The sequence below is a fragment of the Protopterus annectens genome, chromosome 5.part1 (assembly GCF_019279795.1).
Source record: "Protopterus annectens isolate FY-2018-M chromosome 5.part1, PAN1.0, whole genome shotgun sequence".
Taxonomy (NCBI): domain Eukaryota; kingdom Metazoa; phylum Chordata; order Ceratodontiformes; family Protopteridae; genus Protopterus; species Protopterus annectens.
The window spans coordinates 377,839,501-377,911,589 of NC_056736.1; positions in this window are offsets into that span (position 1 = coordinate 377,839,501).

Consider the following 72,089-nt stretch of genomic DNA (forward strand, 5'->3'; position numbering starts at 1 on the left):
GTCAAGGCGCGTGGACGGCGTCAGTGCGTCAGGGTACTAATGCGCATGACCGACATCATATCCTCAGTCTTTTTGCCGCGTGGTCCGGTGGGCAGTTTTGCGAGTGCGGGTTGGCGTTCTGAAAGTTTCTGAAGTCAGAGTTTCAGACCGAATCAAGTTAGCTAAGTACCCGATGGGGAAAATTTTGGTTTTTTCTTGGCTAAGTATTTAACGGGATGTCAGAAAAAGTGAATAACTATTATTTCTTGTGAAACAGATACCTCATAGGATTACCATACTTTGTGTATACCTTGTTTGGGGCCTGGTACGGCGTTGTTGGATGCCGCTCTTGTGCTAGATTTAACAAAGCACTATTAAGAAGGTTAGACTGTACCAGGTTAGTTTTTGGGAAGCGGTGTAATTATAAATACGTCGGATGCTCCGGCCCGCTTGACCAAAAGCGCGGATAAAGCAACAACGCCTAGAGTGGAGGAACCGACGGTCCCGGACGTCGGTTCTTTAGAAAACTCAGTGGGCGGAGGTTTTGCCAGGAGTTTCTTTGGAGTCTCCAGGAGACTTTACTGTTACAGGATAACATCTCTCAGGAAGTAGGCCAGGCTGAAGGGCTTCCGCGGGTGGCTGTTCTTCCTCTCTTCTAAGGTGGTTAGGGCCTCCTTCTGTTTCAAGGCTTCTTTAAGAGGCAGGCCTAGTTTAACTTCAGTGAGGGGGTTTCTCCGGTGTTTCGGTCTTTGCCTAAAGCATATGCTAAAATGGCAGAGATTTGATTTTTGGGTCAGGGGTTCTATGCCTCCTGATAGAGGCCTAGGGATGGAACCTGAGTTTGATTTTGAGCAATGTTCGGGAGGCTTCTGGTCTTGACGAAGACTTGCAGGAGTATCCTCCTTATTCTGATTCTGATGTGGATGATTCTACTCCTTCAGCAACCTCCTGAAGTTTTCACATTCTCAAGGACTCTGCATTCCATGAGGAGCATTTTTAAATGGGAAGGTCAATTTCTCTGATTCCAGGAAGAGCTTAGGAATTCTTGTTTTACCCCCAGCATGGGCCTTGCTATACCTCCTGTTCTGAATGTGGTGAAATGTTTTGCAGAGGCTTCCTGAATCTGATTCTTTGCCTCCTGCCCCAGTTAACCCGGATAGGTACTATAGGGTGCCTAGGGCTCATAAGTATCTTTTTGAGTCCTGGGCAGACCAGAAACTGTCTCTCAGGGGCCCTAAGGTGTGAGGCTTCTGTTAAAAAATCCTGTTCCTCCTGATAAAGAGGCAGGAGCTTTTGGATAGATGGGGAAAGAAAGTGTATACTTCCACTTTAGCATGAGAAACGTTGGTGTCAGTTTCATGTTAAAATATCAGGAATTATCTCCTTTCACAATTGCGTCTAGGTGGATGCTCTGGCTGAAGGTATTGAGTGTAAAGAGTTGCAGGATTTAGTTCATGTGTCTGAACAGGTGGGAAAGCATGCTGGTGTGGTTTTTTGATGCTGCAGGCCTCACAAAGGGGTAGCTGCCACTGGTTCCTGTTAGTAAAGCACGCTTGGTTGATCAGAATTTATGTTAGACAAAAGTTTTGGATGCTCCTTTACAGTCTGATGTGTTTGGTTAGCCTGTAGAGCAGTTTTTAGAAAAATGGAGGACAAGGTAAATCTGCTTGAAGCTATTAAGAGTTTTACAGGTGCAGCCTCCAAAGTTTAGTAAGAAATTGGCCTACTAAAGGGATGGACATATCCTGCTTATGATTCCCAGTCTAGGGGTGGTCTAGGCGTGGTAAGGGGCAGAGCTCAAGGTTCTTTGGGCCTAGAACAGGAGTTCACCTGCTCAAGACTTCTGGTGAGGTAGGGTCAGTCCTTTACGTAAACAGACCCAATGACCTGCCTTTTTCAGCTGCCAGTACATTTCTCGCCTGTGGCCTTTGGGAGGAGGCATCTTTCAAAGAAAATTGGGATTAGTACCCAAGACAGATGGGACTGGATATCATTCACCTGCAGTTGCAGGTTTTATTTCCATACCTTGCCTCCTTTCAAAAGGCATATGAACATTCCTCCTCTACAAAACAAGAGGCTCTAAGCCATTTCTATTTGCTCAAATAGGGGCCATTCAATGTCCTGTGCAGAAGGGGCCTAGGATTTTTATTAAGCCTGTTCCTAACAAAGTACCAAGAGGGGGTACGTGAGACCAATTTTGGATTTATCTATCCTCAACACTTATCTGGACATTCCCAAGTTCAAAAGTATTGACGTTACAACAGCTTTTTACCTCTGCTGAGCAAGATCACTGGATAGTAACTTTAGATCTCAAGGCTTACCTTCGTAACTTGCCTATCAGACTAAGTTGCAGAGGAAGTATCTGCGTTTCGGGCTGGGAAATTTTTCATTATCAGTTCTCTGCATTGCCCTTTGGCTTACCTACTTTCGTGATATTCACAAAAGGTTCTGGCTCAGTGATGACACTTCAGACTAAAAGGAATTCAAATCTATCCTTACTTGAATGACTGCCTGATCTGGCTCAAGAAAGGAAGACCTTTTACAGCATTTGGAATGTCGTGGCAGTGCTAAGATGCCCTAGAAGGTATTCTGTGAGCGAAATAAAGTCCAGTCATGCCACTCTCAAGACATGTGCTTCTGGGTGTGAACTGAATACAGCAGCCCGAATGGCCTTGCAACCCCGGACAAACAAAGAAATCTTTCAGTTCGCCATCACCTATCTTCAGTCCGGGCTGACTGCAAGGACAGTCCTTCAAGCCTTAGGGTTCATAGCATCTTGTATTGGGTACTTCCCAATGCCAAACTGCATATGAGAGCTGCAATGGCCTCTCAAAAATGTATGGACTGCTTTGCCAAGTTGGACACTGTCATTCAAATGTACTGCCCATTCAAAAGGAATTTTTTGTAGTGGGCTCAGAATGTCACTAAACAAAGGGACTCTCTGTGACCCCGGCCAGAGGCGGAAGTCAGATTCTAGCGACAGATGCCTCAGACATTGTAGAACTGTCTAAATGAAAGTGGATACAAGACAAGTGGCCTGCAGACTACAGCATCTACATATCAACATGAAGAGATGTTAGCAGTCCAGTTTACTTAATGGCTTTCCAAGGAAGTTACTTCTTCCAGGGCAGTGTTGATTCTAACGACCCAACACAACTGTCATATTGGTACATCAGCAAACAGGGAACACATTCTTACCGTTGTGGGCAAACCATGTTTTATGGGAGATGCGCTCAGCTTGCAACTAACTCTTCAGGCAAGGTTTCTGCCAGGCTGAACTCCAGCAGATGTGTTAAGCTGAACCAATCCTTGGATCCCCACCCCAGTGCAAACTGGATGTTCATGTGTTTTAAGTAACAGTGTCATGGGAACTCCAGACATAGATCTGTTAAACTTCTCCACTAAACCACCAACTGTAAAGTTTTGCACAAAGGAGGTTTCATCTTTAAAAGCTTGGAAAGTGGATGCTCTTTCTTTCAGTTGGAAAAAATCTTCATGTGTATGCCTTTCCACCTCTGCCTCTTCTACAAAGGTGCTCTAAGTCCAGACAAGACCATTAGGATGATTTTAATAGCTCCAGATTGGCCTCGGCAACACCAGGTACCCATTAAGAGAGTCTAGTGAGGAAGCTCCATGGCCCTTTACCTGTGATTTCACCTGTTGTCTCAGAGGGACGGTCCCCTGCTCAATGTCAAGCTTCCTCTTCATCTAACAGCCTGGCATATTCTGTTTTGAGCTTACAGCGAGTCAACTTTATCAACAAGTTTTAAATGTGATTATAATAGAGGACTATAATTTTAGGAAGGTTGCAGAGAAATGGAAGAGATTTTATTTTAGGTGCAACCAAACAATTTGGAATTTCTGAGCCTAATTTGAATCTTGGCTCTTCAATATATCTTACAGAGTTATTGGACAAAGGTTTGTCTTTTCTCTTCCATTAAAATTCATGCAGCCTTAATTTCAACTCCACTATGATGATGTGAAGCCCACCACTTTGTTTTGCATCCTTTTGTTCAAACAATTTCTGAGAGGCAAGAATTTAGAATTTATTGACTCCATTAAAATCCCTCCTCTTGGGATCTAATTTTTAGTGTTGAAAACTTGCTCTACAGCCTTTTGAGCATATAAGCTACCTACAACTTGAAATACTTGTCATGGAAGACTACTTTTTATTTGGCTATTACTTTCCTGCAGAAGGGTTTCTGAGTTACAGGCCCTTATGGCGGTTGAGCCTTTTGATTTTTCATAAGGATAGGGGTATCATTCGTACTAATCCTTCCTTTATACTAAGGTGGTTTCTAGTGTGGCTTTAAGCTTAAACTATTCAATTTGCCTACCTTTTTATGCAGATCCCAAAATAAGGGAAAAGATTTTGCACACTTTAGATGTACACAGGCAGTGCGTTATTATTTAAGCAGGACTAAGGATTTTAGGCAGTCTCAGCAGTTGTTTGTTTCTTTTGCTTTGGAGTTACTCAGGGCAAGCCTGTGTCAAAACAAACTATTTCTAGGTGGATTGGGTTTTGCATTGCATTTTGTTATTCCCATCATGGCAAGGAGATTCCAGCTGGGATTGGGCCTCATTCCACTAGGGCTACTGCCACTTCAACAGCATTTCTAAGGGGGGTGGCAACTAAGGATATTTTTGGAGGCAGCTACTTGGAGTTCAGTGCATCACTTTCTCTAAGCAGGCCATCACCACTTCCTCTCTACTCTAAGTCTAGGGCTGGTTTGCCACAGCTATTTTTGCAAGGCATGTGTAGCTCCTGTTTCCTTATGATTGCCAACCTCCCTTACACTCTGCTTTGAAGTTCTACCCAATAGTTAGGACTGCAGCAATATGGAATAGAAGAACCTTAGTACAGTTTTGTACCTACCATGATACTTAGATGTTCGAGATCACATTGCTGCAATCAAACTCTCTCCCTCCTTCCCCTCTGTGTTTTTAGGGGTGGTTGTGTAGGTGAGGTTATATTCTGGTACTTTTGTATATATTGTATATATTTTTTGGTGCAGGTATGTTGCAGTTTTTTGGTATTGGCACATCTTTTTGGGGTCTTCTGACATCTGGGGCGAAAGACTGAGGATGTAGCGTCGGTCATGCGCATTAGTGCCTGGCATTTTAATGGTCTAATGTATGACGGCGATCAATATCTTTGGTATTATTAGGGCCGACTGGACAGCGGACTACCCAATAGTTAGGACTGCAGCAATGTGGATCCTCGAACATCTACATTTATGGTAGGTACAACTCTACTTTTTCTTGCCTCACTGGTTTACGGATGTCAGAAAAAAGTGAATAACTGTATTTCTTGTGGGAAACAGATGCATAGGGGTTACCACCAATTTGTGTATACCTTGTTTTGGGACCTGACGTTTTTTGGTGTGTTTTGTGCTGGGTTTCGTGCTTACTATAAAGAAGGTTGGATTGCTTGAGTTGGTCTTTGGAAGCGGTGCAATTGTGTAAATCGGATGCTCCGGCCTTGGCCTTCCTCAAAAAGTGCAAGGACAAAGGCAGTTAAACCTGAGTTAGAGGTGGGCCGAGACTTGGACGCGGTTCTTTAGGCGTCAGTGGAACCGGTGGTTCGATGGAGCCACTGGGTGGGGAGAAACTTTGATTTTTCAGGATGTGGCCTCCCAGGAGGCAGGTCAGGCTATGGGCTTCTCAGATATTTCTTACTCCCCTCCCTTCCTAGGGTCTAGGCCCTCTCTTTCTGCTTCCAGGAGCTTCTCCTAGAGGCAGGTCTAGTTTGCTTTCTGTGGGTGTCTCCTAGTTAAGTGGGTTCTGTGCCCAAGAAGCACATGCTTAAATAGCCAGAAGATTTAATTAATTTAATTAGGCTCCTATGCCCCCCCTGATAAGAGCTGGGATGGAACCAGTGTTGGGGATTGCTTAAGGCAGGCTTCAGATGTCTGAGTCTTGACTGAAGACTTGCAGGAGTATTCTCAATTATTCTAGTTCAGTGTGGATGATTCTACTCCTTCTGCTTCTCCTCCTGGGGATTTTTCTTTTCAAGAGATTCCTTCACTCCATAGAGAGAGCATTTTAAATGGGAAGGTCAGGACTTCTCTGATTCAGGAAAGAGCAGGAATTTTGTTTACCCAGCATGGGCCTTTGGCTATGCCTCCTGTTCTGAATGTGGTGGAAGATGTGTTTGCAGGGCTTTTCTTAATCCTGATTCTTTTGCCTCCTGCTCCTGTTAAACCAGATAGGTGTTGCAAGTTGCCTGAAGCTCATAAGTATCTTTTAAGGTCCTAGGCAGACCAAACTGTGTGGGGGCCCTAAGGGTGTTAAGGCTTCTGTTGTAAAGAATCCGGTTCCTGCAGATAGGAGGCCAGGGCCTTGGTTAGATGGGGAAAAGTTTATACTTCTTCCACTCTTGCCATGAGAGCTTTGGTGCCAGTTTCACATGTTGAAATGTCAAAATTATCTCCTTTCACAGTTGAAATCTAGGTTGATGCTCTGGCGGAAGGTATTGATTGTAAGAGTTACAAGATTTAGTGCATGTTTCTGAACAGGTGGGTAAGCATTCTTTGCAATATGGTTTTGATGCTGTACAGGCCTCGTCTAGAATTGGCTGCCACTGGGTCCAGTTCTTCGCAGGCATGCCTGGCTGAGGGATCAAATTTATCTGACCATGTTAAAACGCTAAGTTTTGGATTAACCCTTTGCAATCTGATGTCTTGTTTGGTTCTCCTGTTGGGGCAGTTTAAAGAAAATGGAAGACAAGGCTAAGTCTGTGTGCAGACTGTTAAAAGATTTACTTGCAGGTTCAGCCTCCAAAGTTTAGTAGAAATTGGCCTACTAAGGGTGGGCGTATCCTTCTTATGATTCCCAGTCTAGGGGTGAATCTAGGCGTGGCAGGGGCAGAGGTGGGGCTCTCAGGCCTGAACAGAATTTCTCCTGCAGTCTTGGTGAGGGCAGGGGTCCAGTCCTTTTATTAAACAGACCCAATGACCCTACCTTTTCAGCTAGAACCTTCGCCTGGCAGCACCTTTGGGAGGAAGGTTAGCTTTTTCAAGAAAATTGGGTTTGATTACCCAAGACAGATGGGTATTGGATATCGCCATCACGGTTACAAGGTTTTATTCCATACCTTGCCTCCTTTCAAAGGCATGCCAGACATTCTCCTCAACAAAGAATAGGAGGCTCACAAGCAAATTTCTCTGTTACTCCAAATAGGGCCATACAGCGGTTCCTATGCCAGAAAGAGCCTAAGTTTTATTCTAGCCTGTTCCTTGTACCAAAAAGGGAACACGTGGAGATAATTCTGGTTATCTATCCTCAACACTTATCTGGACATTCCCAAGTTCAAAATGTTGGCGTTACAACAGCTTTTTTTTTACCTCTGCTGGGCAAGGATCACTGGATGGTAACTTTGGATCTCAGGGAGGCTTACCTTCATGTTCCTATCAGGCTAAGTTGCAGGAAGTATCTCGTTTTAGGACTGGGACTTCTCACTATCGTTCTCTGCATTGCCCTTTGGCTTATCTACTGCGCCCAGGTATTTCTGAAAGTTCTGGCTCAGTGATAGCTTTCTTCAGGCTGAAAGGAATACAAATCTATCATATTTGGACGATTGCCTGATTCTGGCTCAAAAGGAGGAAGCCAGGCTTCTTGATCATTTTTTTTGGAATATGTGATAGTGCTAAGATGCCTGGGGTATTCTGTGAAGGCGAAATAAAGTCCAGTCTAGTACCCTCTCAAGACATGTGCTTTCTGGGTGTAAGACTGGAATACAGCATCCCCAGATGGCCTTTCTAACCCCCGGACAAACAAAAAGAATCTTTCCCTTTACTTCGTCATCTATCTCTTCAGTCCGGGCTGACTGCAAGGACAGATCCTTCAAACCTTTAGGAGTTCAAGTGGCATCTTGTATTCTGGTGCTTCCCAATGCCAAACTGGCCATAAGGGAAGTTGCAATGGTAATCTCAAAAATGTATGGACACAGCACTGCCAGGATCTGGACACTGTCATTCAAACAATACCTTGCATTCAAAAAGGATTTTTGGTGGTGGGCTCAGGAATGTCACCTAAACAAGGGACTCTCTGTGACCAGCCAGGCGGAGTCAAATTTTGCGACAGATGCCTCGGACAAAGCTTGGGGAGCTCATCTAAGCGGAAAGTGGATACAAGACAAGTGGCCTGTCGGACTACAGCATACATATCAGCAGAAGGAGATGTTAGCAGTCCAGTTTGCATTAATAGCTTTCAGTTTACTTCTTCCAGGGCAGGTGTTGATTCTAACAGACAACACAACTGTCGTGTGGTACATCAACAAGCAAGGGGTACATTTCTTATCCTCTATGCAGGCAAAGCAATGATTTTGTGGGAGACTGCTCTCAGTTTACAACTAAGTCTTCAGGCAAGGTTTTCTGCCGGGGCACCAGAACTCTCCTTAGCAGATGTGTTAAGCAGACAAATCATGGATCCCCACGAGTGGAAACTGGATCTTCATGTATTTAAGTGACGTGTCCTGGGAACTCAGACATAGATCTGTTCGCTTCTCCACTAAACCTACCAGCTGCAAAGTTTTTCAAAAGGTTTCATCCCACAGCTTGGAAAGTGGATACTCTCTTTGGTTAAAATCTTCTGTGTGTATGCCTTTCCACCTCTGCTCCTCCCCAAGAGAATTGCTGGAAGGTCAGACAGGACCAAACTACAAGGATGATTGCAGTAGCTCAAGTTGGCCTCGACAGCACTGGTACCCGTACTAAAAGTCTAGTCAGAGCCTCATGAGCCTTTGCCTTTGAAGTTCCACAACTGTTGTCCCAGGAGGACAGTCATTTGCTCAATGTCAAACCAGCTCTCTTCACTGAGCAACAGCCTGTCTTCTGTTTTACAAACCATGGGGTCTCAACTACAACAAATTTTGAATGTGATTTTGGAAGCTAGAAGGCCTAGTACAAGGAAAGTATGCGCAGATAAATGGAAGAATTTTGTTTTAGTGCAGCTAAGGATTTGGATGTTTCTGAGCCTGATTTAAGTGTGGCTCTTCAATGATATCTTACTGAGTTGTTGAACAAAGGTTTGTCCTTCTCTTCTAATAAGATTCATGCTGCATAATTTCAGCTCACTCGACTGTGACTGTGTTTTCTCATCCTTCAACGTTTCTTAGAGGGCAAAAGATATAAGACCCCCACAGAGGCTCCTACTCCTGTAGGATACAATTTTTGTATTGGGAGAAACTCACTCATACAACCTTTTGGGCCTGCAGCTACTGCTGAGTTGAAATATTTGTCATGGAAGACTGCTTTTTGTTGTGTACCTCTGCAGAAGGGTTTCTGAATTGCAGGCCCTTATGTGATTGAGCCTTTCTTAATTTTCCATAAGATTGGGTATCTTCATTACTAATCCTTCCTTTATGCCTAAGTGGTTTCTCGTGAAAACTTCGACAAACTATTCATTTGCCTACTTTTATGCCAAATCCCCAAAATAAGGGAAAAAGATTTTGCACACTTTAGATGTACACAGGCAGTTGCGATATTATTTAAGACCAAGAACTAAAGGGTTCAGACAATCTCAGCAGTTATTGGTTTCTTTGCGCTGTGCTCTCAGGGCAAGCCGGTATCCAAAACAAACTATTTCTAAGTGGATTGGATTTTGCATTGCTTTCTGTTATTCCCATCATGAGAGATTCAGCTGGGATTAGGCCTCCTTCCACTAAGGGCTACTGCCACTTCAACCAACTTTTTGAGGGAGTGGCAACTAAGGATATTTTAAGGCAGCCACTTGGAGTTCAGTGCATACCTTCTCCTGAAACACCTTCCATTGCTCTAAATCCAGGGCTGGTTTTGCACTGCTGTGTTGCAGGGCATTTTGGCAGCTCCTGCTTCATTATAGTTTAGCCATCTCCCTTGCACACTCTGCTTTGGGATTCTACCCAAGTGTTAGGACTGCAGCAATGTGAGATGAAGAACATAGTACATTTGTACCTACCATAAATGTAGATGTTGGTCCACATTGCTGCAGTCAATACCTCCTTCCTTCCCCTCTGTAGTTTGAGGTGGTTGTGTGGGTGGGTTATCATCAAAGTATATTTTAGATATATTAATTATATTGTGTATATTATATATTGTACATATTGTACATATTTTGGTGTTAGGCTGGTTGGTTGTTTAGTTCTTGTCTATGGGTTTTTGACCTTTCTTTTAGGGTCTTCTGACATCTGGGGCAGAAAAGACTGAGGATATAGCGTCGATTAATCGCATTTGTACCCTGATTTCTGATGTCAGTCAGTCGCCAAACCGGCGATCAACCTTATAGTCTGATATTAGGGCGGGCCAGGGGACAGCGGTTTACAAGTGTGTTAGGACTGCGCCCAATGTGGTCTGAGCATCACATTTATGGTAATTTAAAACTTCTTACTTTTTGTTTATGTGTAAGCTTCCCCAAGGAAGGGCACAGCATTATGACAAAGCAGGTCTGCAGTTCATTGTTCCTTCTCTCCAGGACTGACTGAGCAGCTGTCCGCACTCCTGGGGATCAACAGCCTTATGGACATAGACTGGTCCTTGGTTGGAGTTGCAGAAGTGCTACATAGGGATCCAGGGGTAGATGGGTGGACACAAGTAATGGCCGTAGCAGAGTCACCACCTGTGGCTGAGACGGATTGCCTGCTTTGATGGCAGAGGCTGTTTTTGCCCAACTTTTATGGCGCGAAGATCCAACCATGGGACATGCAGATTCCATTGTCAAGTAACAAATGCCGGTAAAGTAATTCACCAAAGTGAATTTTTGCAGAAAGACACGGTGTAAAGCACTTTAAAACACTTTGCTAGTTTCCACACAGTAAATACAATTTCTCCACAGAAAGAATGGGTTTCAATTGCTTTAAACAACTCTTTTCAAATTGACGGAAAGCGTGCCTCCCTGTTAAGTACTGTACAGTCTTGTTAGTCTATTAAACCACAAACTCCTTGCCCTTAAAATTCTGAAAAGAAAAGCATCAGTAATTAATAGGAAGATTTTTTTTTTCCCCAAAGGTATCGCAGCAAAGGGAACAGCACAAGCTGTCATTCTCAAAAGCCTCAGGGCATACTCTGTAGCAGTAAACTCTGAAGGCTTGGCAGTCAAATGAGTCTTTCAGACAGCTCTCAGCTCACTTGGTGCTTGGCTTAGTTTGGGTGCATGGAAGAACCTAAAAGCTTTGAGCTGTCCAGTTATATCCTTGAAGGATATAACCCTTACTATGACGCCCTGCGGTGATCTTAGAATGCCCAGTACTATGCTTTTTGGAATTGCTAGGGACAATTACTGCAAGCTTTCTAGTTAATTTTACTCTCACAAGATCCAAGGGTGTTGGGTACATCCCTCCTCAAACAACTCAACTGACTGCTTGATTTGAGCAGGATCAATAGCTTTTAGGCGCATTTTCTGGATAATATAGCAGATTCATGAACTGAAGAAAACCTGCTAATAGAAAGTCATATATTGGGGAAAAAGTTGGTTCCATGAAACATATCCTTCAGGCTGGAATTTTTCTGTGATATTTGCAATAAACGTAAAGGTCCTGTTGTCCTGTATATAATTTATTGAGCATTTTAACGTTTTTACCATGGGGCCTCCTTCCTTCGAAGGTGCAATTTCATGTAAAATGTTTTTGAAAGAGGTGCTACATAAAGAAGCCTCCAAGTAAACTGTTGTAGCTCCATTTGAAACCCAGGTTCGTATGCCTTGACCTCTGCAAAAAATAGTACAGTGTAAAAGCTCTGTGATTAACCTTCTCATTTTACAGACTTGACACAAAGGCAATCCTGTATGCCTAAAGTGTTATCCAGTACTTTAAGCCGAGCTATCATTTTCTTATGTTTTGGACCCCAAGAATTCAGGCAAGTTTTTTTTCTCAATAGCTGGAATACCTCAAAAAAGGTTTAAATCCATACAGCTGAAGCTTTGGATGCTGCAGACCTGTATTTAGACTATGCTACTCAATTTTAAGGTTAAGAACTTAGTAAAGAAAAACTCACAATGAAGCACAGATTAATCACTTATAGTCAAAAGTATAGCACTTGCATTATGAAAAATAGTTAAACAACGAAATGTAGTAAAATGCAGTTAAACCATAATGAATTGCAGTAGGTAGCATTGAAATAGTTAATCATTTGATTGCTTTGAAACAGTAGCTCACAAATCACAACAGTGTCAGCACTAATAAATCAGCGATTCAGTAGAATACTGCTGTTAGTTTAGTGAGGCTGCCAACAAACAGTAATAAATATGGCAAACAGCAAAATGAAGTAGAAAAAGGAACATTTTTTTTATAGTCATGCTCTGTCTCTTACAACCTATCACTTCAGCAACCTATGATTTCAGACAGTTATCTTAAACATGCATTTGTCCAGGTTTCTTCTTTTCCCTTGTAGTGTCTACGTTTATTAAAACTAAAGAGGGAAGGAAAAAGACACCCATTTACTTTAGTATGTCTCTAACGCATGCCCTAATTGAAAATGTTTTGGTGTGTAGCATGCAGGTATATATCATGTTTTATAAAGTGATATGACCAAGAATTTTTACTTGGTTACCTTTCCATCCTAATCTCCTTAATGTTCTTCCAAACATACACTTTGAAATCCCTTACAAGTTTAACGAGGTCAGAAAAGTCCAATATTTCCAGGTTTTCTTGTTCAGTCATATTTCACAAATGTGATTGATGCTCTGCAGTCCCACATTTATTCATTTTCTGAGTTGCTAGTTTTCTTCCTATTCTCAATATTCTGACTCCAGTCTCTGGTTCATTGTCAGCATATTCCTGGTTCTGCTTGTCAACTCTTGTGCTTTTCTGTCTCAAGCATTTTCCTTTGGAATGTTTGAAAAGTTTCATTAGCATAGTCTCTGAGCTTTATTATCAAAAGAACTAAACTAACAGAGTTTGATAGCTCCCTTTTTGTTGTACAAACGTTTATTTCCTGCATCGCATGTACTGCATCAAACAATGACTGACTTTTCAGGGATAAAAAAATTTCTGGGTGAAATCTTACACCTGATTCTTGTCATTCCTTGATTGCTGGAATACATTTTCTCCTGTTCCACCTGATGTACATTGAGTAATCATTTTCCACAGACACGGTCTCCAACCTTTAGTACTTTGGCCTTCTGACACAGATGTTCTTCATCTCACATTGCTGCAGTCCTAACACTTGGGTAGTCCGCTGTCCAGTCGGCCCGAATACCAAAGTATAAGGCTGACGTCGGTCAAGGCGCATTTGTCTGACATCAGGACGTCAGGGTACAAATGCGCATGACCGACGTCATATCCTCAGTCTTTTTTGCCGCATGGTCCAATGCAGAAGCAGTGTTGCAAGTGCCGTTCGGCGTTCTGAAATTTTTCGAATTCGGAGTTTCAGACCGAAGTCAGAGTTGGTTAAGTACCCCGTTGGGGAATATTTTGGATGTTCTTCATTCCACATTGCTGCAGTCCTAACTATTGGGTAGTCCGCTGTCCAGTCGGCCCGAATACCAAAGTATATGGCTGACGTCGGTCAAGGCGCATTAGACTGACGTCAGTACGTCAGGGTACTAATGCGCATGACCGACATCATATCCTCAGTCTTTTTTGCCGCATGGTCCGATGCAGAAGCAGTTTTGCGAGTGCAGGTTGGCGTTCTGAAAGTTTCTGAAGTCAGAGTTTCAGACCGAATCAAAGTTGGCTAAGTACCCGTTGGGAATATTTTGGTTTTTCTTGCCTCAGTATTTAACGGATGTCAGAAAAAGTGAATAACTGTATTTCTTGTGGAAACAGATACCTCATAGGGATTACCATACTTTGTGTATACCTTGTTTAGGGCCTGAGCACGACGTTGTTGGATGCCGCTCTTGTGCTAGATTTAACAAAGCACTATTAAGAGAAGGTTAGACTGTGCCAGGTTAGTTTTTGGGAAGCGTTGTAATTATAAAATGCCGTCGGATGCTCCGACGCCCGCTTCGGCCAAAAAGCGCAAGGATAAAGCAGCAACGCCTAGAGTGGAGGAACCGACAGTCCCGGACGTCGGTTCTTTAGAAGGCTCAGTGGAGCCGGAGGTTTTGCCAGGAGTTTCTTTGGAGTCTCAGGGAGAGACTTTACTGTTACAGGATGTGTCCTCTCAGGAAGTAGGCCAGGCTGAAGGGGCTTCGCAGGTGGCTGTTCTTCCCTCTCTTCCTAAGGTGGTTAGGGCCTCCCCTTCTGTTTCCAAGGCTTCTTTAAGAGGCAGGCCTAGTTTAGCTTCAGTGGGGGTTTCTCCGAGTGTTTCAGGGTCTTTGCCTAAGAAGCATATGCTAAAAATGGCAGAGGATTTGATTACTATGATTAGAGGTTCTATGCCCCCTCCTGATAAGAGGCCTAGGGTGGAACCTGAGTTTGAGAGTTTTGAGCAATGTTCGAGGCTTCTGAGTCTTGACTGAAGACTTGCAGGAGTATCCTCCTTATTCTGATTCTGATGTGGATGATTCTACTCCTTCAGCTTCGCCTCCTGAGGATTTTTCATTCTCAGAGACTCTGCATTCCATGAGGGAGCATTTTAAATGGGAAGGTCAAGATTTCTCTGATTCCAGGAAGAGGCTTAGGGAATTCTTGTTTTTACCCCAGCATAGGCCTTTAGCTATACCTCCTGTTCTGAATGTGGTAGAAGATGTTTTGCAGAGGCTTCCCTGAATCCTGATTCTTTGCCTCCTGCCCCAGTTAAACCGGATAGGTACTATAGGGTGCCTGAGGCTCATAAGTATCTTTTTGAGTCCTAGGGCAGACCCGGAAACTGTCTCTCAGGGGCCTAAAGGTGTGAAGGCTTCTGTTGTTAAAAATCCTGTTCCTCCTGATAAAGAGGCAAGGGCTTTGGATAGATGGGGAAAGAAAGTGTATACTTCCACTTTAGCCATGAGGGCGTTGAATTGTCAGTTTCACATGTTAAAATATCAGAATTATCTCCTTTCACAATTGAAGTCTAAGGTGGATGCTCTGGCTGAAGGTATTGAGTGTAAAGAGTTGCAGGATTTAGTTCATGTGTCTGAACAGGTGGGAAAGCATTCCTTGCAGTGTGGTTTTGATGCTGTGCAGGCCTCCTCGAGGGTGGCTGCCACTGGTTCTGTTCTTCGTAGGCACGCTTGGTTGAGAGATCAGAATTTAGCTGAGCATGTTAAGACAAGGATTTTGGATGCTCCTTTACAGTCTGATGTGTTTGGTTCGCCTGTGGAAGCAGTTTTAAAGAAAATGGAGGACAAGGCTAAATCTATGCAAACTGTTAAGGATTTTTTGCAGGTGCAGCCTCCAAAGTTTAGTAGAAATTGGCCTACTAAGGGATGGACATATCCTGCTTATGATTCCCAGTCTAGGGGTAGGTCTAGACGTGGTAGGGGCAGAGCTCAAGGTTCTTTTAGGCCTAGAACAGGGAGTTCACCTGCTCAGACTTCTGGTGAGGGTAGGGGTCAGTCCTTTCGTAAACAGACCCAATGACCTGCCTTTTCAGCTGCCAGTACATTCTCGCCTGGCAGCGCCTTTGGGAGGAAGGCTGTCTCTTTTCAAAGAAAATTGGGATTTAATTACCCAAGACAGATGGGTTCTGGATATCATTCACCACGGTTACAGGTTTTATTTCCATACCTTGCCTCCTTTCAAAGGCATGCCAGACATTCCTCCTCTACAAAGACAAGAGGCTCACAAGCAAATTTCTCTGTTGCTCCAAATAGGGGCCATTCAGCCAGTTCCTGTGCCAGAAAGGGGCCTAGGATTTTATTCTCGCCTGTTCCTAGTACCAAAGAAGGGGAACACGTGGAGACCAATTTTGGATTTATCTATCCTCAACACTTATCTGGACATTCCCAAGTTCAAAATGTTGACGTTACAACAGCTTTTACCTCTGCTGGGCAAAGATCACTGGATGGTAACTTTAGATCTCAAGGAAGCTTACCTTCATGTGCCTATCAGACTAAGTTGCAGGAAGTATCTGCGTTTCGAGCTGGAAATTTTCATTATCAGTTCTCTGCATTGCCCTTTGGCTTACCTACTGCGGCCAGAGTATTCACAAAGGTTCTGGCTCCAGTGATAGCTTACTTCAGACTAAAAGGAATTCAAATCTATCCTTACTTGGACGACTGCCTGATCCTGGCTCAAGAAAAGGAAGACCTTTTACAGCATTTGGAATATGTGATAGCAGTGCTAAGATGCCTAGGGTATTCTGTGAACGAAATAAAGTCCAGTCTAGTACCCTCTCAAGACATGTGCTTTCTGGGTGTGAGACTGAATACAGCAGCCCAGATGGCCTTTTTAACCCCGGACAAACAAAAGAATCTTTCCAGTTACTTCCATCACCTATCTCTTCAGTCCGGGCTGACTGCAAGGACAGTCCTTCAAGCCTTAGGGTTCATGGCATCTTGTATTCTGGTGCTTCCCAATGCCAAACTGCATATGAGGAAGCTGCAATGGTATCTCAAAATGTATGGACACAGCACTGCCAGGATTTGGACACTGTCATTCAAATAATACCTTGCATTCAAAAGGAATTTTTGTGGTGGGCTCAGGAATGTCACCTAAACAAGGGACTCTCTGTGACCCGGCCAGAGGCGAGTCAGATTCTAACGACAGATGCCTCAGACATTGCTTGGGGAGCTCATCTAAATGGAAAGTGGATACAAGACAAGTGGCCTGCCAGACTACAGCATCTACATATCAACATGAAAGAGATGTTAGCAGTCCAGTTTGCATTAATGGCTTTCAAGAAGTTACTTCTTCCAGGGCAGGTGTTGATTCTAACAGACAACACAACTGTCATGTGGTACATCAACAAACAAGGGGAACACATTCTTACCGTTGTGCAGGCAAGCAATGATTTTATGGGAGACTGCGCTCAGCTTGCAACTAACTCTTCAGGCAAGGTTTCTGCCAGGAGCACAGAACTCCTTAGCAGATGTGTTAAGCAGACAAATCATGGATCCCCACGAGTGGAAACTGGATCTTCATGTATTTCAAAAATTGACAGTGTCATGGGGAACTCCAGACATAGATCTGTTCGCTTCTCCACTAAACCACCAGCTGCCAAAGTTTTGCACAAAGAGGTTTCATCACACAGCTTGGAAAGTGGATGCTCTTTCTTTCAGTTGGAAAAAATCTTCATGTGTATGCCTTTCCACCTCTGCCTCTTCTCCCAAAGGTGCTCCTAAAGGTCAGACAAGACAAGCCAAGGATGATTTTAATAGCTCCAGATTGGCCTCGGCAACACTGGTACCCATTACTGAGGAGTCTGGTAAGGAAGCCTCCATGGCCTTTACCTGTGATTCCACACCTGTTGTCTCAGAGGGACGGTCACCTGCTCAATGTCAAGCTTCACTCTCTTCATCTAACAGCCTGGCATATTCTGTTTTGAAACACAGCAGGTCTCAACTTCCTCAACAAGTTTTAAATGTGATTATGGCAGCCAGAAGACCTAGTACAAGGAAGGTGTACGCAGAGAAATGGAAGAGATTTTATTTTGGAGTGCAGCAAACAATTTGGAGATTTCTGAGCCTAATTTGAATGTGGCTCTTCAATATCTTACTGAGTTATTGGACAAAGGTTTGTCTTTCTCTTCCATTAAGATTCATGCTGCAGCAATTTCAGCTCACTATGATTGTGATCCACCATTGTTTTCGCATCCTTTGTTCAAGCAATTTCTTAGAGGGCAAAGAATTTAAGACCCCCACGTAGAGCTCCTACTCCTGCTTGGGATCTCAATTTTGTGTTGGAGAAACTTGCTCTACAACCTTTTGAGCCTGCGGCTACTGCTGACTTGAAATACTTGTCATGGAAGACTGCTTTTTTGTTGGCCATTACTTCTGCAAGGAGGGTTTCTGAGTTGCAGGCCCTTATGGCGGTTGAGCCTTTTTTGATTTTTCATAAGGATAGGGTATCATTACGTACTAATCCATCCTTTATGCCTAAGGTGGTTTCTAGTGTGGCTTTAAACCAAACTATTCATTTGCCTACTTTTTATGCAGATCCCCAAAATAAAGGGAAAAGATTTTGCACACTTTAGATGTACACAGGCAATTGCGTTATTATTTAAGCAGGACTAAGGATTTTAGGCAGTCTCAGCAGTTGTTTGTTTCTTATGCTTTGAGTTCGCAGGGCAAGCCTGTGTCAAAACAAACTGTTTCTAGGTGGATTGGGTTTTGCATTGCATTTTGTTATTCCCATCATGGCAAGGAGATTCCAGCTGGGATTAGGCCTCATTCCACTAGGGCTACTGCCACTTCAACAGCATTTCTAAGGGGGGTGGCAACTAAGGATATTTTGGAGGCAGCTACTTGGAGTTCAGTGCATACTTTCTCTAAGCATTATCACCTTCCTCTCTACTCTAAGTCTAGGGCTGGTTTTGCCACAGCTATTTTGCAAGGCATGTTGTCAGCTCCTGTTTCCTTATGATTTGCCAGCCTCCTTACCTCTGCTTTGGGATTCTACCCAATAGTTAGGACTGCAGCAATGTGGAATGAAGAACATAGTACAGTTTTGTACCTACCATAAATGTAGATGTTCGAGGATCCACATTGCTGCAGACCAATTTACCCTCCCTCCTTCCCTCTGTGTTTAGGGGTGGTTGTGTAGGTGAGGTTATATTCTGGTACTTTTGTATATATTGTATATATTTTTGGTGCAGGTATGTTTGCAGTTTTTGGTATTGGCCTTGTCTTTTTAGGGTCTTCTGACATCTGGGGCAAGAAAAGACTGAGGATATGACGTCGGTCATGCGCATTAGTACCCTGACGTACTGACGTCAGTCTAATGCGCCTTGACCGACGTCAGCCATATACTTTGGTATTCGGGCCGACTGGACAGCGGACTACCCAATAGTTAGGACTGCAGCAATGTGGATCCTCGAACATCTACATTTATGGTAGGTACAAAACTCTACTTTTTTTCTTGCCTCACTGGTTTACCGGATGTCAGAAAAAGTGAATAACTGTATTTCTTGTGGGAAACAGATACCGCATAGGGATTACCATAATTTGTGTATACCTTGTTTGGGACCTGAGCACGACGTTTTTGGGTGTCGCTTTTGTGCTAGGTTCAATAAACGCACTATAAAGCGAAGGTTGGATTGTGCCAGGTTGGTCTTTGGGAAGCGGTGCAATTACAATATGCCGTCGGATGCTCCGACGCCGGCTTCCTCAAAGAAGTGCAAGGACAAGGCAGTTAAACCTAGGTTAGAGGAGTCGTCCGAACCGGACGCCGGTTCTTTAGAGGCGTCAGTGGAACCGGTGGTTCCGATGGAGGCCACTCTGGAGTCCCAGGGAGAAACTTTGATTTTTCAGGATGTGGCCTCCCAGGAGGCAGGTCAGGCTGTAGGGGCTTCTCAGATAACTGTACTCCCCTCCCTTCCTAAGGGGTCTAGGCCCTCTCTTTCTGCTTCCAAGGCTTCTCCTAGAGGCAGGTCTAGTTTAGCTTCTGTGGGTGTCACTCCTAGTTCGTCAGGTTCTGTGCCCAAGAAGCACATGCTTAAAATGGCAGAAGATTTAATTAATTTAATTAGAGGCTCTATGCCCCCCCCTGATAAGAGGCCTAGGATGGAACCAGTGTTGGGGGATTATGAGCAGGCTTCAGATGTGTCTGAGTCTTCGGCTGAAGACTTGCAGGAGTATTCTCATTATTCTGATTCTGATGTGGATGATTCTACTCCTTCTGCTTCTCCTCCTGAGGATTTTTCTTTTTCAGAGACCCTTCACTCCATGAGAGAGCATTTTAAATGGGAAGGTCAGGACTTCTCTGATTCCAGGAAAAGGCTTAGGGAATTTTTTACCCCAGCATAGGCCTTTGGCTATACCTCCTGTTCTGAATGTGGTGGAAGATGTGTTTGCAGAGGCTTTTCTTAATCCTGATTCTTTGCCTCCTGCTCCTGTTAAACCAGATAGGTATTACAGGGTGCCTGAAGCTCATAAGTATCTTTTTAAGAGTCCTAGGGCAGACCCAGAAACTGTTAGCCAGGGGCCTAAGGGTGTTAAGGCTTCTGTTGTCAAGAATCCGGTTCCTGCAGATAAGGAGGCCAGGGCCTTGGATAGATGGGGAAAGAAAGTTTATACTTCTTCCACTCTTGCCATGAGAGCTTTGAATTGCCAGTTTCACATGTTGAAATATCAAAATTATCTCCTTTCACAGTTGAAATCTAAGGTTGATGCTCTGGCGGAAGGTATTGATTGTAAAGAGTTACAAGATTTAGTGCATGTTTCTGAACAGGTGGGTAAGCATTCTTTGCAATGTGGTTTTGATGCTGTACAGGCCTCGTCTAGGGTGGCTGCCACTGGGTCAGTTCTTCGCAGGCATGCCTGGCTGAGGGATCAAAATTTATCTGACCATGTTAAAACTAGGATTTTGGATGCCCCTTTGCAATCTGATGTCTTGTTTGGTTCTCCTGTTGAGGCAGTTTTAAAGAAAATGGAAGACAAGGCTAAGTCTGTGCAGACTGTTAAAGATTTTTTGCAGGTTCAGCCTCCAAAGTTTAGTAGAAATTGGCCTACTAAGGGGTGGACGTATCCTCCTTATGATTCCCAGTCTAGGGGTAGATCTAGACGTGGCAGGGGCAGAGGTCAGGGCTCTCAGGCCTAGAACAGGGAGTTCTCCTGCACAGTCTTCGGGTGAGGGCAGGGGTCAGTCCTTTCGTAAACAGACCCAATGACCTACCTTTTCAGCTGCCAGAACCTTCTCGCCTGGCAGCACCTTTGGGAGGAAGGTTGGCACTTTTCAAAGAAAATTGGAGTTTGATTACCCAAGACAGATGGGTATTGGATATCATACATCACGGTTACAGGTTTTATTTCCATACCTTGCCTCCTTTCAAAGGCATGCCAGACATTCCTCCTCAACAAAGAATAGAGGCTCACAAGCAAATTTCTCTGTTACTCCAAATAGGGGCCATACAGCCGGTTCCTATGCCAGAAAGGGGCCTAGGATTTTATTCTCGCCTGTTCCTTGTACCAAAAAAGGGGAACACGTGGAGACCAATTCTGGATTTATCTATCCTCAACACTTATCTGGACATTCCCAAGTTCAAAATGTTGACGTTACAACAGCTTTTACCTCTGCTGGGCAAGGATCACTGGATGGTAACTTTGGATCTCAAGGAGGCTTACCTTCATGTTCCTATCAGGCTAAGTTGCAGGAAGTATCTGCGTTTTCGGACTGGGACTTCTCACTATCAGTTCTCTGAATTGCCCTTTGGCTTATCTACTGCCCAGAGTATTTACAAAGTTCTGGCTCCAGTGATAGCTTTCTTCAGGCTGAAAGGAATACAAATCTATCCTTATTTGGACGATTGCCTGATTCTGGCTCAAGGAAGGGCGAGCTTCTTCATCATTTGGAATATGTGATAGTGCTAAGATGCCTGGGGTATTCTGTGAGCGAAATAAAGTCCAGTCTAGTACCCTCTCAAGACATGTGCTTTCTGGGTGTAAGACTGAATACAGCATCCCAGATGGCCTTTCTAACCCGGACAAACAAAAGAATCTTTCCCTTTACTTCCATCATCTATCTCTTCAGTCCGGGCTGACTGCAAGGACAGTCCTTCAAGCCTTAGGGTTCATGGCATCTTGTATTCTGGTGCTTCCCAATGCCAAACTGCATATGAGGAAGTTGCAATGGTATCTCAAAATGTATGGACACAGCACTGCCAGGATCTGGACACTGTCATTCCAATAATACCTTGCATTCAAAAGGAATTTTGGTGGTGGGCTCAGGAATGTCACCTAAACAAGGGACTCTCTGTGACCCGGCCAGAGGCGAGTCAAATTTTAACGACAGATGCCTCGGACAAAGCTTGGGAGCTCATCTAAGCGGAAAGTGGATACAAGACAAGTGGCCTGTCAGACTACAGCATCTACATATCAACTTGAAGGAGATGTTAGCAGTCCAGTTTGCATTAATAGCTTTCAAGGATTTACTTCTTCCAGGGCAGGTGTTGATTCTAACAGACAACACAACTGTCATGTGGTACATCAACAAGCAAGGGGGAACACATTCTTATCCTCTATGCAGGCAAGCAATGATTTTGTGGGAGACTGCTCTCAGTTTACAACTAAGTCTTCAGGCAAGGTTTCTGCCGGGAGCACAGAACTCCTTAGCAGATGTGTTAAGCAGACAAATCATGGATCCCACGAGTGGAAACTGGATCTTCATGTATTTCAGAAACTGACAGTGTCCTGGGGAACTCCAGACATAGATCTGTTCGCTTCTCCACTAAACCACCAGCTGCCAAAGTTTTGCACAAAGAGGTTTCATCCCACAGCTTGGAAAGTGGATGCTCTTTCTTTCAGTTGGAAAAATCTTCATGTGTATGCCTTTCCACCTCTGCCTCTCCTCCCAAAGGTACTTCTGAAGGTCAGACAGGACAAGCCAAGGATGATTTTGATAGCTCCAGATTGGCCTCGACAGCACTGGTACCCATTACTGAGAAGTCTAGTACGGAAGCCTCCATGGCCTTTGCCTTTGATTCCACAACTGTTGTCCCAGGAGGACAGTCATTTGCTCAATGTCAAACTTCGCTCTCTTCACCTAACAGCCTGGCATATTCTGTTTTAAACCATAGAGGGTCTCAACTTCCACAACAAGTTTTGAATGTGATTTTGGAAGCTAGAAGGCCTAGTACAAGGAAAGTGTACAGATAAATGGAAGAGATTTTTGTTTTGGAGTGCAGCTAAGGATTTGGATGTTTCTGAGCCTGATTTAAGTGTGGCTCTTCAATATCTTACTGAGTTGTTAGACAAAGGTTTGTCCTTCTCTTCTATTAAGATTCATGCTGCAGCAATTTCAGCTCACTACGACTGTGACCCACCATTGTTTTCTCATCCTTTGTTCAAGCAATTTCTTAGAGGGGCAAAGAATATAAGACCCCACGAGGGCTCCTACTCCTGCTTGGGATCTCAATTTTGTGTTGGAGAAACTCACTCTACAACCTTTTGAGCCTGCAGCTACTGCTGAGTTGAAATATTTGTCATGGAAGACTGCTTTTTGTTGGCCATTACCTCTGCAAGAAGGGTTTCTGAATTGCAGGCCCTTATGGCAGTTGAGCCTTTCTTAATTTTCCATAAGGATAGGGTATCTTTACGTACTAATCCTTCCTTTATGCCTAAAGTGGTTTCTCGTGTGGCTTTAAACCAAACTATTCATTTGCCTACTTTTTATGCAAATCCCCAAAATAAAGGGGAAAAGATTTTGCACACTTTAGATGTACACAGGCAGTTGCGATATTATTTGGACAGAACTAAAGGGTTCAGACAATCTCAGCAGTTATTGGTTTCTTTTGCTTTGTGCTCTCAGGGCAAGCCCGTGTCAAAACAAACTATTTCTAAGTGGATTGGATTTTGCATTGCTTTCTGTTATTCCCATCATGGCAAAGAGATTCCAGCTGGGATTAGGCCTCCTTCCACTAGGGCTACTGCCACTTCAACAGCTTTTTTGAGGGGAGTGGCAACTAAGGATATTTTGGAGGCAGCCACTTGGAGTTCAGTGCATACCTTCTCTAGGCATTACCACCTTCCATTGTACTCTAAATCCAGGGCTGGTTTTGCCACTGCTGTGTTGCAGGGCATTTTGGCAGCTCCTGCTTCATTATAGTTTAGCCATCCTCCCTTACCTCTGCTTTGGGATTCTACCCAAGTGTTAGGACTGCAGCAATGTGAGATGAAGAACATAGTACAGTTTTGTACCTACCATAAATGTAGATGTTCGAAGATCCACATTGCTGCAGTCCAATTTACCCTCCTTCCTTCCCCTCTGTAGTTTGAGGTGGTTGTGTGGGTTGGGTTATCCATCTGAGGTATATTGGGTATATTGGGTATATTGTGTATATTGTATATATTGTACATATTGTACATATTTTTGGTGTTAGGCTGGTTGGTTGTTTAGTTCTTGTCTATGGGTTTTGACCTTTCTTTTTAGGGTCTTCTGACATCTGGGGCAAGAAAAGACTGAGGATATGACGTCGGTCATGCGCATTTGTACCCTGACGTTCTGATGTCAGTCAAATGCGCCTTGACCGACGTCAGCCTTATAGTCTGATATTCGGGCCGACCGAGGGACAGCGGACTACCCAAGTGTTAGGACTGCAGCAATGTGGATCTTCGAACATCTACATTTATGGTAGGTACAAAACTGTACTTTTTATTTATGGCAACAGTAGCTTCCCCAAGGAAGGGCACAGCATTATGACAAAGCAGGTACGCGTTCATTGTTCCTTCTCTCAGGACTGACTAGAGCAGCTGTCCCTTGCTCACTGAGGGGACGTCAACAGCCTTATGGACATAGACTGGTCCTTAGTTGGGTGCAAGTGCTACATAGGGATCCAGGGTAAAAGATGGGTGGACTGAGGTACAAGTAATGGCCGTAGCAGAGTCACCACCTGTGGCTGAGACGGATTGCTTGCCTGCTTTGATGGCAGAGGCTGTTTTGCTTAACTTTTTATGGCTGAAAGAAAGATCAACCATGGGACATGCAGATTGTTCCATTGTCAAGTAACAAATGCCGGTAAAAGTGAGTCTTAAAGTCAGATTTTTTTGCAGAAAGACACGGTGAAAAGCACTTTAAAACACTTTGCTAGTTTTCCACCCCCCACAAAGTAAAATACAATTTCTCCACAGAAAGAATGGGTTTCAGTTACTTTAAACAACTCTTAAATTGACAGGAAAGCGTACTCCCTGTTAGAAGTACTGTACAGTCTTGTTAGTCTATTAAACCACAAACTCCTTGCTGTAAAATTCCTGAAAAGAAAAGCATCAGTAATTAATAGGAAGATTTTTTTCCCCCAAAGGGAGCTCATCTGCCCAGCAAGGGAACAGCACAAGCTGTCATTCCTCAAAAGCCTCAGGGGAGCATACTCTGTGGCAGCAGTAAAGCTCTGAAGGGCTTGGCAGTCAAATGAGTCTTTCAGACAGCTCAGCTCATGGTGCTTGACAGTTTGGGTGCATGGAAGGTGCCCTAAAGCTTTGGAAGCTGTCCAGTTATATCCTTGGAAGGATATAACCCATATTGCTATGACATACTGCAGCAGTGATCTTAAGAATGCCCAGTGCTGCTCCTTTTGGAATTTGCTAGGGACAATTACTGCAAGCTTTCTGATTAATTTACTCTCACAAGATCAAGGGTGTTGGGTACATCCCCTCCTCAAACAACTCCAACTGACTGCTTGATTTGAATAGGATCAATAGCTTTTAGGCACCATTTTTTCTGAGGACAATATAGCAGGTACTAATGGAAGCAAGAAAACCTGCTAATAGAAAGTCCATATATTGGAAAAAGTTTAGTTCCAACGAAACAACCAGCACTCCTTCAGGGCTAGATTTTTTTCTGTGATGTTGCAATATTTGTGCGAGTCACTATTCTGACCTGTCTTTCTCAAATTTCATTTGTTAGGCATTTTAGCATTTTTGCCCATGGGGCCTCCTTCCTTCAGTGCAATTTCATGTGAAATGTTTTTGAAAGAGGTGCTACATAAGAAGCCTCCAAGTAAACTGTTGTAGCTCCATTTGAGCCAGTTCATCTGCCTTACTGCTCTGACCTCTGCAAAAATAGTACGAGTTGTAAGCTCTTATGGTGGGTTAACCTTCTCATTTTTTACAGACTTGACTTCTTTGAGAGCCAATCCTGTTATGCCTAAAGTGGTATCCAAATTTACTTTAAGCCGAGCTATCCATTTCCTTATGTTTTCGTGGACCCAAGAATTCAGGCAAAACATACTTCATACCGTGAATGTCCATAGAGAACTCTGGTACTATCGTAACAAAATCTTTTAGAACTTCTGATCAGATATTAATTTCTTTTAAAGTTATGAAAGGACAGCCCGAGTCAAGAGTATTTCCAAATGTGTTTTTTTTTTTTAAGCTGTTATCTTTTTAGTCCCACCAAATCAGAGCTGTTCCAGGCAGGGTCATAGTTCATTCTGCCAGGGCCTTGGCTTTATGAATGGCTTTTTGGTAAGTGTTTGACTTTAAGTATTCTAGAAGCAGCAACTTGGTCCTCTGTGCATTCTTTTACAAAGCACTACCAACTAGATTCCTTTTCCAGGTTTAGCACAGGGTTTGCTAGGGCCATTCTTGAAAGGCTATTGGTTCTTCCTCTTCCACACCCCAGGTATTCCAAACTGTGATAGTCTACCCATTAGCTTAGGCTACTGCAGCAGTAGTTGGTATGAACAGCATAGTACAATTGTGTAAGTGAACTTACCATAACAGCAGATGTTTGAATGATCACTACTGCAGTTGCCACTCCACCTCACTTGTTTTTTTGTATGTTTTTTGTGCCTGTGTGTGGACATTTATTCTTTTCCTACCAATGTCCTCTCAGACTTGATCTCCCTCTCTGATTGCATAAAAGCTCTGAAGTGCTTTGCACCCAAGCCGGTCTTTAGTCAGCTCAGGTCAGGCTTATAGTTTGAACCTGTGGTAGGTTTCTTGAAGCTTTAGAAGCTGGCTGGCTCTTGTATCCTGTGCAGGATGTAACCCATATAACTTAGACTACAGTAACAGTAAATGTTAAGTTGTCAATCTCGCCTTCATTCTTGCTGGATGGGTTCGGAGCCGATCCTCGGCTCCGACTCGGCACTAGCTTTAGCTCGAGAACTCCTTTTACCAGCTCGAGGCAACCCTATATCCCATGATGCAAGGCGGAACTACCTCAGATCTCGTTTGCCGCTTAGCGAAAGAGGTCTCCTTTGCCAGCTGAGGTAAGTTTTTCTTGTTAAATAAGAAAAAAGTTTAGTTAGGGGTTTAATTTCCCTTCAGTGTTAGGTTAGCCTGTATTTAGTACAGCCCACCCTATTCCCTTCCTTTTAAACTTTTAAAATAGTTTTTCAGTTAAAGTTTTAGTCAGGCCTAGTTCCCCAAGTTATTCCCTTCCTGTGTGTCTGTGTAGGGATTAAGTTGTGTGTTTGTGGGGACTGTTTGTGTATATCCTTTTAGGATGTCTAGGGAAGGCAAGGTCTCAGGCTTCAAGAAGTGTGACCAGTGTTGTCAGAAAATGTCCCTGACAGACGGTCACACTTCTTGTGTGTATTGCCTGGGGCCTTTGCACCTGCAGGACTCCTGTGCGTTGTCATGCCTTTAGCCAGAGAGTCCTGCAGGAAAGGAGGAACAAACTGATCCTCCGAGGTTTGTTAAAACCTGAAGGTTCTCCTCCTAAGCAAGGGGCAGGAAAACCTCTTAAGCCACCGAAGGCTCAGGCTACAGTGTCCAAGCCTCCTCCGGTGGCTCTGGCTCCGTCGGAGCCGATACCGGCTCCGGCTGGAGCCGATGCTTCTTCTGCTAGAGTAGTGGGTTCGGTGCCGGCCGGCTCCGATACCCTGACTACTGTTGCCTTGTCGGCTCGGCTGGAGCCGACACTTTATCAGCATCGGGCCGAGATCCTCGGCTCCATCTGGGGTTCAAGGGACTTGGCTCCGATGGCTCCGGCCCGTAAGAGATCCCGGTCCCCTTTGATACTAAGTATTCACTCTGCTCCGGGGTCTCCTCTTTTGTCGGAGCGGAGCCATCGGAGCCGATCTTCGAGATCTTCCAGGCTGTCTGACCACGATTTGGAGAGGGTGGTAAGCAGGCTGTTGAAGTCTCAGGCACTGGCCCAAATGCTCCATAGCCCGTCTCAACAGACTTCGGCTACAGCCCCAATTCTTGAGATTCCTCCTCCGACTCCACACCAGAGTTGGGCCGGAGCTTCTTGGGACAGCGACTGTTTGATGCGAGCCGATACATCCTTTGGCTCCGTCATCCTCGGCTCGATCTCCTCCTTGAGACTTTCCTTGCAGGCATCCGGGCGTCGGGTTTCCACTGTCGGCTCGAGGGGCTAGTGGCATCGGACCCTTGTCCGACCCGCTCTCCCTCTCGGGCTTGCTAAGCTCGGCTCCGACATCGCCTCGAGCCTTCTCTCTCCTTGGAGCCGACCATTCCTGTTTCTTCGAGCGGTGTGTTCGGTCTCCCGGGAGAGGAGCGTTTGAGGTGATGAGGAGTGTCCTGGCCTCTGAGCCTGGTCAGCGGTCTATCCCTCTAGCTCCTCCCTCATCAGTGCCTGCAGATGCCTCTTGCCAGCCTCTTGCTCTCAGGCCCAGGGATCCATCGCCCCAGGTTTCCCCACTGGGAATTTCCTCCTCTTCCGAGGTTTCTCCTGACCCTGCAGGGGAACCCCTCGGAAGAGGGCGTAAGAGGAAACACACAGACTCCCCTGAGTCTACTACATCTGATACCGACTTAGATGAGTCGGAGGGTTCCCACGGTCCCCTCTGAGGATGTCTCATTTTCAGACATCCTTGAGCTCCTCAAACAGAGGGGGAATTGGCCCTCCATTGACCCCTCCGAGGATGAGTCGGTATACCTGGAGGCTTTTGGATCCCGACCCTCCACCTCCTGGGTGTCTCCGCCTTTCGACCCACTCATGCAGGTAGTGGCTCGGAAGGCGTGGGCGGCTCCAGATTCTGTGGAACCTGTCCCTAGGAGACCATCCAAGTTCATCACGGCCCCTTCGGACAAACGGTTCCTGTCCAAAGGTGTCTCTGTGGATGCTATGGTGGTGGCGGCGGCCACTAAGAAGGAACTGGCGGATCCTTCAGTACCTGTCCATCCTCCTAATAAGGACTCTAGGACCATGGACAGGTATGGAAAGCGGATGTTTTCTTCAGCGACCTTTGCAATGCGTTAAGCTGAATTACCTTTGTCACTTCACCAGGCTTCAACGAGATATTCTCAAGGAACTGGGAGAAGTAGTCCAGGATCCTTCAGCTGCTGGGGCTCAGGAAAAGATTGCCTCTCAGCTAGCTATCCTGAATTCGATATCTAACTCCTCCATGCGGCTCATATCTTATGCAGCCGATGGAGCGCAGGGCCGCAGGCACAGGTGTTGCTCTTAGGCGCCAAGCCTGGATGTGGCTGTGTAATTTTGCGGACCCCTTTAAGGCGTCCTTCACCAACACCCCTTTGACGGTTCGGCTTTGTTCGACCTCAGGTGAAGGATACTTTGACCAGATGTGAACAAGACGGTAAAACTCTTTCTGCCGTTGGAGTCAGTTTTCCACTCCTTCTAGACCATATCCCAAGGGTCAGAAGGGGGAAGATGTGGTTCCGTAAAGCCCAAGGAGCTGCACGGACACACGTGGTCAGTTTACCCTAGAGGCAGAGGGGTAACAATAATACGCCGCCCTAGAGGCAGGGGGTCCTCAGAACCAGGGCAACAGGGAGCCTCTTCCTGAGAAGCCTTTTCAGCATCCCTGAGGTGTTGCCCGACTGTCCACCCTTGGAGGCAGTCGGGGAAGAATTTCGCTGTACCCAGTAGCCTGGCAATCCCTATCACAAGAGAAGTGGGTACAGTCGATTATATCCGAGGTTACAAAATCCCCTTGAAAGGTTTCCGTACCTCTACAATCCCTTCCAGACATCTCACCCGGTCAAAGGATTTGGCAAAACAGGAAGTTTCAAAACTCCTGGGAAAAAGAGCCATCCAAACAGTGCCGCAGACCAAGTAGGATCCGGCTTCTACTCAAGATTCTTTTGGTCCCCAAAGGACGGGAGATTGGAGACCAATACTAGACCTAAGCAGACTAAACAAGTCTGTCAAAAGGCAAGATTCGGATGGTCACGCTGCAATCCATTCTGCCTTTTCTGGGCAAGGACAACTGGATGTGCTCGATAGACCTTCAGGATGCGTGCTATCATATAAAGATTCACAGACGCTCCAGAAGGTTTCTCCGCTTCGGCTGGGAGCCAGTCATTACCAATTCAGAGCACTGCCCTTTGGCCTCACTTCAGCCCCAGAGTGTTCACCAAATGCATGGGGGTGGTCACAGCTCACCTGAGGCGTCGAGGATTCCAAGTGTTTCCTTATTTGGACGACTGGCTCCTCTCCGCCACCTCCAAGGATCAGCTTCTTCGGTCCAGAGACTACACCTTACAGCTTTGCAAGAGTCTAGGAATTTCGTGAATTTGAAAAATCCTCTCTGCTGCCTTGCCAATCTATCACCTTTATAGGCAGAGTTAGATACCGTCAACATGTTAGCCAGACTAACAAATCAAAGGATTCTGGACATCCAGAAATTTGTTCAGCTTCTGTTACAGAGCAGCAAGGTCAAAGCCAGGTTTGTCTTGAAGGTTCTAGGCCTAATGGCTGCAGCCATTGTTCTTCTTCCACTAGCTCGCTTCCACATGCGTCTCCTGCAGTGGATGTTGTTCACGCAGTGGTCGTACCACGATCTGCCCATGAGACACGAGATCTTAGTGACACAGTCTTGCAGGGCTCATCTACGATGGTGGGTATCTTCTCCTCTTCTTCATCAGGGCCGACCATTTGTTCCCCCTCCTCCAGTTGCCACAGTCACCACGGATGCCTCTCTGATCGGGTGGGGGGGGCATTATCAGGGCAGGATGGTCCACGGGGCGTGGCAACCCATAGAATACCACCTGCACATAAATGTCCTGGAGATGAGAGCAGTGCTTTTAACGTTGCAAGCCCTCATCGACTTTCTTCCCACAGGGACTATTGCAGTACAGACGGACAATATGTCCGTGGTCTGGTACATCAACAAACAGGGCGGAACCAGGTCCTATCCCTTATGTCGAGAAGCTCTCAGACTTTGGCAATGGGCGATCTCTTCTCAGCGGTTTCTGATAGCAACGCACATCCCCGGCAGGTCCAACCTATTGGCGGACAGGCTAAGCAGATCTATTCTGATGCCTCACGAGTGGTCTCTCAATCAGTCTGTAGTGGATCAGATTTTTCTGAAGTGGGGCACCCCTTGTTGCGATCTTTTCGCTACCCCTCAAAACAGCAAGTGCCCAGATTACTTCACACTATTTCCTCTTCCAGGCCAACCCTTGAGAGACTCTCTAACCCAGGATTGGCCTCGGGGTCTTCTTTATGCTTTTCCTCCCTTTCCATTGATTCCACAAGTCATTCAGAAAGCCACCGTCTTGAGAGCCAAATTGATCCTCATTGCTCCATATTGGCCTCGACAAATTTGGTTTCCGTCTCTACATCATCACCTTCTGGTGCAGCCCTGGCATCTGGACCCAGTTCCGGATCTTTTGATCCACCAGTCGGGTCAGCAGCACCGAGCCATTCATTCTCTCAACCTCACTGCTTGGTTGCTCCACTTCCTTCCCTAGCCAGGCTACCAATGATTTCTGACTCAGTCAGAGACATTTTAGTGTCTTCTTTAAAGTCGTCCACTAGAACTGTTTATGCTAGCAAGTGGCGACGTTTTCTATTTGGGCAAACGCCAGAAATATTGATCCTTTCACCGCTCCTATACATTCTGTTTTGGATTTCCTGGCGGAGGTTTTTCATTCGGGATCGTCATCATCTACAGTCAAAGTACAAATGGCTGCTATTTCCAAATTTCATGTTGGCTTGCAGGACAATAACATCATGTCTCATAAGTTATGCAAAGCCTTTTTGAGAGGAGTTTTTCTCCTAAAACCGCCTGTGAAACATCCTCCTCCGCAATGGGATCTGAACTTAATGTTGGCATCCCTAATTCTACCTCCTTTCGAACCGTCTGCTACGTGTTCTTTAAAGTTGTTGACATGGAAAACTATATTTTTGCTGGCTGTTACCTCTGCACTAAGAGTTTCTGAGATTCAGGCCCTCTGTATTCGTTCACCTTAACTGGTGTTTCATAAGGATAGGGTTTCGCTCAGAACTAACCCTTCCTTTCTTCCCAAGGTTGTATCTCAAGCCAATATTAACCAATCTATTGATCTACCAGTTTTCTTTCCTAACTATTCTGACAGAGCTGAACAGAAGCTACATTTTTTGGATGTTCACCGTCAGCTCAGGTACTACTTACATAGGACTAAACAAGTTAGAAAATCAGACCAATTGTTTGTCTCCTATGCAGGAAACAGGTTGGGTCTTCCAGTATCTAAAGTGACCTTATCTAGATGGTTGACTTCCACCATTTCCTGTGTGTACTCTCTAAGGGGCAAACAACTATCTTCTAAGCCAAAAGCACATTCGACCAGGAGTCTATCCACTTCTGTAGCCTTTCAGGATAGACTTCCCATTGACACTATTTGTGCAGCAGCTACTTGGGCCACGCCTCATACCTTTGTGTCTCATTACAAGTTGGATTTGGCCTCCAGAGATAGGGCCAGTTTTGGTTCCACTGTTCTCAAGAGTCTGTTCCATTGAGCCACCCGGGATACAGGTGCTAGGGGCGGGGTCCCATCCAGCAAGAATGAAGGCGAGATTGACAACTTAACATTTAGAAGTTATGTACCTACCATAACGTTCCATGTTAGTTGTCTTCTCTCGCCTTCTTTCTTAAGTCCCTCCCTCCTTCCCCTGGCCTGGACAGATCTTGGAGAGTTCCTATTAGATTGCTTCCTCTGGAGCATTGTTATGAGGACTTCTTTTAGGAACCATGGTTCCTAATTATATTAGGATAAGTCTTTAGCAGGGTTAGTTAGCTACCAAACGAGATCTGAGGTAGTTCCGCCTTGCATCATGGGATATAGGGTTGCCTCGAGCTGGTAAAAGGAGTTCTCGAGCTAAAGCTAGTGCCGAGTCGGAGCCGAGGATCGGCTCCGAACCCATCCAGCAAGAAAGAAGGCGAGAGAAGACAACTAACATGGAACGTTATGGTAGGTACATAACTTCTAATTATTTGAACATCTATTTTTAATGGTAAATTTACTTGTACAGCTGTACTAAAGTTTTATGAAGATAGTGAAACACGCCTTCACTTGGAAGAGACAGAGAAAATGAGTTATTTTGCTAAATGTTGTGGAACATGGTAGCTGATGCTGAGAGTTGCTTAGTGTAATGGTTTGTTTTATTGTGGCTTGAAAACATGCAGCACAAAATGTTGAGGGCCACCTTACCAGACAAGTATATGGCTATTTCTTGCATGGTAACTGTATTTGGTAGTGATGGGGGGTACGTTTAACTGATGTAAGATCCTTGCATCTCTGTATTGTGTTCAGTGGAACAGGTCAGCACTGATAATGTAAATAGCCTGGTTTTGTAAAGATAGCTTCATGTAAATTCACTCTGAAGCTCATTTTGGACAGTGTAGTGGTGCAGCTGAATTTCCTCACAGCAAGAGGTTCTCCATTTCGATTCTCAGCTGGAGTGCCTTCTGCATGGAGTCTGCATGTCCTCCCTGCATTCTTGTGGGTTTTCTCCAGTTTCCTCCCACATTACAAAGGCATGCATCTGGACCATTTCCCCTGTCTTCAGCTGAAAATTGGCTTTGTTCCAAGTCGCACTTTCCTGGTAAAAAAAAAAAATTAAATAAATTAATTTTGTCCATTTACCAGTTTGGCTCAAACTAGATGTTCTTGACTTGAATAAGCTTATTAAACAAGATGTGCAATGTGACAACTGTCTTTAGAGAAGGGAGTCCTTAGTGTGTCTTGACTAGGTATTTATAGGGAATGGTGTTTAAAAGGATGGAGTCCAAAAGATGGCATTAACATTTTAGAGAATGGGCAACCTGGGCATTGCTACTGTGATAGGAACAGGAGGACATCTTTAGTTTTCCAAAGTTGCTGTATACTGTACATGGGGGGATGACTGTCGTAAGTGGTCCCAATGTCAGGCCAGTATACAAAAGCCTTTTACCACTGCAGGGTATGAGGGATGTAGGCCTGGAAATAGCATAGGCCATAAAACTGACGTATGCATGTACCATCCTCAGAATTTCTCTGCTGCCAGTCCGAATGCCATTTTTGACCGTCTGTCTGCTTGCCTGAGTTGTTTGCTGGTGTACAAGATTCAGATTAGTACCCCATTGGGGTTGTCTTTTATCTTTTGTTATTGCTTTTGTTGAGGTTGCATGTCATCCAAGAAAGGCAAGTGCGGCAGACAAATCCCACATAAGGGCAAGCATGATCAGTGCCTTTTCTGCCTGGGGCTTAACCACGATCATAAATCTTGCCATATCTGTCAGGTGTTTGTTATGAAGACCCTGTGGAGCCGCCTTTCCTCTCTCAGCATCTGCCTTGAAAATCAGAGGCTTAAATGGTTAGCAAACAGTGTTATGTAGGGTACGTTGGGGCCTTCTGCTGAGCCTGCGAAGAAAGCTAAAAAAACTCAAGCCAGTTACTTTGGCTGCACCTTCCATTCCAGATGTCCCTCTTGAGGCCAAGTCCGTTCGGATACTGGCTGTGATTCCTCCTTGGTTACCACTTTGGAGGCTGTCAAGGATTCAGCTGCTGGCACTGCCTTGGAGGTTTTGCAGATGTCCACTTTGGACAAGGGGGAACCTAGGCTCACTGTTTCAGAAGGACCTTTAAGTGTACTGCAGGTCTTAGTTCAGGAGGATGTTCCAGCGGTGGGTACACAGGGTAGGCCTATGTCAGGCCACTCCATTTTACACAAACCTGATGTCCACCTTTAAAAAAAAAAAAAAAAAAAACACACAGAAGACTAAACGTATCTCTGTCCCTGAGGAATCCTTGTCTGAATGGCAGGCCTTTTCACAAGGCCTGTTTAAATACCTTCATGGCTTTAAGGTCTTCCCTCTACTTCACCTCACAAAAGGGTTCTGGAACAGGTTCTTTCTGATGAGGATTCCTCAGAAGATGAATACTTGGCTTACTCTGCCCAGATTACATTTCCTTTGGAGTATGCTTCCCCTGAGGAAAAAATCTAATGGCACTGAGTTTTTCGTGAAGGTAACACATTTGGGGAGATTTGCATGGATAGAGTATTTTAAATGGGACTGCTCTGAGATGAGGTGCAGAAAAGGATACCATGATTTGCTTCAAATGGACTCATCTGCTGTGCCTCCTGTTGTATCAGTTTTTTTTTTGATACCTTCTCTTCATCAAAGGCTCCAGATTGTCATCCTTCTGCCCCTAAAAGGCCAGATAGGTTTTACAAAGTTCCAGGGGGCTGTACATTTATTTACAAATGGCCTTCTGCAAATCCAGTTGTGGTTTCTGTGTCTGCTGATAAACCATCCAGACTTCTGCCATCCACTTCACTACTCCCTTCTGATAAGAAGATTAGAATTATGGAAAGGTTGGGGAAAAAGGTGTACACCTCAGCTACCCTGGCTTTCTGTGCTATGGACTACCAAACCCATATGACTGTGTGCCTTAGCCCTTTTTTCACAGGCTACTCTGCTTCTCTCTCTCTCCTTCCAGATTCGGAAGATGAGTCTCAGCTCTGTTGTATTCTGGGGGCTTCTCAGGTGGCCTGTCATTCCATTAAATGTTGCTATGATGCAGCTGAAGCATCTTCTAGAGCTGCTGCATCAGGAGATATTTCTAGTGGAGGCTTCAACCACTCCCTGATGATTTTAAGGTTAAGATTATGGAGGCCCTGTAGATGCTAATGCATTATTTGGGACGGCTGCAGCTAGTTTAAGTCTCTGCAGGAGAAAGACAGTTACAGGAGTTGAGGCACATTTGTCTCCAGTTCCTAAATTCCAAAGGACTTATCCTGTTAAAACTGCTTTTGTTAGAACATAATCTGTCACTTTTCCTTCCAGAGGTAAGAGGACAGCTAGGAAAGCTCCTGCTTCTAAACCGACTCGGTCTGCACCTTCCCAGAAGCGCCTCTTTCTGGCCAAGCCAGGTAGTCAGTGACTACCACCCATGCCTCTCTCAACCCCCTTTCTTAGTCACTCCCTCTCTCTCCCAGTCTGGGAACACAACTCAAGTTTCTTGTGGCTTTTCCATTATCCCCAAAGGGTACTTCATGGTCTGAAAATCTCTCCCCTCCTGACCTTCGTGAGAATTCCTCAACAACCACGAGAACAACTTCAGTTCTTTCCAGAGGTGCTTCAGGAATTGAAATCCCAGGGAACTATAAAAGACGTTCCACTGTACCAAAGGGGAAGAGGTTTCTGTTCCCAGGGTGTTTCTTGTTCCCAGGAAAGATGGCCCTTGTCGACCAATTAGGAAGGTGTTAAGGTGAGAAAGTTCCAGAAAGGTTCCAACCTTTCGCATGTACTCTCTACAGACTGTTTTCTGTCATCCTTCCACAGGTCTTTCTGGCCTTCCTGGATATCAAGGATGCATATCTTCATGTTCACATTCATTCCCTGTACAGGAAAGTTCTGCTTTTTTTCTGTTGCTTCCTGACCTTTTCAGTTTTCCCCTCTACCCTTTGGTCTCTCTAAGGCACCAAGGGTATTTACTAAATGCTTGGCTGCTGTTATTGCATTCTGCAGAATACAGGTTATACAGGTTTTCTTTTATTTGGACAACCTGCTGCTCCAGGCATCACTTGCAGAGACTTTGCAACAGCATCTTTTTGACAATTTCCCTTCTGCAAAGGTTTGGTTTCACAATAAATTAAAAAAAAAATCCTTCCTTAACCCTTCCCAGGACCACATCTTCCTTGGGTGCACCAGAAAAGACAGACCTAATGTTGGCTTTCCTACTACCTTAAGTTCCGTTTCTTAACTGTTTGCAAAACTTTCTCACTTTGCACTGTCTGACAGGGACTTTTTCAAGCTGCTGGTATTTATGGCATCCATTATCCCTGTGTTGCCTCTGTCTAAACATCACATGAGGAAATTTCAGTGGTTCCTAAAGTCAGTTTGGAGAAAACATCTGCTCCCATTGGAGTTGCTTTCCCCTTCTTCGTAGCCTAAAGAGGGAGCTACATTGGTGGTTTTCAGTTTTTACAAAACCTAGGTCTTCCTTTGCATCCTCCTCTTCCTACACAAGTATTGTTCAGACTCTTCAGACATTGGTTGGAGGGCAGCCTTTGCAAACTTGAAGATACAAGGCCTTTGTTCTTCTCAAAGGCAAGAACACCAACATAAGAGATGAGCTCTTTTGCTGGCTCTTCAGACCTATCATACTCTTACTTCCCGGATCCCTAAAACTATATACAGACAACACCACAGTACTTTGGTATGTAAACAAACGGGGGGGGGGGGGGGGTGAAATCATATCGTCTGTGCAAGCTAGCTCTCATGGAGTGGGAGCTGGCAGATCAGTGCCAGATCACTCTGCTGGCAGTGTACATTTCCTCCAATCAGAATGTAATGGCAGATGTACTCAGCAGGTCCATGACTTAGTCCCATGACTGGATGCTTCACAGGGATGTGTTTCTGGACATTCTTCACCAGTAGGATGCACCTCAAGTCGATCCCTTTGCCTCCCCTTTGAACAGACAACTTCCTCAATTTTATGCCCGAGTCCCAGGTCCTCTGGTGTGGAAGGTGGGCACCCATTCATTTTCTTGGAAGGGGATGTTTCTATAGGCATTCCCCCCATCCTTCTCATTCAGCAGAACAAACCAAAAATCTTAATAGACTCCCTTTTGGCCAAGACAGCATTGGTTCCCTCATTTGCATTTAGCCAAGGGAAATCACAAGTTACCTCGCAGGGTGGCTCTTGTCACACAAGACAAAGGATCTCCCACGCACCCATATCTGGCAAACTACATCTGACATTGTGGGTGAAAAATTTTTGATTCCTTTCAGACATCTTTTTTTCTGAGGATGTGCTTAGGGTTCTGCAGGAGACCAGAAACCCAATACCAGGAAATCCTAGCCATCAAAATGGAAGAGGTTTTCCATCTGGTATCTGTTTTGTAACCTAGACCCACTATCTGTGGATATTACTTTGGCTCTATTCTACTTTTGTTAACTGTTGAAGGCTGGGTTGTCAAAGTTCATTTATTAGGCATTTCTGCTGGTCTGTCTTTCTCTTCCGTTGGCCTCTATATCAGAGGTAAAACTTTTCTTAACATAAAGCCTCCCAGGAACCCCCCCCGAATTTTATCTGGTCTCCTAGGGATTGGCTCCACAGTGTCTGGCTCCTTCCAAGCCCTGGTAGTAATAAAGTCTACCAGGGCGTCGGCCAGAGGGGACACCCAAGAGGTAGATGGGCCTGTGAACACCTCCAGAAACACTCATCCGAGGAAGATTTCTGGGCTGACCACCCCCCTCTAATGCGCAGCATCTTCATAATGTCTCCAAATGAGACGTCCTCTGGGGGTGACCTGGGGGAACCTTCCCCTTCCTCCAAGTCCGTGTCCTCCGTGAGGGACTTGGGGGGGGGGGGGGGTCTGTGCCTCCTCTTACACTTTCGTTTGTGAGGGACCTCCTTGGCGGGGCTGTCCGAGGAGGGCTCACCAACAGGGTCCTGTTCCTCTACGGGAACTAACTGGGGCACAGACGTAGGCTGTCCCTGGGGCCGGACGATGGAAGGCAGGCCTATATGCGAGGGAGTGAAGGGAAGATCCGTAGTATGGACCGGGGACTTAGAATTCCTCGACAGCACCCTCTCCACCATGTCGAAGGCCGAAGGTGAACCACTCTCCCCTGGCTCTGAGAGTAGTCCCCTCGGCTCCGACGTGAGGACAGGTGTCAGAGCCGACACTATCGGACCCGAAAGGGAAGTGTGCAACGACAGCAATGGAGCCAAAGACACTCACCCCTGCGGATCCGAAGCTCGGCTCTCGGCCCCGAGAGCTCGGATCCGAAAGATGACCCGATAAACTCGATGGTAAGACCGGACAAGTAGCAACTATCGGCGCTGACTCCCCAGCTCAGAGACTACTCTGATCAGATGGCTCTGAAACCCGATAGTGGATCGGAGAAGGAGCAACGGGTGCAAAGAAAGGGGCTGAGCTCCCTCCCGGAGGGGGGGTGGGGAGGCAGGAGCACTCCCATCTGCATCTGGGCCTGCAGGAATCGACGCATCATCCGGTCCATATCTGCGTCGGACAGACTCCTGGTAGACCTGGAAGAAGTTGTCGAGGTGGGCTGGGAAGGCCGCCTAGACTACCTCGAAGGTGACCGGGACTCCCCCTCCGGCTCCAGAGAGAAGCGTGGAGAATGGAGCAGAGAGGGGGAAGACCTGGAAACCCTCACAGGGGAACAAGTCAATTTAGCTGGCGGCGCCGAAGGAACCGATTCTGCCCGACGCTTATGACTTGTCTATCCTTCTCCTATGTCTTTTCTCTTTACTGGAAGAGTTCCCCTCTCCCTGGGAAGCAGCGGGAGGTGGAGTCCCAGCCATGGGAGGGGGAGTTGAAGGCTGGACAGTCGCAGACGCGACTGGCGCCACTGAGTAAGAGGAGTAAGGAATCCGGGGGTTAGAGTCCCGCCGAGATTAGTTTGTTTCTCCTGTCCCTCAGAGCCCAGGGGTTAAAGACTGCACAAATCTGGCAGCCCGATGTTAAGTGGGCTACTCCCAAGCAAAGAATGCACTGTGGCCATCCACTGGGGACAGCTTATGACCACACAGCACATTTTGAAAAAATGGCCTTAGGGCCCTCGGCCATCACACACAAGCACACGCCCTGACACAGTAAGGGGAAGGGAAAAAATACTAATTTACCACAAAAAAATAATAAAACACGGTTTAACTACACAAAGGGCTTACTATACACACACACCGAAATACACCTAAATTCCTCTCACCTAAAACGTTAAGAGCTCGTCCCTAATGCTTCAGAAGCTGCGGCAAACGAGATCTGAGGACTGGAGGGAGGTAGCAGGGTATTATGGGTAAGGGGAGGAGCTGAGAGCTCAGATCTTTAGCTTGGAAAGTTGTCTGATGAAAACCACAGGTTGCTGATCAAATGAAGTTAACTACTTCAGATCTATGTTACATTTGAGTTTTAGACTATCCAAAACTAATCTGACAAATTTCAACAGAATCAGGAATAAATCCAGAAGTAATCAGGGACACTTAAAATATACTCAAGACATTGACAGAATGAGAGAATCTGAAACATTTTCCGATGTTAAAAAAAAAAAAAAAAAGGTCCAACCCTATTACCATTAAGTGCAATTCATCACCTTTTCTCCAAACGTAACCAATTTTAAGAGGTATCAAGAAAAACAAAGCTAAAATTTTACTCAAATTAGGTGCATCCCTGAAAATCAAGTATGGGATTCATATCCTTTAGAAAACACATGTATATCAACTTTGTAATGTTAAGAACCATATTTAAAATATGAACCTATTTTTAAGCATTTGCCCCCCCAACCACCAGTTTTAGGCATTATCTGGACGACTTCAGCTACGAAGTTGAGAGGTATGCATGCATCTTAAATTTTAAATGACTTGCAACGACTGCTCAGTCACACACACACACACACACAAGCTTTCATGCACACAAGCACCCATATACAAGCGCGCACACACACTTTTCTACTGTTTTTTAAAATTAAGTTTATTTTAATTTTTATGCTTGCTAAACAAAATGGCTGCTTAGTGAATGTAAAATAATGGCTCAACTGATCTGTTTCATGTACACAAACGCTTATTAAAAAAATGTTTGTTTTAATTTTGCACTCATTAGACAGCAAATAGTGACTGTCAGCTTCCTTACAAACAAGCTCTACAGCACCTTAATACAATGCAGTGAAGCGTGAGAATCATTTTTCAGCAGGCATTACCTGTACATTAAGACCCTGCTGGAGAAAGAATAGTTGTGCAAAAATCTTACCATAACCATAGGTGCCCTTTTCTTACAAAAGCCTTTTACCACTGCAGGGTAAGAAGGATGTCCACAAGTACCATCCTCAGAAGTAAATGCCCCAGAAGGGACACCAGCTTAAGGAACAAAAGGTGGAAAACATACATCCACAGAGAAAACATGAACCAGGGGGAAGAAGGAAGGGACAGAGTACTGCAACACAGAACAGAAGGGCGTTATGGTAAGATTTCACACAACTATTATATGTCCTCCTATTCTGATGTTGCAGTATTCTTTATATGGGGGAGAGAACCATAGCAAAGGAAGAGAGGGAAGAGGAAGCAGCAGAGGTGCTCTCTAGAAAGCCGTGAAGAATGGCTCTAGCAAAGCCTGCTCTGGATCTAGAGATGCCATGCAACTTGTAATGTTTAGTGAAAGTGTGAACAGAAGTCCAAGTGGCTGCTTCCAAAACAGAAGTATCTAAGCCCTTGAAAAGGCACCAAAAAAGGAAGCAGCTCCAGTAGAATGAGCCTTAAGAGAAGAGAGACTCTTTATAAAAAAAACAAAAAAAAAAACAAGATGAAATGGCCTTGGAAATCCAAGTAGAATTTGTCTACCTAGGAAGCAGAGCTCTAGGATGAAAAGACAGAAACATGATCAGATTTCCTAACAGCCTTAGTTTTATTCAAATAAAATCAGAGTTGTCTATGCACATCCAAGGTATGTAGGACCCTCTCACTAGGGGACTGTGGACAGGGAAAAAAGGTGGGCAAATTAATAGCCTGATTAAGTGAAAACTCATTCACAGCCTTGAGCATAAAGGGAGAATTGGTACGCAAATAAACCCTAGCTGTATGAAAAACTAGGAAGGGTGGAAAGGCCATCAGAGCCTGAAGATCAGACACTGTTCTGGCACAGTTGATAGAAAACTGTACTATTAGTTGCTAAGTACAATGTTGCAGGAAAGCTGCAGGTCCGAGGAGCCACAGTGATTTTTTTTCCCAGAGCAATTTAGATGTCAAGGGGGGGGGGGGGTCCTGGGAGGCTTTGTTAAAAGTTTTACATCTGGTATAGAGGCCAACGGAAGAGAAAGACGGACCAGCAGAAATGCCTAATAAATGAACTTTGACAACCCAGCCTTCAACAGTTAACACAAGTAGGATAAGAAACAAAGTAATGTCCACAGATAGTGGGTCTAGGTTACAAGACAGATACCAGATGGAAACCTCTTTCATTTTGATGGCTAGGATTTCCTGGTATTGGGTTTCTGGTCTCCTGCAGAACCCTAAGCACATCCTCAGAAAAAAAGATGTCTGAAAGGAATCAAAAATTTTTCACACACAATGTCAGATGTAGTTGTCAGATATGGGTGCGTGAGAGATCCTTTGTCTTGTGTGACAAGAATTACCCTGCGAGGTAACTTGTGATTGCCCTTGGCTAAATGCAAATGAGGGAACCAATGCTGTCTTGGCCAAAAGGGAGTCTTTATTAAGATTTTTGGTTTGTTCTGCTGGATGAGAGGGAAGGGGGGAATGCGTATAGAAACATCCCCTTCCAAGAAAATGAAAGGGTGCCCACCTTCCAGACCAGAGGACCTGGGACTCTGGTATAAAATTGAGGAAGTTGTCTGTTCAAAGGGGAGGCAAAGGGATCGACTTGAGGTGCATACCACTGGTGGAGAATGCCCAGAAACACATCCCTGTGAAGCATCCAATCATGGGACTTAAGTCATGGACCTGCTGAGTACGTCTGCCATTGCATTCTGATTGGAGGAAATGTACACTGCCAGCAGAGTGATCTGGCATTGATCTGCCAGCTCCCACTCCATGAGAGCTAGCTTGCACAGACAATATGATTTCACCCCCCCCCCCCCCCATTTGTTCACATACCAAAGTACTGTGGTGGTGTCTGTATATAGTTTTAGGGATCCGGGAAGTTAAGAGTATGATAGGTCTGAAGAGCCAGCAAAAGAGCTCATCTCTTATGATGAAGTGTTCTTGCCTTTGAGAAGAACAAAGGCCTTGTATCTTCAAGTTTGCAAAGGCTGCCCTCCAACCCATGTCTGAAGTGTCTGAACAATACTTGTGTAGGAAGAGGAGGATGCAAAGGAAGACCTAGGTTTTGTAAAAACTGATAAAACCACCAATGTAGCTCCCACTTAAGGCTAGGAAGAAGGGGAAAGAAACTCCAATGGGAGCAGATGTTTTCTCCAAACTGACTTTAGGAACCACTGAAATTTCCTCATGTGATGTTTAGACAGAGGCAACACAGGGATAATGGATGCCATAAATACCAGCAGCTTGAGAAACTCCCCGTCAGACAGTGCAAAGTGAGAAAGTTTTACAAACAGTTGATAAGAAACGGAACTTTTTAAGGTAGTAGGAAAGCCAACATTAGGTCTGTCTTCTGGTGCACCCAAGGAAGATGTGGTCCTGGGAAGGGTTAAGGAAGGATTTTTTTTTAATTTATTGTGAAGCCAAACCTTTGTAGAAGGGAAATTGTCAAAAAGATGCTGTTGCAAAGTCTCTGGAAGTGATGCCTGGAGCAGCAGGTTGTCCAAATAAAAGAAGACCTTTATAACCTGTATTCTGCAGAATGCAATGACAGGAGCCAAGCATTTAGTAAATACCCTTGGTGCCTTAGAGAGACCAAAAGGTAGAGGAAAACTGAAAATGTCAGGAAGCAACAGAAAAAAAGCCGAACTTTCCTGTACAGGGAATGAATGTGAACATGAAGATATGCATCCTTGATATCCAGGAAGGCCAGAAAGACCTGTGGAAGGATGACAGGAAACAGTCTGTAGAGAGTACATGCGAAAGGTTAGAACCTTTCTGGAACTTTCTCACCTTAACACCTTCCTAATTGGTCGACAAGGGCCACCTTTCCTGGGAACAAGAAACATCCTGGGAACAGAAACCTCTTCCCCTTTGGTGCAGTGGAACGTCTTTTATAGTTCCCTGGGATTTCAATTCCTGAAGCACCTCTGGAAAGACCTGAAGTTCTCGTGGTTGAGGAATTCTCATGAAGGTCAGGAGGGGAGAGATTTTCAGACCATGAAGTACCCTTTGGGGATAATGGAAAAGCCGCAAGAAACTTGAGTTGTATTCCCAGGCTGGGAGAGAGAGGGAGAGACTAAGAAAAAGGGGGTTGAGAGAGGCATGGGTGGTAGTCACAGACTACCTGGCTTGGCCAGAAAGGGGCGCTTCTGAAGGTGCAGACCGAGTCGGTTTAGAAGCAGGAGCTTTCCTAGCTGTCCTCTTACCTCTGGAAGGAAAAGTGACAGATTATGTCCCTGGTTTGGTGGCTGAAAAGTGTGGTAAGAGTTGTAGCCTGGTATTGCAAGGGTGCTCTCTGGAGCCTTGAACCAGGTCTCCGTTACTGCATATATATCTGTATTCTCCATTTTGTATGTAGACATGAAGTTTTTGGATGTAAAATACTTGCCGCAATAACAAGTTAAATATATTGCAGCAAGTTTGAAATGTTAGGAAATATTTTACATAAAAAATATTACAATGCGTGTATAAGATGTATATAATTACAAAAATAGAGCAGTTTAACAGATGACCCATTTTCTAAGATCAATAATTCTCTCCAGGGTGTGTGATTTATGTAAATAGAATCCTTCCAGGGGTGTAAAGGCCTTCTGCTGTATCGTCTGGCGTCAGAACACCACTGGGGCCGGTGTTATTTACACAGTAACATACATCCTGTCTGAAAGTATTCCTCGCACATTCATTGTTTATCGTATCGTGGTGTCTGGAAAAGTAGCAACTTTTCTTTTGATCAGTGTTTTTAGCCTGTAGTAATCCATGGTTTTTATCTTTGTTGTACTACTGTAATTTTGTACAGCTACTAGTCAAAATTTCTGATAAGTTGGTTAACTGAACCTTTGGTTCCATAGTATTTTTGTTGCATTTTCTTTAGGTTATGTAACTTGTCTAGCAGAAAGCTAATACACTTGGTTGTGCATGCCGCTGAATGTTTCCTAGCCAGGTGATGTCTGTTGAGAAAACTGTTCATTTTCATATTTCCCTTTCATTTCCTTAGCTGATCCAGTGCAAAGCTGACATTAATGCAGCCAATGAACATGGAAATACACCACTCCATTATGCTTGCTTCTGGGGTCATGACCTAGTAGCGGAGGTTAGTGTCTTGTCTTTATGTACTTTAGAAATTAAATTCATATGAGCAAGTAGAATATAAATCAGAACAATGTGCACAGAACCACAGTTTGAGCTCTACCTTAAAGGGGAGCCACACTCAAACTGAAAATGTTTTCAACATTTTTGAACTTTTCTGCATCACTAATGTTTCTATTTCAAAGTAATTGATTATTTTCTAATTTGTTGTACGCCAAAATGGTCAGAAAGGGAGTTGCCAAGAGAAATGTGATTTTATTTTACAGTCAATGGTTTTGCCTTCCTGATGTCATTTTTAAGGGAACAGAGTAATCCTTGTGATGAGAGGATCATTTACTGTGGCTTTTTCTCATCAGCTTACAACAGTATTTTGACTAGCCTACTTTTGACTGACCATCAGTCCACATTTTTGGTTACTTTGCTTCATTTGATTTTCATTGGTTGCCATCTCTGATTCAGCCTTTTAAAGAATGTTTGAATGGTAGGCTTGACGATGTAGCTGAGTTAATTGTTCTTTTCAAAGTAAATGTGTTGGCGTGAGAAATCTGACCCCTGCGATTAATAGGTGTTTAGCTGAGATTATCTCCATCACATTCCAAATGTTTTAATACTGTAGCTTGAATTAGTCTGTTAGTCTTCCTTCCCCAGCTCAGACTTTTCTCAAGAAAACGCTGTCTACTTTGCAGAAATGCTGCAACTGTCAATGCTTCAACAAAACATCAGAAGAAACGCACATTTTTACAAAAACTACAGTATAAAAAAAATGCATAGTCAAATACTGACAGAAAAGTGAGATGAAAATATGTTCGTTCTTTGTGGTGCTCAGTGTGTGATTAAAGGGAAAGACTAATTTGAAATTAAAAAAAAAAGAGGTTTTGTTTTTCATTGGTATCCACAAAATAACCGCAAAGCCCTATTTGTTCAGACTTCAGGCTACACTATTTATCTGAGATGTAATGCTGGCAATCTGTGACTAATAAAGCACATTTAAATAACATTGTTTTGTCAGTGGCTCTGTAGTTGGAGTGGCCTGTGACATAGATAACACTTGGTGGAAGCACTGCATGTCTACCCAGTGGAGCTTGTCTACTGAGCCTGTCCTGCCACGTGCAAGTAGCACTGTGAATGGAGGGAAACTCTACACAAAGGGATGCTTCCCCTAGCAGGGCAGCTATAGAGGATCTCTGAGCTTCTTCGGGGAGGGCTTGCTCTATTGGGGGTGAAGGTAGGCTTCCCTTCAGGACAAGCAGGCTGGTCTGCTCCCTGCAGTCCAGCTGTTGCCAATAAAGTCATGGGAGATTCATTGGTAGGAATAAATGACCCTTAAGGCTTTCACCTCAACTGTGAATTCCTGGTTCATACAACCTTACAGCAAATGAGCAGATAGACCGCTTGTAGAGGAATAGTCAGGCATGGCCCTTTGTGGGGGTGCATATTTAATGCATAGAGTAAGCAACTTATGGGGGCACAAGAAGACTCTGTAGTAAGCATATCCACTTTCTAGAAAAACAGTGGTTATTCCTTGCTACTTCTGATGTATAATGATTGTACACAAACTTTTAGTAGTATGTGTAGTATCAGTTTACCCTTCCTGTCATTATATAATCCTGTCTTACTGGTCTAAGTGGTTATCTAGTGAAATTTTAAGCTTAACTTCTCTTTCTTGACCACTTCCGAGATGGCCACACTGAGTAACAGCTTAATTCTAGCTCTCCCAGTGTGAAAACTAAAATTCAGAGAGGGCCAGTGAACTTTTTTATTTTTGGGTAAATTTCGGTAACTGGCTAGTAAGTGCACGGGCTGGATGCCAGGAAAAAATAGAGGACCTGAAAAATCCGCTACAAAAGGTGAGGAAAAAAACACTGATTGGGAAAATTACTGCAGCTGGTCAGCAGAAAGCAATGCAAGCTCCAGACACTACCTCCAGTAACCTAGATGAAAATATAAGACAACTGCTCACAGACCTAGTTAAAATAAACAATATACTGATGTATGCAATTTCAAACAAAAGGCTGGAAAATGGAAGAAGCTTTAAACAGATATTCACATGGGGTTATAAAACTGCAGAAAGAGGTCAAAATGAAGAAAATGTTGGCTGAATGTGTAACTGCTCAAGAAGAGATGTTTCAAAAAATAATAGAATTAGATGACAGAACAAGCAGGGAAAACCTGAGATTTTCAGCTGTAGCAGAGAAGCTCAAAGCAACAGCCTGTATTAATTTTCTGAAAGCAAAAATAAGCAACTGGACGACTGGTATTCCACAGCAGGAGTTGTTAATTGAAAGGGTACATTGTATGTATGCTCCAAACCTGGCTATGAGAAAGCAACTTAGAGACCTTTAATAGTAAAATTTAATCCTACCAGCAGAAGTTGATTCTGGCAAAACTGTGGCAGAAGAACGTACTGAAAGTGGGGTACAGCAATGTGTTTGTGGAGAATGATTATTCACTGTACACCAGGTGGAAGGACTAACTTTATTCCACTGTTCAGGGAATGTTGAGAAGCAGGCATGAGATTCAAACTGCTGTACCCATCTATCTTCAAAATATTCTTCCCTGGAGGGAGAACTTCATTTTTTGATGAAGTGCATGCTAAGGAAGAAATACAAATGTTTAACAAAAAAGTGAGCTGTGAAACGTAAGACAGTCTGCTGCTTGTTCTTCTGGTAATAAAGACCACAAACTGTGGCAGTGAAACCTTTTTCAGTGTTTCAAAAGGAAATGCTGAAAAGAAGGAAGGGAGCATGGGAGTTGACTGGAAGAATTCAAAGTATGTTGGAAATGAAGCAGATAAAATTAGTAATTTGGAAATTGACAAATGTGGGATTACAGAGCAGTAATTATGTTTATGAAATATGACAGAACAAGAAAATCTTAATGTTGGACTTTTATGGATTTTGTTGGATTTGAGGAACCTCTAAAGCATATGCCCTACTTCATGTCATTACTGTTCTGAAAGATACTTGGGGGAGGAGGAAGAAAGTTAAGTAAAATTTTTCTTAATAGCACTATTTTGTGGTGCAGGATTTTCTTTGCATGCTATAAAGTAAAGTTTTCTTGGTTATTTTAAGTGTAATATGGGTACTGTTTTAAACGGGTACACAGGTTATTTCTTTTTTCTCCCTTTTGTCTCTCCTTGTTCACTTTTAAGAAATGTAGGCACTGAAATGCAAAGAGCATGACAAAAGAAAAATGTGCTTTTTCTCATTCTTGCAAGGGGGAATGACCTGGATTAAGGCCATTAGCTTGATGTAGCAGGTTTTAAGAGAAAACAAGTAAATAAAAAGAATATTGAATATTTTAAGCCTTATTTTCTAGCTGGACTGGCAACTTGACACTAAAAAAACTCCACTGCCAATTGTGAGCGGGCAGATGATCCGCTGTGGTGACCCCTAGCCGGGAAAAGCCGAAAGAAGAAATGTATGCTTAGCACAATTCTGTATCTGGCCCTCTTGTCTCCAAGGAGACAATCTGATAGAGAAATTGACTGAGATAATGTTATGTGAAAGCATTAAGGTGTTTTCCCAGCTGGGGGAGCTATAAAGATGAGACAAAAACAGACTGCTCTTAGAAGCACAGGCTGCACCATGTGTCTTAGCATGGATAACCGTATTTTTTGGATAACTCTGTGTGTGTGGCTCAGTTTGAGGCATTTCTTCCTATCAGGAGGGTAAAACTTCAATATTTGAAGATGTGCATAGTATTAAGTTAATAGGTTTTAGGAGGGTATTAGAGGGTGTTTTTTGTTTGAGGGCTTTCGATAAACAAGCGTTTTGTAAGGTGCGACAGGCTCAAATGGATATGACAAACTGTATAACAAAAAAGCTGGATTTGGACATTTAAAAAAGCTGTTATAAAAAGTGGGAACTTTTTTAATACAGTTATGCTTTCTGTAATGTTTTTAAATGTCAGTGGTCTCGCAGATCAATACAAAAAAGAAAAGTGAATTGTATTAAAAATGTACCATGCAAATAGTTATGCTACAGGAGATGCTTGGAAAAACTGAACATGTGAATTTGAGATTTTCAAGGTGGTTATTCAGTAAAGTACCTGGGACAAAGGAAGAGAGCACACTTGTATTAATTGCAAGAGGAGCTCCAATAGTGATGGTGAGGATAAAAAGACAATGGTAGATTTGTAGTACTAAAGGGCTGCTGGCAATTGAGGATTATACTGCCATGCATTTATATTCAACCTAAAACTGCAATAGTGGAGCTTAAAAAAATTGAGAGAAATCTGCTTTCAGCAAGGATTATTACTTGTAGATCGAGACTGGAATTTGATTTGCAACAGTGAAGATGTATGGGGGGGGTGCTCAGAAGGTAAGTATAACAAAGGAGGGTAGACTTGAGGAAATGTATGAAAATGTTTGGCATGGAAGATGTGAATTCAGTACTAGGAGTTCGGAGTGAATTTACTTATTACCCAAGGTAAAAAAAAACTGAGTTAGGTTAGACAGAATTTACACTTCACAGGCACGTGTACGTTTAATTGAAGGTGTGATATGCATGTACCTAGTAACTATTTCAGATCATGCACCAGTAACTAAAATAAAAGCACAGGGTAATGAAATAAAAAGGAGATGCTGGTGCTTTCCCACATCTCTGTTGAAAAGAGAGGAATTTAAGGAATAGGTAGTGGAAATTATTCAGAAGCTATTAAAGAAGATAGAAATTTCTTCTAAAAATATAGATAAGGGAGTGGGATAAAATTAAATTTAAATGGTTCCAGACCAGAAGTTGGTTTAAAAACCACGTTTGCATGGTTTTGTGTGCCGGGCAGCACTGGTTAGCTAGGGTTAAATTATTCCCGGCTCCACTAATTCCCCTCTTCAATTTTTCACTTGAAACTAGTCTAACTCTCAACCTAAACACTCAAAAAGCATCCTACAGTCCAGCACTTGCTCAGACCTAATAGCAAGCACTAATATACCCCGACACTTGACTGCCCGGCAGGGCAAGGCTCTTTATCCTCCCCTCACCAACCAAGCGACTAAGCAGCTCACCCTACTATTCAGGCATGACCAAAGGGCAACTTCAGGTGTACTCTCCAGTCCAGCTGGTGAATCTTGGGTATCCTGAGGCAATGTTAAAACTGCCTCGTGTACACAGATAGCCCTCTCCTCCTACCACAAAACACTAACATATGCGAGAGATGCAGTTATACAGCCAAACTGGAGGCTAAGGTCTCTCCACCCAAGACTGGAACAGACAGTCATGAGGAGAAGGTTAACACTTGCACCACACCTCCAGCCTTACATAGACCTACTAAACCAGCAATGGCAAAAAATACACATAAATACACAAACTCATACTCGAAGGCTCTAAATAAAAACCTGCAAAAGCATCAGTGAGCTCCAAAGCAGACACCCACAAAACCTGCACCTCCCGTCATAAACCAGACAACACATAAAACACAAAATCTATGTGCCGCACAATCACAGCCCTTAAGGTGAAATAACATACTAGTAATAGGTGACTCTAGTCAGGCACACTGACGCCCCACTCACTAGGCTGGACAAGGTTACTGTTAGCTGCCTGTTGGGAGCCAGAATCCGCCACATAACACAAGCACTCGGGTTACTCTAGAACAAGTACAAATATGACAATGTCATTGTTCATGTTGGTGTGAATGACCTGCGATGTACATCCCTGGACTACATGAAGAGAGACATGGAAGAGCTCTCCTGATCATGTAGCCCAGACGGGTATGACCCTGAGTAGCATCACGCCCTCACCAAGAATGATACCGCAGTATAAAGAAAAAATTATCAATTTCAACAATTGGCCAAGCTTCTGGTGTCATTCAAAGGGGATCCAGGAGGTGACATAAATAATAGAACAGAATCTAGTGAACAGATATGGATTTTGCGCTTTCAAGCTGATAAACCTCCTGGTTTAAACAGTTTCCCTGAAACCCTTCCTTAAAGCACGGCCATTAAAGCATTCATCTCTTTTAATATTTTATCACATATGTTTCAATAGTCAATCTTTTATTATTTTGTACTGTTGTATTTACCAGTTTTAAGTACATATTGTTCATTTAGTCTGTTTTATTACATTTTTTTAACCATCTATATATTCTACAGATGTATTTTATCACATGGCTTTTATCTATGATGCACATTTTATCTGATTTTTGATTGGATGTTTTAGTGTTTAAAAATGTAACTGCTATTCTATCTTTGTTGGTCTGATGAAGCGGATGTTGTTTCAAGAAAGTGCTTACCTACTACAATAAAGGACAAATTTATGTTCACTGCTGTGTGGAACCAGATTTTTATTTTTCTTGTATTCTCTGGATCCAGTGTCTGTCAGTCTGGGATGACCTGCTCGACAAACCATGTTGCTTTGCGAGAGACTGCTTGCACCTGTCACCCCTTGGCTTTCGAATACTGGCCAAGGCTCTTGCTGCCCCCCTAGTGCCTTTTTTAGGCAAGGCTCAAAATTCATACCCACCTCCGTAAACGGCACAAGTAAAAAAATGAGGGTTATTCTACTCAACGCCAGGAGTTTAAATCTCAAAAAGCATGCGCTCGAAGCACTCCTAAGTATGGAGAACGTTGACATAAGTGCAGTAACTGCAACCTGGTTCAAGGCTCCAGAAAGCACTCCAGCACTACTGGGCTACAACTCATACCACACATTTTGGCCACAGAACACGGACCAAAACACAAAAGGAGTGGGTGTATCCATATTCATCAAGGATGCCCACAGCTCCAGGTTAATGGCACAGCATGATACCTCTGAGATCATCCATGTGCAACTAACATCGGGAAAATCTGCAATGCAAATTGTGGCCTGCTACAGATCACTCTCCATGACCCAGGACCGCCAACTCCGCCTTTCTGGAGACACTGGAAAACATGACCGTCCTACCGAACACCCTGATATTGGCGATTTCAATTACCCTACCATTAACTGGGAAAACTACTTGAGTACAAACTCCCAGGCTCAGCGCTTCCTGGAATTTATCAACTCAAATGCCCTGGATCAGCTGGTAAACTCCACTACCAGAGGCCACAACATATTGAACCTAGTCATCACCAACATGGGCGACAGGTGTTCCATATCCGAGGTTAGCCCGTCACTGGTTAGATCAGACCATAAACTAATCGCCCTGGATGTCCACACCCCACCACCACCACCCCCAACCAAGGAAACCACAGTGAAAAACTTTTCTAAAGCAAACTTCACCTTACTTAAGGCAGAGGTGGTAAGTTTGTCATCCCTCAAGCTAAAGGATAACACTGCCCAAGATGCAGAATCCTTTACAATTGCACTCTGAGCACCTACAAGGATGCATGGATTGTGCCATCCCTAGCAAAGCAAAGACTCACTCCCCTAAGAGAAGGAAACCAAGTCTGAAACTAGTTCAGAAAAAAAACAAATCCCAAGAAGGAAAGACATCTCTGATCAGTATCGGTAAGAAACTAAGGTCCCTAATAAAATCATCCAGGACTAACTTTGAAAGAAAAATAGCCAAGGATTCGTAAGATCACCACAAAACCTTCTTTAGCCATGTCAAGAATCTAAGTGGCAACTTGCGGATATGCTCTGTGCTAGTGCAAAATAGCACAAAATATACTGAACCTACTGATATTGCCAACATCCTGGCAGATTCAATGCAAACTTCACTTCCCTCTCACCTTCAAAAGGGGCCCACAGCAGTACCGGAAAAGTGTAGTGTCCCGCAAATCACAGAAGCACATGTGAAAACAGCCCTTTCAGAAGCCAAAAACACAGCATCAATGGGGCCAGATGGTGTCCCAGGCTGCGTCTTGCACGAACTACAGAACGAACTAACCCCCCACCTAAACACGCTGTTCAGCCTCAACCTCTCCACAGGCTATGTGCCCATAGAATGGCGCACAGCAATGGTTATTCCGCTCCACAAAGGAGGGGGCCACAACTGACCCTGCTAACTATCGCCCCATAAGCCTGACTAGCCTGGTCTGAAAGGCTATGGAGCGCATCATCATGGAGCTCATTAACAAAGACATTGGGAACCTCCAAACACTTGACCTGACCCAGTTCAGCGTAGAGCAGATCATGCCTACTAAACCTGGTTGACTTCTTCAAGACAGTCACCAAGGCCATAGACGAGGGAAAGGTGATTCACACAGCCTACCTTGATCTCACCAAGGCGTTCAACACCATTCCTTACTCCGGTATTATAGAAAAACTCACCAGCCTGAACATAAACCCTTACGTCACAAGATGGGTTGCCAACTGGCTTAGACAACTCAACAGTAAGAATAGCGGGCTCCGGGTCCAACTCTAAACCAGTGACAAGTGGTGTCCCGCAAGGCCCGGTTCTGGGACCCCTACTGTTCGGCATATATTTCTCAGTACAGGCGCAAACAGGACGACTATGACTTACCAAGTTCGCCGATGACTGCAAAATGGGAGCTGTAATTGACTCTCCGGCTGACATTGAGATCCTTCAAACAGTCCTTACTGAGACAGACACCCGGTGTCAAAGTCATGGCCTCAGGCTAAATGCCAAAAAATTCATAGTCATCCCATTTGGGAAAAACAAAACCCCTACGAATTACCACATAGGCGGCAGCCTCCTTAATACAGAAGAGGTAATAAGAGATTTGGGGACTTAGGTAGATGGTAATCTCTCCTTTGACAATCATATTGCCGAAGTAGTTAGGAAATCATTCTATGTGGCCCATCTAATTACTAAGGGGTTCGCATTTAGAAATAATGGTTATAGTGCCCCTCTACACGTCACTCATCAGATCCATCATAGAGTACAATGGCCCATTTGGGATGTACTTCACAAGACACTTCCAACAGCTGGAAAGACCGCAAAAGCACCTCACCAAGAGGATTACTGGCCTCAAACATATGTCCTATGCAGCCCGACTGAAAAAACTCCGGCTGTACTCAGTGGCATATCGCTTACTCAGAGGTGATCTCTGCCTGACTTACAAAGTCATGTCCAACTCAGAATTGGAGATGCTCCACCTAAAGAAATTCAAGTCACTGCGAGCCACGCACTCTAGTGAGCTAAACCTCGCCACAACAATAAATAGAACATGCTGGAGGGATCGATTCCTCTCTCGGAGACTCCCCATGCTTTGGAACAAAATTCCTAACTACATTAGGCAGAGCCCCTCACTAACACTCGAGAAGCCTTGACGAGTGGATGGGTAACAAAGTACACCCCTGGGATCATTTCATTGTCTCTGCTTGACAGAGGCTCAGTTAATTAATCAATGGGGCGGCGAAAGCTGACACTCTGGCTAGGCTTATGAATACCCTCGGGCAGATAGCCTAGTACCTACCTATGTACGTATAAAGTGGAGTTTAAAAATTATGGGGAAATGAGAGAGAGTGATGGTTAAGAAGTCACAAGAATTTAGAGCGACTGACAAATGTTAGTATTGCAGAAGAGGAATCTCGTAGAGCAAGAAGAGGCACAACAGCAGAATGCTAAACAGAATTACCATGGTAATAGGCATGAGTTTAGAAAAATTGTTAAACTGGTCTGAAGTAGGTAAAAAAAACAAGCAAAGTGCAGTTCCACGGCTGATAAAAGACGAAATTCCAAATCCAATGTAGTCAAAAAGTTTAATAAAAAAGATGAGTGCTTTCACATTTCAAACAGTTGCTTCTTTAGACAAAAAAACACAGGTTTAATTACTCCATCAGTTAACAATTAGTCATGTGATATGTAAAAAAAAGTAGTAAATGTGCTCAGGAAGAGAGCTATTTAAAAGAGAGCCACAGTAAAAAACATTGGCGTACATAAACCTGTGTTTTTTCGTCTTTTTGTGATCTGAAGAAGCAATTGTTTGAATTGTGAAAGCGCTCATTTTTGTTTTATTAAACTTTTTGACTACATTGGATTTGGAATTTCGTCTTTTATCAGCCGTGGAACTGCACTTTGCTTGTTTTTTACCTGTTGACCATTTAGTTTTGTGCAGCTAACCGTTGTGCTGTATTTATATTTTCTTAACTGATCTGAAGTAGTTTACTTCATTTGGTCTTCAACCGCAGGGTACCAGATCCGAGCCAACAAATTCACTAGCATCTGCTCCGAGATCCAAGCTCCTCCCTTTACCCATAATACACCTTCACTACCTTCCAACCCCCAGAACTCATTTGCCGCAGCTTACCTGAAACATCGTGATCTCTGAGCTCACAGTTGGTGTGAGTTTTTGCTTTAAGCTGCTTTTTTCTAAAAAATTTCAGTGTAGGTGTTTAGTGTAGGTCCCCTCTCCTCTTCCCCTCGCTAGTGTCGTGTATGGAAAGTTTCCTGTAGTTTCAGTGTTGGTCTGTATTGCCTCACCTTCCCCCTCAGTGTTTTGTGTGCCTTGTATGTGGCGAGTGGTTTGTGAGTGGGAAATAGGTAATTTTTTTCTTTTCCTTCTCTAGTGTTTTTTTTTTCTTGTAGACATAGCTGACCCCAAGCCTGTCTTTAAAAGGTGCACGGAGTGTGGCCATAAATTGTCTCCTGCATATGGCCACACTTTGTGTGATGTGCTTGGGCGTTGCCCACTTGAGTACATATTGTACTATCTGCACGGGTTTTAACCCGCATGCTATAAAGGACAGGAAGGCTAAGTTGGCTTTAAAAGGCCGCCTACCCACTTGTGAGATGGAGCCTCGTCCACTGCTTTGGTCACAGCAGCTACTGTGGCCACCTCTCCTTCCTCTCTTGCTTCTCCTCCATCCCAGGCTGGGACTCAACCTCCCATTTCTAAGCCTGTGGAAGTGAAATGGAAAGGGGGCAGAGAGAAGGAAAGAGCACAAAGACGAGCACTCTTCCAAACCAGAGAAATGCAAGAGGTCTCTGGACCTTCCTTCTACTCCCGCCAAAACTCAGGCTAGGATCTGTGACTCCCCTCTGCTCTGATCTCAGAGATTTTCCCCGGAGTTGGAGGATACACTTCATCTATGGCCTCTGTTACTTGACATGGCAGGTTCGAGTCCGTGACCTTGTCGAGATCCACAAGTAGCTTATCAGAAGTTGACATGGATAAAATGATGAGGAGGTTCATTTGTACTCTGATCCAGATGGGGGTCTTGCCTTCCCCCTCTCCTCACACCAATTTCTCTTCCAATCCGTCCACCGGTTTCAGAGTACTGTGATCAGAGGATGGCCTTAGGGGGTCGCCACCAATGGTACCTGTCTCCTTGACTCCAACAGCTGCCTGGAGCATGTCAGATCAGAGTGGCTCTCTGAGCTGGAGCTTGGCTGTTGGATCCAAGGGAGCAGAACTTTTTCATCGGCTCTGGCATTGTCAGGCCAAGTTCCCTCGGAGCTCCATCCACTTAGGGCCCGGCTCTGATTCTCGCGTCTTATCCGGGGAGAGTGGCTTCCTTATTGTTACCCCCAGGAGGCTCATTATCTGTCGGCGTTTGACATGGTAGAAAGGGTTCTTTCCACTGGATCGAGACCCATGACTTTCCTCTGATTCCGCCCCTACCCCCTTGGCTCTGTCTACACATCCCATCATTTTACCAGAGGGACAGTCCGTGCTAGAGGAGCGCCAGGCGCTTCTCCCTGAGGAACAAGTTGCTTACGAGTTCCCCCCGGAGAGTCCCACCGGAGACATCCTCGCAAGCATACGTGTAAGAGCAGGCACTTGGACTCCCTCGAGTCCCTCACCGAGGAGACAGATTTGGATGATGGGGAAGGTTTCCCCCCATGTCACCTCCCGAGGATGTCTCCTTTGGAGGCATCATGGAAATCCTACTCCAGCGGGGAGGTTGGTCTGCCCCCAAACCTGACTAATCCATGTTCCCTGGAGGCTTTCGGCATGGGCCCATCTATTTCCTAGGTGTCCCCTCCCGCAGATCCCCTGGTGGACCTGGTCACCTTGTGGGCCTGGAAGGAGCCGTACACCATGGAACCAATCCCTAAATGTCTGGATAAGATCTCAAATCCACCATCAGATAGACCGGCGTGGAACAAGGCCTCCCCCGTAGACACTGGTGGTAGCAGCAGCCACAAAAAAGGAACTAGCCCGAGAGAGAGTTCCTCTGGTCATCCTCCTGACCGAAAGTCACAGATGGACTGCTTAGGGAAGCGGGTTTATGCATCAGCAACCTTTTCCATCAGGGAATTGAACTACCTGGCCCACGTCATGAGACTCCAGCGCGGCCTGTTCAAGGAACTGGCTGAGTCTCACCCTAAGTCCATGTCGCACGAGGACAGGGACACATTCTCCACAAGGATGGCCACTTTAAAAGCAGTCTCCAACACGCCCATGTGACTCCTCTCACATGCTACTGAAGGAGCAGCTAGGGCTGCTGGGTCCGGCATGTCTATGAGGTGCAATGCCTGGCTCAAACTGTCAGTTTTTGGAACCTTTCAAGGTGTCTTGCCAACGCTGCTTATGACGGCTCTACTGTTTTTTAGTAAGACCGTCAAAGAGACTTTAGTCCAGAGTGAGAAGGATGGGAAGACACTGTCTGCCATTGGAATCTGCTTTTCGAACCCTCAAAGATCCTTTTTCTCTGAATCCGAGAGGGCAAAAGATGATGTGGTTCTGGAAGTTGCATTATTCCCGGTACACTCGGGGCTGCTCTTCCCCCTAGAGGCAGAGGGAGACAGGATAGACGCCGGCCCAGAAGCAGAGGGGGTCCAAAGAATTTCGAGTCTCTAGAATCTTTCTTGGAGAGGCCTGGAGGGATTGCCAGACTGCTCTACTCAGGAGGCAGTTGGGAACGATTGTCATTGCACTTGACGGCATGGGAGTCTGTAACATCAGACCACTGGGTGCTTCAGATCATATCCAGAGGATACTCTATCCACTTTGTGGTTCTTCCCAAACCTCTCAAACACCTCCTGGATGGTACCACCCATGCAAAGGGAGGCAGCAGCATGGGAAATCTCCAAGCTGCTAGAAAAACGAGCCATCGAACTCGTCCCCCCAGATCAGTCCAGATTGGGCATCTACTCTAGGTTCTTTTTGGTGCCAAAGAAAACGGGGCACTTCAGGCCCCTTCTGGACCTATCTACCCTGAACCTGTCAGTTGCCAAAGAAAAATTCCGGATGGTCACACTACAGTCCATCATGCCATACCTGCAAGAGCGACTGGATGTGCTTGTTAGACCTCAAGGATGCCTACTATCACATAAAGATGCACAGAAGCTCCAGGAGGTTCCTCCACTTCTGGTGAGGAGGCAATCATTACCAACTTTGTGCCCTAACCTTTGGTCTCACCACAGCCCCCAGGGTGTTAACCAACGTGATGGTAGTAGCGGCTCACCTGAGGCTTCAGGGAATTCAGGTCATTCCATATCTGGACAATTGGCTCCTCATTGCTCCCACCATGCGTCTTACTTTCTCAAACCAGGGATTATTTCTTAAAGCTTGCTCTACAATTGGGGATTACAATCAACACATCCGAATCACTTCTGAATCCTGTCCAGGTGATGGACTACATTGGGGCAAGGATAGACTCACTACAGTGCAAAATCTTCCTGACGATGGAGAGAGTACAAAACCTGAGGATGCATGCCTCCCTGATCTACCATTCTCATCTTCCCTCGGCAGAATCATTGTTGAGGGCTCTAGGTTCAGTGGCAGCGACCATAATGCTTCTTCCGTGTTGCTGGTTACATATGTGAGTACAACAGTGGACACTTGCAGTACAATGGTCCCTGTTGGAACTTCCATTATCGTAGCCAATACACCTCAGTCGAGTCTGCCGGTTGTCCCTTCTGTGGTGGATGTGCTGTCTGGAAATCTTGGAGGGACAACCTTTTGCTCCAGCCCCTGTCCAAGCCACAGTGACCATGGATGGCTCACAACTTGGGGGGGTGGCATTGTTTGGGCAGGACAGTCCAAGGCCTGTGGTCCCCTGTCGAGACCAGTTTGCACTTAAATGCTCTAGAGATAAGGGCAGTTCTTTTGGCATTGCAGGCCCTTCATGCCTTTCTTCCTCTGGGAACCATTGCAGTCCAATCAGACAACTTGTCCGTGGTTTGGTATGTCAACAAGCAGGGAAGGACCAGATCTTATCCCCTTTGTTGCGAGGCCGTGAGTGTGGGAATGGGCGATCTCCACCAGTCGCTTTTTTATAGCAATGCACTTACCGGGACAGTCCAGCATTCTAGCGGACAGGTTAAGTTGGACTATTCTGATGCCTTATGAGTGGTCTGAATCATTCAGTAGCGGAACAGATCTTTCTGGAGTGGGGTCAGTCTTGCTGTAATCTCTTCGCATCTCCTTCCAAAGTGAAGTGCAGCAAGTTTTTCACTTTGAACCCCCTGCCAGGGGAGTCCCCCAGAGATGCTTCAGTCCATGCTTGGCCTCCCCGTTTTCTGTATGCTTACCCCCCAGTACCTCTTATTCCAAGGTTTCTACAGAAAGCTCGTCGACTGGGGAGCAAAGTGATCCTCATTGCCCCATTTTGGCCTTGTCCGATATGGTTTTCCTTCCTTTGGTCTTACCTTCTGGCTCCGTCTTGGATCCCATTCAGGATCTGATTTCACACCCATCGGGGGTTCCTCATCCGAGCCTGGACAGTTTGAAGCTCATGGCTTGGCTGCTCCAGTTCCCATGATTGCTAGGACTCCTGGATTATCCTCTTCAGTTAGGTCTATTCTAGTGGCAGCTCATAAGTCTTCAACCAGGAAGATTTACCGCAGCAAATGGAAATGTTTTTCCTTTTGGGCTTCTCAAAGGAATTTAAAGCCTTTCACGGCTCCTATTTCTGCCATTCTTGATTTCCTAGCCAATCTTTTTCAACAAGGAGCAAGTTCTTCTACTATCAAAGTTCAAATAGCTGCCATATCTCATTTTCACGTGGGTGAGAATTCTGCCTCCCTGGCCTCTTCCAAACTGTGTAAAGCCTTTATCCAAGGTACTTGTTACACCCCCTGGTCAAGGATCTTGTTCCATGGGACCTTACTATGGTTCTTCAAGCTTTGGTCACTCCGCCTTTTGAGCCTGCTGCAACCACAGATATTAAGTTCTTGTCTTGGGAAACGGCATTCCTGGTAGCTATCCTCTGCTAAAAGGGTTTCAGAACTGCAAGCTTTATCCATCAAAGTTCCATATATGATTTTCCATAAAGATAGGCTTTCCCTTCAGACCAGTCCATCCTTTCCAAGGTTGCATCACAAGTTAACTTCAGTCAGGCCATTAATTTACCTGTTTTCTTCCCAAGCTTTGCTAACAAAATGGAATGCAAACTCCACTTGCTGGATGTTCAGACTGTTATGATTTTATTTACACAGGACCAAAAACTTCCGTAAATCCGATCAGTTGTGTCCTTCTCTTTACCCTTTTTGGGTAAAGCTATCTCCACGGTCATTATTGCTAGGTGGATTTCCTTGTGCATCCTTCGGGTCTATAAGGATAAAGGTGCGTCTCCTCTGGGACAGGTGAAAGCTCATTCCACTAGGTCCATGGCTACTTCTGCGGTCTTTCGGTGTAGAGTCTCATTCGATATTTGTTCTGCAGCTACTTGGTCCTCATCTCATACCTTTATTTCTCACTTCGAATTGGATTCGACTTCTAGAAGGAAATCATCCTTTGGTTCCGCGATGCTCCGGAATAACCTTCCATGAGGGCCACCCAGGAGTTTAGTAGCTGGGGACTCTGTCCCACAGGTTGAAGACCAAATGAAGTAAACTACTTCAGATAAAGAAGTTATGTACTCACCATAACGTTCCATCTGAGTAGTTCTACTTCATTTGTCTTCAACCGTCCCTCCCTCCTTCCCCCTGACCTTATCATATGAACAGCCTGTTGGCTGCAGTTGTAGGTCATAAAGTATTCTTCAGGTCAGGTTCAGTATGAGTCTGCAAACTCGATCTGGGGGTTGGAAGGTAGTGGAGGTGTATTATGGGTAAGGGAAGGAGCTTGGAGCAGATGCTAGTGAATTTGCCAGCTCGGATCCAGTACCCACAGGTTGAAGACAAATGAAGTAGAACTACTCAGATGGAACGTTATGGTGAGTACATAACCTCTTTTTTTGACAACACTAGAGCACAAAAGCTTTTAACACAACGACTTGGGCAACAAAGTAGAAAGGGATGCTGCCAAGTTTAGGGAGTCTATAACAAGCTTCTGAGCCCCCCAAGCCTTTCTGTGTTGGAGGGAAGCCTTTTAGCTGATCATTGGGAGTGGTAAGCACTAGGTAGCCTATCTACCACAAGAGGAGTGGTTTTTGGCCCAGAAATTGTAGCTTATTGGCCGTTTGGGCAGTTTTTTCCATCTTTCAACTTTCTGGTTTAAAAGGCCACATCTACGCTTGTTTCCCACATTTCCTGCAACTAGTTTAATCCAGATACATATTTGCTGTATCCAGGACTTTTTGTAAGCTTCTGAGCTGTGCCAAAGTCTGCTCTTCAATTTTTCCCTTAGATCTGCTAGTTCTCTCCTCTCTCGCACCTTTACTAGCTTATTAGTTTAGCACTGTACCAGACATCTTGTAGCAATTATTGTAGCACACAAGTGCTACCGGCACTAAATGTTCTACAAGGAAACCGGTCCAGTACTTAATGCCCCCCCCTCTCCAGGTATGTCGAAAGGTCAGTTCCCTGTGCTTTCTCCTATTAACCTGGTGAACTTGGGCATCCTGAGGCAATGTAGCAACGGTCTCATGTACACTGGCAACCCTCTCTTCTTACCTACCAACACTCAGACTTGCGAGAGGTGCACTTATGTATCCCAATTGGAAGCCACGCACTCTCCAGCCAAGACCGGAATAGCTGGTCAATAGGAGAAGGTCAATACTTGCACCACACCACAGGGAACACGCAGCAGTCCAGAACACACACCAGCACTACAGTCACATAAAAACACAAACCACACACCCACCTCCGCGGAGGCTCTCAATAACCATCTACCCAAAAAGCAGAGACCTCCAAGGCAGAAACGCACTCTACCACCACAACACTAATCACGAGACGCATAACTCTCCTAAACAGTGGGCCACTCACCCAAAGCCCCTGAGGCAAAACCGCATGCCCAACACAGTAGTCATAGGTGACTCTAGTGAGGGCACACTGATGTCCCACTCACTAGGTTGAATAAGGAGAAAGTAAGTCAACTGTCAGGCGCCAGGATTCGCCACAACGCACGCACTCAGGTCCCTCAACAACAGGTACAAATATGAGACTGTCATTGTACATGTGGTTGTGAATGACCTGAGACGTACCTCCCTGGATGCATGAAAAGATACATGGAGGAGCTCTCAGATTATGTAGCCCAGGCAGGTATGACCTTAGCCCTGAGCAGCCTCCTACCATCACCCAGAATGATACCACAGTACAAGCAGAAAATGATTGATTTCAACAATTGGCTAAGTTTCCGGTGTCATTCTAAGGGGATCCAGTATCTGTCTGCCTGGGATGACATTGACAGACCTCGATGCTTTGCCAGAGATGGCCTGCATCTGTCACCCTTGGTCTTCCGGATACTGGCAAAGGCTCTTGCCACCCCTATAGTGCTTTTTTAGGTTGTGTTCCAAAAACCAAATTACCAATGTAACAGCTAGAAACAAAATCTGAGGATCATGCTGCTTAGCGATAGAAGTCTAAATCTCAAAATCTACTCACTCAAAGCACTCCTTAAAATGGAGAACATCGTTTGTGCTGTAACAAAGACTTGGTTCAAGGCAGCAAAAAGCACCCCTGTACTACCAGGCTCTAACTCATTCCACACATTTTGGCCGTAGAATTTGGACCGAAGCTCTAAAGGCGGTGGTGTTTTCATATTTATAAAGGATGCGCACAGCCCCACACTGGCAGCCCAACATAACACATGTGAGATACTTCAGGTGCAGCTAACAAAGGGTAAGACAGCGATTCAGGTCATAGCCTGCTGTAGGTCCCCAACCACGTCCCAAGACACTCACTACACATTCCTAATCACCCTGGAGAATAATGGGGTCCAACCTAATACACTCATACTGGTCGACTTCAGCTTATCCCTCCATTAACTGGGAAAACTACTCGCGTACCAATACACTTGCCCAATGTTTCCTGGAATTCATTAATTCATTAATAAACATCCTTGACCTGGTCATTAGTAACATGGGCAACCATTGATCTGGAGTAGGGACTTCATTTGTCAGCAACCTGTGGGTCTTGGATCCGATATCGGATCTGAGCCGGCAACTATTTATACAGCTATGGATCCGAGCTCCTAGCTCCTTTCCTCACCCATAATCCTCTGCCAACCCCAATTGACCTCAGATCTAGTTTGCCACTCTTAGAAGAGACAGCTGGATTTCAGAGCTCCTGGCGACTTTCAGATAAGTCTTAAGAAAAACCTTGTTAAAGTAGAAAATCTTTCTTTTCTTAAATAGTGTGTGTTTAGGATCCCCATTTGTTAATTTTATTCTTTTTTTAGTGTATTTCATCTCCTCGCTGGTCATAGTGTGTGTTGCTTGTGTTTTTGGGGCCTGGTGTGTTTGTGTAGTTTTCTTTTATTGGAAAAATGTCGGAGGCCCCAAAGCCCATTTTTTCTAAGTGCACAGAGTGTGGCCATAAGCTTTCACCGGCGAATGGCCACACTCGGTGTGTTCGGTGCCTTGGGGTTGAACACCTGTCCTCACGATGCACAATTTGTGCAGGGTTCAACCCCAGGGCACTGAAAGAGTGGAGGTCGAAGTTGGTCCTGGCGGGACATTTGCCCCCAGAGTCTGCTTCGACCTCCGCTACTCGCGTGGTACCTCCCCAGCCTGTGGTGGTGGCCACTCCTGCCCCCCTGCCTCTGGCCGGGATTCAAACTCCCACTAAAGCGCTGGAGGATAGGGAGGCCAGGAGGGAGAAATGGAGGGAGAAGCACCACAAGCGGCGGGCCGAGGCCTCTGCTTCGGCCCACCCCAATTAAGCGGGCTTCTCCCTCCATGGCTTCCAGGTCAGCCTGTCTGATGCAGACTTGGACCGGATGATAAGGTTCATCCAGGCCCAGCTGCAGATGGGAGTTCTCCTGCCCCCCCCCCCTTCGGGGGGGGGAGCTCAACGCCCTTTTTTGCTCCTATAGCTCCTTCTCCGACCCGCTTCCCGGGTTCGGAGCGCTTGGAACCGGGCAGCGTTGGAGCCCGGGGTGAGTTGGCGCCGACAGTACTGGGTACTTCGGATCTCACCCTGCCCTCGAGTCTGTCTGTTCCATCGTCGGATCCGATCTTTCGGAGCCGTGGCCCGAGCTTCGGATCCGAGGGATTCAGTGTGCCTTCAGCTCAGTCCAGGTCGGAGCACATTGGTCCCTCAGATCCGACGGTCACTGCGCTGGTTCCGATCCCTTCATCGGATCCGAATGGGAGTCTGCTCTCTGAGCCCAGGGAGAGCAGCTCCCCCTCGGCCTTCGATGTAGTGGAGAGGGCTCTGTCGAGAGCATCCAGACCCCCAGCCCTTGTCTCTGCTCCGCCCTGCACTCCCTCTCTGCTGGGTCAGGCTTCCATCACCCGGCCACAGGGACAGCCTGCTTCGATGTCCCAGGTTGTTCCTTTGGAACAGGACATTGCTGGCGAGACCTCCTTGGACAGCCTCCCCGAGGAAGTGCCTCGCAAGCATAAGTGTAAGAGGAGGCACGTGGACTCCCCCGAGTCCTTAACAGAGGACACTGACTTGGATGAAGGGGAAGGCTCCCCAAGATCACCCCCTGAGGATATCTCTTTAGGAGATGACATGGAAATGCTTAGGCTTGGGGGGGGGGGGTCTGCCCCCAAGGCTTCCTCAGAGTCAGTGTTCATGGAGGCATTCGAAGCAGGCCCATCTACCTCTTGGGTGTCCCCTCCGGCCGACCGACCCCCTGGTGGACCTAGTGACCACCAGAGCGTGGAAGGAGCCGGACACTGTGGAGCCTATTCCCAAGCGCCCGGATAGGATTTTGAGTTCCCCCGCAGACCGGCCCCACTGGAGCAAGGGTCCCCCTGTAGATGCCATGTTGATGACGGCAGCCACTAAGAGGGAACTAGCTCAGGAGAGCCCCTCTGTTCATCCTCCGAGCAAGGAGTCTCGCTTGATGGATCGCCTTGGGAAGCACGTATTCAGTTCAGCGACCTTCTCTGTAAGGTCTCTGAACTACATGGCACATGTCATAAGGATGCAGCGCGATCTTATTAAAGAATACGCTGCTTCCCCCCTGGAGTCCATGTCGGCAGAGGACAAGCAATTGTACTCCACTCGTATGGCCATTCTGAGATCTGTTTCTAATACCTCTGTGTGGCTATTGTCTCAAGCAACTGAGGGAGCCACTAGAGCTAGCGGAGCGGGCCTAGTTATGAGATGCCAGGCCTGGCTCGACATTGTGACTTTGCGGAGCCCTTTAAGGCGTCCTTTGCAAATGCCCCCTTTGGTTCTGCTTTGTTTGGCAAGACCGTTTGCGAGACACTTGTCCAGAGCGAGAAGGAAGGGAAGATGTCTGCCGTCTGAGTCCACTTCTCTGCTCCCCAGAGGTCCTTTTCCAAGAACCAAAAGGAACAGAAGAAGATGTGGTTCCGGAAATTGCAACAGTCCCAACCTGCTCCGGACAACCAGTCCTTCCGTGGCAGAGGAGGACAGGGAGGATGCCGCCCTAGAGGCAGAGGGGCACAGAGAAATTTTGGGTCCAGAGAATCCTTCTCTGATCGGCCCATGCAACAGCCCTGAAGGGTTGCCCGACTGCTCCACTCTGGAGGCAGTTGGGGGGGGTGCTTCTCGAGGCATCTGGTGGCATGGGAGTTCATTACGTCAGACCGCTGGGTGCTTCGGATTATATCCAGTGGTTACAAAATCCCTATGCTTCATGTTCCCAGACTCAAGAACCTCCCCGATGTACCACCCGATCAGAGGGGAGGCTGCAGCCGTGGAAATCCAGCAGCTGCTAGAAAAAAGGGCCATCCAACCCGTCCCACCAGACCAGCTCGGATTAGGGTTTTACTCAAGGTTCTTTCTGGTGCCAAAAGATGGGCGACCCGAGACCAATTCTAGACCTCTCCCTCTTGAACCTGTTGGTAACAAAGGAGAAATTCCGAATGGTCGCTCTTCAATCCATTCTCCCCCTGTTGCGGGAGAACGACTGGATGTGCTCAATAGACCTCAAGGATGCGTACTACCACATCTTAATGGACAGACGATCCAGGAGGTTTCTCTGCTTCCGGCTGGGAGCCAGCCACCATCAGTTCAGGGTCCTTCCCTTTGGCCTCAACACAGCCCCCAGGGTGTTCAAAGTTTTAGCAGTGATAGCGGCCCACCTGAGACTTCAGGGAATGCAGGTCTTCCCGTACCTGGACGACTGGCTTCTGACCGCCCCAACAAGGCATCAACTCTGCTCAGCCAGAGATTTTTTTCTTCGCCTAGCCCCCCAGTTAGGCATTACGATCAGTATGGACAAGTCCTCCCTTGCTCCGACACAAGTGATAGACTTCATAGGGGCCAGGTTAGATACGAGAAGTCTACGAGCCTACCTCATTTCGGAACGACTACAGAACCTCAGTTTACATGTGTTGGCCATCCTCCAATCAGAAGCTCCACCCGTGGAATTGGTCCTGAGGGCACTGGGCTCTATGGCAGCAGCAATTACACTTTTTCCGTGCGCTCGCCTAAACATGAGGGTACTACAGTGGACCCTTCAAGTACAATGGTCCTTCCAGCTTCTTCCTCTCAATCACCCTGTCTGTCAGCAAGGCTTGCAGGAGGACCCTGTTATGGTGGCTGCATTCCCCAGACCTGCATACAGGTCGCCCTTTCTGCGCTCCACCTCCCCTCGTCACGGTGACCACGGACGTTTCTCGCCTCGGGTGGGGGGGGGCATTGCTTAGGCAGAACAGTCCAAGGCACATGGAACGACTGAGACCTCCCTGCATATCAATGTTCTGGAGATGAGGGCAGTGCTGTTGGCGTTGCAAGCACTTCACAACCTTCTTCCCGTCGGAACTATTGCGATACAGACGGACAATATGTCAGTTGTCTGGTACATCAACAAACAGGGGGGAACCAGGTCTTATCCTCTCTGCCGAGAGGCCATGAGAGTGTGGGAATGGGCGATCTCCACCAACCGCTTTCTGATCGCAACGCACATTCTGGGACGGTCCAACATTCTGGCGGACAAACTCAGTCGCACTATTCTTTCCCCTTACAAGTGGTCTCTCAACTCCCGAGTAGCGAAGCAGATTTTTGCAAAATGGGGGCAACCCTGCTGCGATCTTTTTGCCTCTCCCTCAAATACGAAATGAGACAACTCTTCGCCCTGATTCCCCCATCAGGGGAAGCCCCGAGAGACGCTCTAGTGCATGCTTGGCCGCCTGGTCTACTTTATGCCTATCCTCCTCTACCCCTGATGCTAAAGATGTTACAGAAAGCCTGTCTGTTGGGGAGCAAGATGATCCTCATTGCCCCATTCTGGCCTCGACAAACTTGGTTCCCTTACCTGTGGTCTCACTTGGTGAATCCTCCCTGGATTCTGGATCCCAGCCCAGATCTGATCTCCCATCCATCAGGCTTACCGACCCCGAATCTGGGCAACCTGAAGCTGACAGCTTGTCTGCTCCAGTTCCACTCTTAATTAGGACTCCCGGTATCTCCTCACCAGTCAAATCCATCTTGGTGGCAGCGCATAAACCTGCCACCAGGAAGGTTTACCGCAGTAAATGGAAGCGCTTCTCCGTCTGGGCGGAACATCATAATTTGGACCCCTTCACTGCTCCGCTAACATCCGTTTTGGACTTCCTTCCCGGGCTTTTTCAGCAAGGGGCTAGCTATTCGACAGTCAAGGTACAATTGGCAGCCATCTCCCATTATCATGTAGGACACGAGACAGGTCCTTTAATGTCCGCTAAACTGTTAAACTTTCCTCAAGGGTACTTTTCTGCTCAGGCCCCCTATCAAAGAAGCCATACCCCCTTGGGACATATCGCTAGTTCTTCAGGCCTTGACTGCTTCCCCCTTTGAACCAGCTGCCTCTGCTGATCTTAAATACATGTCTTGGAAAACAACATTCCTGGTAGCCATCACCTCTGCGAAAAGAGTTTCGGAACTTCATGCTCTTTCCGTAAAACCCCCTTTCTTGGTTTTTCATCAGGATAGTGTGTACCTCAGGACCAATCCATCCTTTCTACGTAAGGTGGCCTCAGAAACCAATATCAATCAGTCCATCAATCTTCCTGTTTTCTTCCCTAATTATCAAAATAAAGGAGAATACAAGCTGCACTCGCTAGATGTGCACAGGCAGCTGCATTTCTATATTCATAGGACTGCTGGTCACAGACAATCTGATCAGCTGTTCATTTCCTTTGTCAAATTCAATTTAGGTAAAGCCGTTTCGAAGGTCACCTTATCGCACTGGATTTCCCAATGAATCCTTCTAGCTTATGAGGCTTCTGGGAGGCCCGCACCTCAAAGGGTCCGTGCACACTCCACTCGCTCCATATCTACTTCTACTGCATTCAGATCTAGAGTACCCTTAGATGATATTTGCGCGGCAGCCACTTGGGTGTTGCCTCATTTATTAACCACTACAAACTGGACGCCACTTGCAGAGGGAGAGCATCTTTTGGCTCCGCAGTGCTCCGTAACATCCTTCCATGGTGGCCGCCCAAGGTTCAGGTAGCTGGGGACTCTGTCCCACAGGTTGCTGACAAATGAAGTCCCTACTCCAGGTTAAGAAGTTATGTACTCACCATAACGTTCCATCTGAGTAGGTGGCTTCATTTGTCTGCCAATCATCCCCCCTCCTTCCCCCTGGCCTTCAGAAGAGTTAGATGGTGGTATTATCCCTGCCTTTCCCTGTTGGGATACCTTTTCAGGTATATAGGAGGGCAAACTTGATCTGAGGTCAATTGGGGTAGGCAGTGGATTATGGGTGAGGGGAGGAGCTAGGAGCTCGGATCCATAGCTGTATAAATAGTTGCTGGCTCTGATCCGTTATCAGATCCAAGACCCACAGGTTGCAGACAGATGAAGCCACCTACTCAGATGGAACGTTATGGTGAGTACATAACTTCTTAATGTTAAGTTGTCAATCTCGCCTTCATTCTTGCTAGATGTGTTCGGAGCCGATCCTCTGCTCCGACTCGGCCAATATTAAAGCTCGAGAGCTAATTCCACCAGCTCGAGGCTCCCCTATATCCCACAATGCTAGGCGGTAACTACTCAGATCTCGTTTGCCGCTATAGCTGACGAGGTGCTTTTCTACCGGCTCAGGCAGGTGAGTTAGTTTTACCTTATTAGGTACTACTTAAACCCCCTTTTTTGGTGTCATACCATAACCTTTTAGTTTAGCTATTTATTTAGATAAATCGACCCCTGTTTGCCTAGTCTTTTTTCCCTTTCTTCCCTTATCTTGTAGGCCTTCGGCCCCTACCTTTTCCCCCAGTCCATTAGTGACTAAATTAGTTGTCCTTTTTTCTGTTAAGGGCTTGTGTGTGTGTGTTTGTGGCTTGCTTTAGCCTTAATAATTTAATTTAATAATTTAATAATTTTTTCTGTAAAGGGTGTGTCTGTAGTGTGTTTGTGTTGTCAGGCACTCCTTTTTACTATGTCAAAAGACAAGGTCTCAGGCTTCAAGAAGTGTGACTCGTGCTGTCAGAAAATGTCTCTGACAGACTGTCACACTTCTTGTGTATATTGCCTGGGGCCTTTGCACCTGCAGGACTCTTGTGCTGTTTGTCATGGGTTTAGCCCTAGAGTCCTACAGAAACGCAAGAATAAACTAATCTTGCGGGGCTTATTAAAGCCTGAAGGCCCCCCGACTCAGTCTGTGTCGGGGAAGCCTTCCAAAACTTCCAAACAGTCGGCTCCGGTTCCAGAGTCGACTGCTGGAAAGACCAAGTCGGCTTCGACATCGGCTTTGGCTGGAGCCGATGTTTCCAAGCCTCATACTGTTACCTCGGCTCCGGCTGGAGCCGAGGCTGATAAAACTCTGTTGGCTCCGATACTTTTATCGGAGCCACAGTCTAGGAAGAGGTCCAGATCCCCCTCTATCGGCTCCGTGCATTCGGCACCAGGATCCCCTCTTCTATCTGAACGGAGCCATAAAACTCATTCCTCACGGTCTTCCAGGTTATCTGACCATGATTTGCAAAGGGTAGTGAGTAGACTTCTCAAGTCCGAGGCACTGGCCCAAATGCTGCATAGCGCGACTCACCAGTCAGTGGCTATTTCCGTTCCCCAATACATTTCTCCTCCGACTCCTTTGAGTTCGGAGCCAGGGCTTGTCGGAGCCATGACTGTTGGTGCGTCGGATCCGATACCTTCCCTTTCGGCTCCGTCGTCTGCTCCGATCTCCTCCTTGGAGGGATCTCGGTGCCGGGCTTCCCTCATCAGCTCCGAGGGGCCGAGTGACATCGGACCCTTGTCTGACCCCGCTCTCCCTCTCGGGGCTTTGGCGTTGGTGAGTTCGGCTCCAACATCGGCTTCGGAGCTGTCCCTGTCGGTGCCGGGGGAGGTCCTTGTCTCTTCGGGGGGGGGGCCTCTGGCCTTGCCTGACAGGGGTGCCTTCGAGGTCATGCTAGTGCTAGTACCAGGTTCTGCCCCACAGTCTGCTCCTTCAGCCCCTCCAGCTACAGTGCCTGCGGTGATTTCTACTCACCCCCTTGTCTTAGACTGCAGAGAGCCAACTCCTCAAGTTTCCCCATTGGGAATTTCCTCCTCTTCCGAGTCCTCTCCTGACCCGGCAGGAGATCCCCCCAGGAAGAGGCAGTGCAAGAGGAAGCGCATTGACTCCCCTGAGTCTATCACCTCTGACACTGACTTAGAGGAATCCGAAGGTTCCCCTCGATCCCCCTCTGAGGATGTCTCCTTTGCTGACATCCTTGAGATCCTGAAACAGAGGGGGAACTGGCCAGCCCTTAACCCTTCGGAGGATGAGTCAGTGTATCTTGAGGCGTTTGGCTCTCGCCCTTCTACCTCCTGGGTGTCCCCTCCCTTTGACCCCCTTATGAAAGTGGTGGCAAGGAAGGCTTGGACGGCTCCTGACTCAGTGGAACCCATCCCGAGGAGGCCATCTAAATTTATTACTGCCCCTAGAGATAAAGATTTTTTATCCAAAGGTGTCCCTGTTGATGCCATGGTGGTGGCTGCGGCCACTAAGGAGTTATCTGATCCTTCGGTTCCTGTCCATCCTCCTAATAAGGAATCTAGGACCATGGACAAGGTACGGCAAGCGGATGTTCTCATCAGTGATCTTTTCAATGCGGTCGCTGACCTACTTATGCCACTTCACTCGTCTCCAGAGAGATTTACTCAAGGATATGGGTGAACTGATAAAGGATCCTACAGCTCAGGGGTTCAAAGACGCAATGAACTCCCAGTTGGCAACCCTGAATTCCATTGTTAACTCCTCCATGTGGCTGGTCTCTTATGCAGAAGATGGGGCGAGTAGAGCCTCAGGCACAGGTGTTGCCTTACGACGTCACGCCTGGATGCGGCTATGCAACTTTGCGGACCCTTTCAAGGCGTCCTTCACCAATTCTCCCTTTGATTGATCATCCTTGTTTGGTCCACAGGTGAAGGATACATTGACCAGGTACGAGGTAGAAGGTAGACTCTCTCTGCTGTAGGAGTCCATTTTTCTACCTCTTCTGGACCCTATCCCAAAGGTCAGAGGGGAGGAAAGATGTGGTTTCGCAAACAGTCCCAGGGAGTCTCATCTGACGCACAAGGCCGATTCCCCTCTAGAGGCAGAGGGGGGAATAATAATAGATGCCGCCCTAGAGGCAGAGGAGGTCCGCAAAACCAGGGTAGCAGAGAAATGTTCTCTGACAAACCCTTTCAGCATCCCTGAGGGGCTGCCCGGCTGTCCACCTTCGGAGACAGTCTGAGGAAGGTTATCCCTGTACCCAAAAGCCTGGCTTTCCTTTACTCAAGACAAATGGGTACAGTCAATCATATCTGAGGGTTACAAAATTCCCTTTATTCACATCCCATCCCAACCCAAAAGATCCCTTCCAGATGTTCCACCCGGTCTAAGGGAACAAGTAGCATTAGAAATTTCAAAGCTGCTATCAAAAAGAGCTATCCAATCAGTCCCGGCAGACCAGCAAGGATCCAGAATCTACTCCAAATTCTTTTTGGTACCAAAGAAAACAGGGGATTGGAGACCCATACTGGATCGCAGCTACTTAAACAAGTATGTCAGGAAAACAAAATTCGGGATGGTCACGCTGCAGTCCATTCTACCCTTCTTGGGTCAGGACAATTGGATGTGCTCGATAGATCTTCAGGACGCGTACTACCACATCAAAATGAACAGACGCTTCAGGCTGGGAGCCAGTCACTACCAGTTCAGGGCCCTGCCCTTTGGTCTCATTACAGCCCCCCGTGTGTTCACCAAATGCATGGCAGTGGTCGCGGCTCACTTGAGACGTCAAGGATTCCAGGTGTTTCCATATTTTGACGACTGGCTCCTTACCGCCACCACCAGACATCAGCTTCTTCTATCCAGGGACTTCACCATCCAATCTTGCCAAGCTCTAGGCATTTCAATAAATTTCGAAAAATCTGCCTCGTCGCCTTGTCAATCTATTACCTTTATAGGCGCCACCTTAGACACTCTCAATCTTTCAGCCAGACTCGCAGAGCAGAGTGTGTCAGACATTCGGAACCAAGTTTCCCTTCTCTTACAATGCAACAAAGTCAAAGCCAGACTAGTTTTGAAGGTGTTAGGGACTCATGGCAGCAGCTATTCCCCTTCTTCCCTTAGCTCGCTTTCACATGAGTATCCTCCAATGGATGCTGTTTACTCAATGGTCCTTTCAACA